Source organism: Phyllobates terribilis, unplaced genomic scaffold (assembly GCF_046119375.1).
Source record: "Phyllobates terribilis strain yellow unplaced genomic scaffold, ASM4611937v1 Scaffold_7__3_contigs__length_470593459, whole genome shotgun sequence".
Lineage (NCBI taxonomy): Eukaryota > Metazoa > Chordata > Amphibia > Anura > Dendrobatidae > Phyllobates > Phyllobates terribilis.
The window spans coordinates 418,372,048-418,444,136 of NW_027362767.1; the positions used below are offsets into that span (position 1 = coordinate 418,372,048).

At 46.6% G+C, this 72,089-nt stretch overlaps 1 protein-coding gene across 1 annotated transcript; it reads left to right on the forward strand.

Annotated features, from left to right (window-relative positions):
* The first annotated feature begins 8,111 nt into the window (after positions 1 to 8,111).
* Positions 8,112 to 22,395, forward strand: LOC141155122 (uncharacterized). Its single transcript, XM_073641793.1, has 4 exons — positions 8,112 to 8,268; positions 13,454 to 18,256; positions 19,240 to 19,334; positions 20,908 to 22,395. Exons 1-4 carry the CDS (start codon positions 8,211 to 8,213, stop codon positions 21,181 to 21,183), a joined length of 5,232 nt encoding a protein of 1,743 aa, XP_073497894.1. The 5' UTR covers positions 8,112 to 8,210; the 3' UTR covers positions 21,184 to 22,395.
* The last annotated feature ends 49,694 nt before the right edge of the window (positions 22,396 to 72,089 follow it).

Here is a 72,089-nt window from a genome sequence, read left to right on the forward strand (position 1 = left end):
AAAGTCCATTAGTTTGCGGATGATAGGGTGTCGTCCTTATCTTCCGGCAGCCATACAGAGTGCAGAATTCTTGGAAGACCTCCGCTTCAAAGGCAGGTCCCTGGTCTGTCAACACTTGGTCCGGGTACCCGTGTGGACGGCAGAAATGCTGCTGGAAGGCTCTCGCTGCTGTTCGAGCTGTTAAGTCCTTGACGGGGACGACAACCAAGAACCGGGAGTAGTGATCCACGATGGTTAGTGCGTAGACGTAGCCACTTCTGCTTGGGGTCAGTTTTACATGATCCAAGGCTACCAGTTCCAACGGTTGCCGGGTGACGATGGACTGCAGGGGAGTCTTCTGGCTGGCACGGTCCTTCCTTCTCAGGTTGCACGGGCCACAGTCTCTGCACCACTTCTCAATGGTTCCCCTCATGCCTACCCAGTGGAATCGCTCGCGCAGCAGGAACTCCAGCTTCTTCCACCCGAAGTGTCCAGCTCCGTCGTGGTATGCCTCCATCACCATGGCTGCGTCTCTTCGTGGCACCACTACTTGCCAGAGTAGTTCATGCGTCCGGGAGTTAACCATTCTGCGGCACAACTTCCCCTTGTAAAGGAACAGTCGACTCTTCTCTGCCCATAGTTGTTTGGCTTCCTCCGGAGCGTCTGGTTCAAGGCAAGCCTCCGGGCGAGTCAGCATCTCCTTCACCAGTCGGACGGCAGGGTCGCTGTCTTGCGTTTCCGCCCAGTTGTAGTGAGGTAAGGGGTTCAATGTAGCAGCCTGCTTACTCCTTACTCGGTGGGAATACTGGATAGTCCCATGACGGTGGAACGCAGGGAGTTCAACTTCTTCCAGTCCCTCCGGATCTTCTCCTTCGTCCGGCAGGTTGGGCATCCTGGACAGGGCGTCCGCGTTGGTATTGGAGCGTCCGGCCCGGTATTTGATTGTGAACTCGTAGTTGGACAGACGGGCCATCCACCTCTGTTCCAGGGCACCGAGTCTTGCCGTGTCCAGGTGTGTCAACGGGTTGTTATCCGTGTACACGGTGAACCGGGAAGAAGCGAGGTAATGCTTAAAGCGCTCGGTGACTGCCCATACTACGGCCAGGAACTCTAGCTTAAATGAGCTGTAATTCTCGGGGTTCCTTTCGGTGGGTCGCAGCTTTCGGCTGGCGTAGGCGATTACTCGTTCCTTCCCCTGCTGGATCTGGGACAGTACGGCTCCTAGCCCGATGTTACTGGCGTCGGTGTAGAGGATAAAGGGCTGGCTATAATCCGGGTACGCCAGGATTTCGTCCCCCGTGAGGGCCATCTTCAGCTGGCGGAAGGACTCTTCTTCCAGCTCCTCCCATTTGAAGGGCGGCTTCTGGTTCTTGGCCTTCCGGGACTGGCCTATCAGGAGGTCCTGCATAGGTGCTGCCTTTTTGGTGAAACCGGGAATAAACCTTCGGTAGTAGCCTACCAACCCGAGGAACTGCCGCACTTCTTTTACGCTGGAGGGGCTTGGCCATTCCTTAATTGCGGTGATCTTATCAGGGTCGGGAGCCACTCCGTCAGCGCTCACCACGTGTCCCAGGTACTGCACCTTTGGTTTCAGGAGGTGACACTTGGAGGGTTTCACCTTTAGGCCGTAACTCACCAGAGCTTCGAACACTTCCGCCAGGTGTTTCAGGTGGTCCTCATACGTCTTGGAATATACGATGACATCGTCCAGGTACAACAGGACCGTCTCGAAGTTTCTGTGGCCCAGACAACACTCCATTAGTCGTTGGAAGGTTCCTGGTGCATTGCAGAGTCCGAACGGCATGCAGGTGAACTCGCTAAGTCCCATCGGGGTGGTGAATGCGGTCTTCTCCCGGTCCGCCTCTGCTACAGGAACCTGCCAGTACCCGCTAGTGAGATCCAAGGTAGAGAAGAAGTTAGCAGATCTTAAAGCAGCCAATGACTCCTCTATCCTTGGTAAGGGGTACGCATCCTTGTGTGTGATACGGTTGATTTTCCGGTAATCTACACACATCCTCATGGTGTTGTCTTTTTTTCTGACTAAGACTAGTGGAGCTGCCCAGGGGCTACAGCTATCCCTGATCACCCCAGCCTCCTTCATGTCTCTAAGCATCCCCTTGGCGTGTTGGTAGTGGGCAGGGGGTACGGGTCGATACCTCTCTTTTATAGGAGGATGGTCTCCCGTGGGGATGTGGTGTTCTACCCCCTTGACTCGCCCGAAGTCTAACGGGTGTTTACTGAACACTCTCTCGTACTCTTGAACCACCCGATAGACTCCTTGTTTCTGGTGTGCGGGTGTGGAGTCAGTACCCAGATGTAGTTGCTGACACCAGTCCTCCATGTTTTTCTTAGAGCCGTTACCTTCCTCCGGGTGAGATGGAGGCAAGGGTTCCACAGATTGTATAGAATTTTGGTTAATGGTATATAATTTGGCTAGCGTGGCATACCGGGGCAGGTACACTTCCCTCTCCCCGATATTTATTATGCGAACGGGCACCCTCCCATGGCGTACATCAACCACCCCCCGTGCTGTCAAAATGGTGGGCCTACTGTCCGAGTAAACTGGTTCTACCATTGCCTGGTAATCCCTACCTCTCAGACCAATAGCTGCCCGGCACCAAATCATCATTTCACTTTTTGGGGGCATGGCAATAGGAAAAGGGTCACACATTCTTACGCTACCAATCTCACCGCCGGAGAGTTCCACCTGTTGCCGTCGCATCAGTGCCCGGATCTCTTTCTGGAGCACCCGCTGCTCGCCGGAGCTGGCGTTCTTGGCAACCTGCTGTAAAAGGAAAATCACCTCTGCAAGACAATTTTCAATTACATTAGTTCCTAGAGTTATTTTTGGGTGACTCTCATGTTTGTCAATATCTACAATGATCAGTCCCTGTGCTGCCAGTTCGACTCTACCGATTTTGATGGTCACCTCTTTAAATCCGATCTGTGGCACGGGCTGGCCATTGCTGGCGATGATACTCAAGTCGTCGTCAGGGTAGCGGGTAATATCCGAGTCATTCCAGTACTGCTTAAAGAGCACGTACGGGATGGTGGTGACCTGTGACCCGGTGTCCAGTAGGGCACTCATGGGAATGCCATCCAGTACCACAGGCAAGACTGGACGTCCTCCCACATATCTGTCGCGCCAGTTCGATGGGCCTGGTGATCTTTTTCCTGGGGGTTGGCCCTCTACCCCAGGTTGTGCCCGTTTAAAGAACAGTACCTTGCCATATGTCCGGGTTGATTGCAGCGGCGGCAGATGGGTCGTCCGTCTTCGCTGTATCGGTCACTGGGTCTTCCTCTGGCCGGTGGGGTCCTCCTTGGCCGACGCCACGGGATGTCCTCCGGTCCGGATGCCAGCTGGATCTTCCCTGGGGTGGAAACCTGTAAAGACTGCACAGTTCGGGTTAGCGCAGCAACGCTCTTAGCTAGCTCTTGGACCTGATGGTGTAGGTCTGGAGCCGGGTCATTGTCCAAAGCCTGCGCATCAGCTCCCACAGGCCCTGCCGACAAGGGCGCCGCCTCCTGGTGGTAAGTGATAGCTGGGCGCCTGTGGGTCACAACGCCACCCGGTGCCGGTTCTCGGAGCACCCGGATGGCTCTGTCCTTGAACTGTGCAAAGCCCAGATGGGGATCCTGTAAGGCCATCGCCCGCAACTGGGTTCGGTGGGCATTACAATATAGTCCCTCTATAAATTGTTCGGTCAACAGCCTGTCCTCGTTTCCCACTCCATCAGGGTCGGTCTGCTTAATGGCCCTCAGGGCCTCTTGTAGGTTTAGTGCATAGTCCCTTATACTCTCATGCGCTCGCTGCTTGCACCCGTAGAATCTAAGCTTAATCTCGGCTGAGGTGCGGGTATCAAAGGTATCCTTCAGCCGGGTTAGTATCCCTGCGACAGTCTTCCTTCCAGGTGGCCAGGATTTTGCTTCCCTTTTGGCTGCCCCGGTTAGTTGGGCCACCAGGATGCTCACTTTTTGCTCTTCTGTGAGGGGGTACACCTGGAAGAGGCTATCCAGCTTTTCTCTAAAGTCATGCAGGGTATGTGACTCCCCTGAGTACTGGGGTAGCCAAGCTGCTCCCGGGATATAGGGCATGGTGAAGGGCATAACTGCAGCAGCGGTGGCGCTGGCGGGGGTTGAGGCAGTGAAGCTCTCCTCTGCATCCGACATCTTCCTCCCCCCTAGTGGACCGTGGCCTACCTTGCGATGATCCTGTTCCGTAGGCCGCGGCTCCGCAGTAGATCGTCAGGGTTGAGGACCTTCCGTCGCGCTCCGGTGACGTCGGCGTCTGCTGGGCTCCTTCCAGGACCTTACGCAACGTCCGGACGTGAGGCGGGGCTTCAGTTCTCGCGCGCTTTCGGAGTTCACGCCCCTCTTCTTCCCGCGCGGCGTCCTCAAAATGGCGTCCAATGGCGGGAAAACTCCACGGATGGCGGGAAGAAGGCCGAAGATGGCGCCGGATGGCGGGAAAACTTCACGGATGGCGGGAAGAAGGCAGAAGATGGCGCCGGATGGCGGGAAACCTCACCACTGGTAAGTTTGAACAGTCTTTGCTTTTCAGGCACGAAGTACCCGGTGGTTGCGGGCACGGAATCCTGCCGACTACGCCAAAGTTGACGCGCCCCTGGGCCTGCTGTGTCGCGCAGCGTCTCGCGCACGGGGGCTTACCCGGAACCGGATCAGATGAGGGTTGTAGTCTCTGAGTGGCGGGGACCCGGTCCGTGCCCAGGGAGTCAAACTCAGTGTGTGGCAGTCTTGATAGGTGTTATTTGAGTGTCGACTACGCCACCCGTTGATTTGCAGCTATGGAGCTGCCGCTGCAGGGCAGACCGCTGAGGCCGGTGTAGAATTGTGCAGCGTGATAGTATAACCCCCAACGGGAGGGGTATGGCCTCAGGGCAGCTGACGTGGAAGATGGGGGTAGCAGGAATCACTCAGAGACGGTGCGGTGTAATTCAGGGTCTTTACTGGTAACAACGATAGACCCTCCCGGAGTACTTGCTAGCGAACGGGGCCTGGTCAGTCCTTGAGCAGATGGGATCTCCCCTGGCCAGGCGGAGTTGTAGGCCTCCCAAACTGACTGTACTCTTCTGGCTACCTTGCTAGAAGCGGATATAAGTAGCCCACGTCCCTGAGTGTGCCGTGTGGTGCTCACCCGTATGGCCGGTGACTCGGGGCCTTCTAATGGCTTCCGCTCCACGATGGCGGTGCTGGTCCCACGCGTGTGACCTTGCCTTCGGGTTTCTGGGCCTGAGGACCTGAAATCCCCTGCCGGTCGGCTTCAGCTGCTGGGTAAGAGTTAGTCCCCACAGCCTCGGACGCCGGGTCCGGTAAGAAAGCTTCTCAGTCAGGGCGAGCTCTGCAGCTGCCAGCCCCTGACTCGTAGTAGTATTGCTCCCACTGAGCTTCTGCTGTTTCTTCCTATGACTGTTTCTCGTCTCTACTCTCCTTGACTCCTAACCCTGCCTCAGCCCCGGGTTTATATAGGGGAAGTTCTTCCCCTCCCAAGACTGGGCAGGAGGTGTGGCATGCACAGGATCCCAGACCAAAGGACCTCCCACCTGCTCTCAGACATAACATTACATTACTGTGGAAACCAGACCCCTGGGGTGCCACACTATCACTAGCGTGCGCTGCAGTATGACCAAGAAGTCTCTGTCAATGGTGTTCCTGGTCACTGCGCAGGTCTTCCTGTATCCGGTGTGTGATGTCACTGGCTCAACAGTACGGTGGACATGTAAATAAATAACAAAAAGTCTTATTTAACACCATTTTGATCAAAAATACAAAAAAGCCATTCCACCACGACAAGGTGTACCCAATCAGGATGGTCCGATCTTGTCTCTAGTATTAAAACCTCACCTTGTCTCAGCCGACCTGAATGTAGATTAGAGCAGAGCAGGACACGTGGCCATGGGAAGCTATATATATATAAAATGCCTATCTCAAAAAAGGGGAGTCACATCCCTGTTTGTACAACGTACAAAGAAGAAAGAGTCTAATAGATCAAGAAATTGAAGGAACTGTCAAGTTTGGTAGAGGAAGCCTGATTATAAGGGGTTGTTTCGCAGGATAAGGCATTGGATACTTGACCAGGATTGACGATGGTCTCAATGCTGAGCTATATGTGAGTATCCTTCAAGATGAGTTACTTTGTACACTTGAGTACTATGGGTATGAAAAGGACAACAATGTTCCAGCAGGACAATGACCCAAAGCATACATTGAGATTGCCGAAGAAATTGTTCAATAACTATGACACAGTGGTGCTGGATTGGCCCCCATAGTTCTCAGACCTCAACCCAATTGAACACTTGTGGGTAAAGTTAATGAAAAAACTGTATACATACCCAAGTGAGGCGAGCAGTATGCACCAACTTTGGGAAAATGTAAGAGAGATATGGGATCAGATTTCGGTCAAGACATGCTTGAATCTGATCAATAGCATGCCCAGAAGGATTTTGGCAGTGTTTAAAGCCAAAGTTGGATTTACAAAATGCTAACAAAATAATAAAAATTTCAATTTTGATTTTTAGGAGCAAAACAGTAATAATTGAGTGACATGCCAAAAATCTGCATAACTAATCATATGCAAAATAGTTGCAAGTCAAATTTAAGTATGAGAAAGCCAAGATCATTGTCTGTAAAATGATGGTAGTCTCACGCCCGAAGCAGTAGTGGATGGTGAGAGATGGAGCCTGAAAGTCACAAGTTCAAAACATTGTTACCCTTTCGCTCATCAGTGTATATGCATATATCAGGGAAATATCAAACAAATGAGTAGACATATAGGGGTTGGGGTATATTAAGAAACTAAATCATGTACAGTAGTTAATAAATAATAAATTAATGAATACCTCAAAGGGTTACTATAATATCAAATATAGTCAAAGAGAGAAAACTTTACATTAATTAAAGTAAATGATTGAGACATAATCTATGATGTAAAGATGATTCCCCCCAACCTGCGTTTCACACACTGCTTTTTCAAGGGGATGTCCAACAATGAGTGGCATGAGATCATCATGCAGTTGTAATATGATTTACAGCCTTTTGAGGGTTTTACACTCTTTTGAAGTTTTTCCATGTGGGATGGCCACTCGATGTCAACATACCAGTGACGAACCAGTTAATTGGATTATCAGAACTGCTTAATTTCTTTCTTATGGGCCTAAGAACTTACTGACAGGTAGTTTTTAATTACGTGCCTGTTGAGCTCGGCGCCGATCACTACCAGTTTAGAATGGTCACTTTCTCCTGAGACTTCCGATGATGTCAAATTCATAGAACAGCTGCTTCTTTTCTGCTCTGCTCTGTTGTTGGGTTTGAGACTTCCGATGTCACATTGATTGACAGCCGGCTTCCCTCTGCATATATATAACTACAGGGAGCAGGTCGTCATTCAGCATTACATCAGCATTCACACCCCATGGACAAAGCAGCTCTGTTGAGGAAGAGGAAGAGCTGATCTGTTGATGTGAAGCAGCAGAATCTCTGCCAGGAACTGTTCATGACCGCTCTGAACCGGCAGAGATCAACACCATGCACAACAAGCAAGTAGTTAACAACTACCTGCCTGTCAATTCTTAGCCCACTAGGTAAAAAAAAATATTCCTGGAAAACCCCTTTAATATCATACAAATTTGATGACTGTGTTACCATTTGTGTTGGTTTGCTAACAAATTTTCAGTCAACCTTCATCTCTTTCATAAAGAGTCATAGTATAAGTGTATTTTTTGGAGAACTGGGTGTTAAGCCCCAGCATTGTAGGTATTGGTGGCCGGTAGACCCACCTCACCTTTTCCATAGATTTAATTTGTTTCAATAAATACTTTATTTGTGATTTTACGTGTCTTTTTTTATCACTGATTTCTAATCAGGAGATAATTATCAATCAAAGGTCACTATAGTCATAAGGAAAGGGAGCCCTGATACATTATACATTCCAATGGTATGAATCCGATGAGTCACACAGGGAGAAGGAAAATAAAATACTCTGTAGGCATCTCATAATTGCTTTAATATTTCACTTAAGTGAATTGAAAATCAATTTACTTAACGTGATAAGGGCTGTCCGAGTTTGAGATTTTTGTAATCTGACACATCGTACATTGTTTATGAAGTCTATCATCGCATCACAAAGACTATATAAAGATGCTGTTTCCTATTTCTAAGAGTTTGGGATATTCTTTTTCTACATCTTCAAGACACAAGACTAAGTGATTGGCACCATGGGGAGCAAAACGAGGCCCAATGGGCATTTTCTCTTGTTCCTCTTATTGCTCAAAGGTAAGAACCCTACAAGTTGGATTTGCTTTAGATTTATTCTAATTCATTTGAAATCATTTTAATTAGTAAAATAGCTTAAAAAAAATGAGTTTAGTCACTATAGTAACTTTCGTATTTTCAATTAAATTTAGGACGCTGGCATTGCAATTAATTAGAATCCCATTTATTACTTGAATGGTCTTATAGATAGATAAGATTTAGACGTGACTTAACAAAAAACTAGAAAAAAAAATACATAAGCAATAAAGATGAAGACAATTTTTTAAGATTTTTCTGTAATACTTTTTTTTTAAAACTTGAAGGTAACAATAAAAATAAAAAAATAAAATACATTTTCTAAGGTGATATAAAATATATGATATAAACATAATAAAACAATATGGTCAATATTTCAAACAATATTTCAAAAATTAAACTATTTATTCGTAAATTAAGAATTATCATCGTAGGCTGGTGATCCCTAGGAATCAATTTGATTTAATAATGTGGGAAAATGAAGGCCATGCTGAATTTCAGGGGACAAAGCATTTTAGAATTGGGTGAGATTTATTATTTAGATTTTGTTCTCTCAACCTAAGCATTTTCTGTGAGGTTTGCTTAGATGTCCCTTCCTTCTAAATAAAATAGCCCTACGATGATATTATTAAGAAGAAAACAAAATTATTTTACGTCATTCAATTAATGAAGAAAACTATTCATCTCTGAATGAATATTAGGATTTATAGAGGAGAATATTAGGGGGAAAAACAAAATAAGGGCTCAAAAATATTAGTCACATGGAAAATCAATGACAAAAAAAAAAACAAATACAAAAAACAAAAAGGAAAAGGAAAGATATATATCTTACATCCCACAATTATTATGTTTTCATCTTTTAAAGTACCATTTTTTGGGGAAATGTCTGACGTTTTATACAGTTTTAGCTGTCAGCATTTAATCTTGCAAGGTTATTTTCTCAACTCTTTAAAGTGTCACTAAACTTCACAATACAAACTGCATACATTATTAAATAGATCTCATAGACCTGAATGAGGCTGATGTACTCGCTTTGAAAATTCAAGTTAGAATACCTATAAAAGACTAAAATAAAAATGAGCGTTTTGTGAGTTGAAATAGGACTCGTAAAATGCTCATTGACATATAAGAAAGACGGACTTTCAAAAAAGGATTATACAGCCATTTGCGTTGATTGATTTTCAAAGTAAGTATACCAGCCTCATTAAGTCTAAGACATCCATTTAATACTGTATGCAGTTTGTATGGAAATATCTGGTGACAGATCTGTATGAATTGGTAGCATTTTTCTGCTGCTCGATGAAATATCTTATCACGGTGAACATGATTGGAGGAAGGATTTATTCACTATTATGCCCATAGTGACAAATCTTTTATCGAGCAAGAGCAACCTCATATTCTAGAAATTAGAGACTACCCAATCAATTGGATTTAGAGAATAAATAATGTTTTCTGCCTACAAAAGTGAACACCAAACTCCCTGGGTCCACCGGATAGTAGGAGATCAGAACCCATATCTGCTCCTCAAGACCAAAAACCCATCCAAAACGTGCAAATCCACCGCGTCTCCTACCTGACAGAAGTCGCTGATCTTATTATGACAGATGCTGCCTCTGAACATTCCGACTCAATCTGTAACATATATTTAAGTAACTTAATGAGGCACCATCAATTATTTAGGGCTGACAGATTCTCCAATTAATGAATGCCTCTTCCATGGACACACCTTGTAAACATACAAACATGAAGAAAGTGAAGCTGCCGCCAAACTGCTTCTTACATGTAGCAAAACTGTAATAAGTTCCCCACCTTCTATATGGTGTATAAAATGCTTATGTCTTCTCATGTGACACATATGACGTTGAGCCCCTTTGGCATCAGTGCAACCCATGCAGCCATGTGGCTACACGACTCGTTGGATGATCGGTTCTAAAATATGTCGTTGTTCATCCATATCAGTTCCATCAGGACAGAGTTTATATGTCTACCTCCGTCTCCCTTTCTGGGATCATAAACTTTTGGTAAATAATAACAAAAGGGAGAATCTGAAGAACGTCAGCCTCGACAAAGGAGTGAGGTCCACACTATAGATAGTTGGGCTTAAAATGGCCGGGGAGGCGTCAAAGGTGAGATTAAATTATTCTCCTTGTCAGCAGCTGCTTGACACTATCACACTTGTAACAACCTGAGTCACGTCTTTCTCCGGAAGAGCAGTGGTTTCAAAATCCACCTTCCACTATCGGTCCCTGTGGTTTTATCATAATACAAATGTGTCCTGTCTTACCTTTCCACTGTAGTGAATATAGGTGCTTCTCACAAAATTAGAATATCATCAAAAAGTTAATTTATTTCAATTCTTCAATACAAAAAATGAAACTAATATATTATATAGAGTCATTACAAACAGAGTGATCTATTTCAAGGGTTTATTTCTGTTAATGCTGATGATTATGGCTTACAGCCAATGAAAACACAAAAGTGATTATCTCAGTAAATTAGAATATTTAACAAAAAACACCTGCAAAGGCTTCCTAAGAGTTTAAAAAGGTCCTTTAGTCTGTTTCAGTAGGCTCCACAATCATGGGGAAGACTGCTGACTTGACAGATGTCCAGAAGGCAGTCACTGACACACTCCACAAGGAAGGTAAGCCACAAAAGGTCAGTGATAAAGAAGCTGGCTGTTCACAGAGTGCTGTTTCCAAGCATATTAATGGAAAGTTGAGTGGAAGGAAAAAGTGTGGTAGAAAAGGTGCACAAGCAGCCGGGATAACCGAAGCCTTGTAAGGATTGTTAAGAAAAGGCCATTCAAAAATTTGGGGGAGAGTCACAAGGAGTGGACTGCTGCTGGAGTCATTGCTTCAAGAGCCACCACACACAGACGTATCCAGGACATGGGCTACAAGTGTCGCATTCCTTGTGTCAAGCCACTCATGACCAATAGACAACGCCAGAAGCGTCTTACCTGGGCCAAGGAGAAAAAGACCTGGACTGTTGCTCAGTGGTCCAAGGTATTGTTTTCAGATGAAAGTAAATTTTGCATTTCATTTGGAAATCAAGGTCCAAGAGTCTGGAGGAAGAGTGGAGAGGCCACAATCGAAGCTGCTTGAGGTCTAGTGTGAAGTTTCCACAATCAGTGATGGTTTGGGGAGCCATGTCATTTGCTGGTGTAGGTCCACTGTGTTTTATCGAGACCAAAGTCAGTGCAGCCGTCTACCAGGACATTTTACAGCACTTCATGCTTCCCTGTGCCGACAAGCTTTCTGGAGATGGAAATGTCATTCTCCAGCAGGACTTGGCACCTGTCCACACTGCCAAAAGTACCAATACCTGGTTTACAAACAACAGTATCACTGTGCTTGATTGGCCAGAAAACTCGCCTGACCTTAACCCCATAGAGAATCTATTATAGAGAATCTATGGAGTATTGTCAAGAGGAAGATGAGAGACCCCAGACCTAACAATGCAGACGAGCTGAAGGCTGCTATCAAAGCAACCTGGGCTTCCATAACCTCTCAGCAGTGCCACAGGCTGATCGCCTCCATCCCACATTGCCACATTGATGCAGTAATTGATGCAAAATGAGCCTGACCAAGTACTGAGTGGATTTACTGAACATACATATCACTAGGACAACATTTCGGATTTTAAAATTATTTTTCAAGCTGTTGTTAGAAAGTATTCTAATTTACTGAGATAATGACTTTTGTGTTTTCATTGGCTGTAAGCCATAATCATCAACATTAACAGAAATAAACACTTGAAATATATCACTCTGTGCAATGACTCTATAGAATATATTAGTTTCACTTTTTGCATTAAAGAACTGAAATAATTTAACTTTTTGATGATATTCTAATTTTGTGAGAAGCACCTGTATATCCCAAGATGAGAAAGGTGTGATAACTGGCTTTGAAAAAGAAAAAAGTAATGAATTTAATTTACCATGTGAAGAAATGTTTATGATATATGTATCTAATAATATGTGATTCACAAATCTGCAGAGGTTCGGTCAGGAACATATGATTCACATCAAATGTATTCGATGCAAATTGGAATCTGTCTTATCGTTCTTTAAGGTCTTTCTACTCCCAAGACTATAACAAATAGAAAAAAGTAAAAAATATATATATTTTCACTTCTCTTCTCAGTTCTTTTTCTTATTGGGCTGCTTTCTCCTTAGTCATTCCGGTCCAGCCTTCACTCAGTCATTGCTCTTCTTCATGCCATGTCTTTATACCTGTGGCGTGAAGAAGACCAGAAGCCTGAGATTGAAGAGCAGACCAGAACAAGAACAAGATAAAGGCTGGGTAGAGTTAAGCACAATTTATTTTATTTATTTTTTTAACTGACCCTTTTTAACCCGCCCAAAATTGTCAAATCGTAAAAGATGGAATTTTATAGAATCTGAAGTTTTAGGAGAATATGGTTCACGTCCAAGAAATTCACTCATCACATGGGACCATCAGACGTAGTAATGTGAATTGCAGCTTTTCAAGGGTTGGACTGGCATATGACAAAATATCCTTCATTTGCTCTTGGCTCTGGAAGTTCAGCATCATAGCTGATCATTGCTCATGAATTGTGACCCCTTTACAGGCAGGGGCATCCTATTTTACCACCTACTCAATCTATCCCTTAGTTGCCATTTTAGAATCTAATACGTCTCATTCTTATGATTCCAGTACAGATTCCATTTCATCGTACCTAAGGGAACCCAAATTTCCATAGGGAACTATGTTGGGTCACAAACCACCACATGATCATGAGTCTGCAAGGCTCATGAATAAAAGCACACAGCACGCCAGTAATGTAAGGAGGACCCATGTCAACAGCAAAAATAAAATTGAAATAATGTGTGACCCAAGTGGGAAACCACTGTTTACTTACAGCATCAGTGTATGGGCATCATATAGAAGGGACTCCCCTCTACTAGTGAAGCAAGTGATGTTACGCTGCTGTGAATTACATATCGTAGGTGTATATATACTCACGCATCAGCGACTAAAATAAAATACTGGATGCGTTGCTTAAATACACAGCCACACTTTGAATAATCTAGGGGATCACAAATGATTTTTTGTGGTGTAGTGAATATAACACAAAATATTGCATGTGAAAATAATATTTTTAAAGCTCAATTTTACTGTTTTGTATTATATCACTACTGCAGGTCTAATGAGTTGTGAAGCACAGACAAATACAACTATACCTTCCACTACCACTGCACCTCCCACTACTACAGCACCTCCCACTACTACAGCACCTCCCACTACTACTGCAACCACCACAACTACAGCACCTCCCACTACTACAGCACCTCCCACTACTACTGCACCCACCACTACTACAGCACCTCCCACTACTACAGCACCACCCACTACTACAGCACCTCCCACTACTACTGCAACCACCACAACTACAGCACCTCCCACTACTACAGCACCTCCCACTACTACTGCACACACCACTACTACAGCACCTCCAACTACTACAGCACCCACCACTACTACTGCACCCACCACTACTACAGCACCTCCCACTACTACAGCACCTCCCACTACTGCAGCAGCTCCAACTACTACAGCACCCACCACTACTACTGCACCCACCACTACTACAGCACCTCCCACTACTGCAGCAGCTCCAACTACTACAGCACCCACCACTACTACTGCACCTCCCACTACCACAGCACCTCCCAATACTACAGCACCTCCCAGTACTACAGCACCCACCACTACTACTGCACCCACCACTACTATAGCACCTCCCACTACTACAGCACCTCCCACTACTACAACACCCACCACTACTACTGCACCTCCCACTACTACAGCATCTGCCACTACTACTGCACCCACCACTACTACAGAACCTCCCACTACTACAGCAACTCCAACTACTACAGCACCCACCACTACTACTGCACCCACCACTACTACAGCACCTCCCACTACTACAGCACCTCCCACCACTACTGCACCTCCCACTACTACTGCACCTGCCACTACTACTGCACCCACCACTACTACAGCACCTCCCACTACTACAGCAACTCCAACTACTACAGCACCCACCACTACTACTGCACCCACCACTACTACAGCACCTCCCACAACTACAGCAGCTCCCACTACTACTGCACCCACCACTACTACAGCACCTCCCACTACTACAGCACCTCCCACTACTGCAGCATCTCCCACTACTACAGCACCTCCCACTACTACAGCACCCACCACTACTACTGCACCCACCACTACTACAGCACCTCCCACTACTACAGCAGTTCCAACTACTACAGCACCCACCACTACTACTGCACCCACCACTACTACAGCACCTCCCACTACTACAGCAACCACCACTAGTACAGCAGCTCCCTCTACTACAGCACCCACCACTACTACAGCACCTCCCACTACTACAGCACCTCCCACTACTACTGCACCCACCACTACTACAGCACCTCCCACTACAACAGCACCTCCCACAACTACAGCACCCACCACTACTACTGCACCCACCACTACTACAGCAGCTCCCACTACTACTGCACCCACCACTACTACAGCACCTCCCACTACTACAGCACCTCCCACTACTGCGGCACCTCCCACTACTACAGCACCTCCCACTACTACAGCACCCACCACTACTACTGCACCCACCACTACTACAGCACCTCCCACTACTACAGCACCTCCCACTACTACAGCAGCTCCAACTACTACAGCACCCATGACTACTACTGCACCCACCACTACAACAGCACCTCCCACTACTAGAGCACCCACCACTACTACAGCACCTCCCACTACTACAGCACCTCCCACTACTACTGCACCCACCACTACTACAGCACCTTCCACTACTACAGCACCTCCCACTACTACAGCACCCACCACTACTACTGCACCCACCACGACTACAGCACCTCCCACTACTGCAGCACCTCCCACTACTACAGCAGCTCCAAATACTACAGCCCCCACCACTACTACTGCACCCACCACTACTACAGCACCTCCCACTACTACAGCTCCTCCCACTACTACAGCACCTTCCACTACTACAGCAACTCCAACTACTACAGCAACCATCACTACTACTGCACCCACCACTACTACAGCACCTCCCACTACTACAGCACCCACCACTACTACAGCACCTCCCACTACTACAGCAGCTCCAAATGCTACAGCACCCACCACTACTACTGCACCCACCACTACTACTGCATCAGCCACTACTACTGCACCCACCACTACTACTGCACCTCCCACTACTACAGCAACTCCAACTACTACAGCACCCACCACTACTACTGCACCCACCACTACTACAGCACCTCCCACTACTACAGCACCTCCCACCACTACTGCACCTCCCACTACTACTGCACCTGCCACTACTACTGCACCCACCACTACTACAGCACCTCCCACTACTACAGCAACTCCAACTACTACAGCACCCACCACTACTACTGCACCCACCACTACTACAGCACCTCCCACTACTACAGCACCTCCCACTACTACTGCACCCACCACTACTACTGCACCCACCACTACTACAGCACCCACCATAACTACAGCACCTCCTACTACTACAGCACCCACCACTACTGCCCCCACCACTACTACAACTCCTCCCACTACTACAGCACCTCCCACTACTACTGCACCCACCACTATTACAGCACCTCCCACTACTACAGCACCCACCACTACTACTGCACCCACCACTACTATAGCACCTCCCACTACTACAGTACCTCCCACTACTACTGCACCCACCACTACTACAGCACCTCCCACTACTACAGCACCTCCCACTGCTACTGCACCCACCACTACTACAGCACCTCCCACTACTACAGCACCTCAAACTACTACAGCACCCACCACTACTACTGCATCCACCACCACTACAGCACCTCCCACTACTACAGCGTCTCCCACTACTACAGCATCCACCACAACTACTGCACCCACCACTACTACTGCACCTCCCACCCCTACAGCACCTCCCACTACTACAGCACCCACCACTAGTACAGCACCCACCACTACTACTGCAGCTCCCACTACTACTGCACCTGCCACTACAACTGCACCCACCACTGCTACAGCACCTCCCACTGCTACAGCACCTCCAACTACTACAGCACCCACCACTACTACTGCACCTCCCACTACTACAGCACCTCCCACTACTGCAGCACCTCCCACTACTACTGCACCCACCACTACTACTGCACCTACCACTACTACAGCACCTCCCACTACTACAGCACCTCCCACTACTACAACACCCACCACTACTACTGCACCCACCACCACTACAGCATCTTCCACTACTACAGCACCTCCCACTACTACAGCACCCACCACTACTACAGCACCCACCACTACTACAGCACCTCCCACTACTACAGCACCTCCCACTACTACTGCACCCACCACTACAACAGCACCTCCCACTACTACTGCACCCACCACTACTACAGCACCCCCCACTACTACTGCACCTCCCACTACTACAGCACCCTCCACTACTACTGTACCCACCACTGCTACAGCACCTCCAACAACTACAGTGCCTCTAATGACTACAGCACCTCCCACTACTACAGCATCCACCACTACTACTGCACCCACCACTACTACAGCACCTCCCACTACTACAGCACCTCCCACTACTACAGCACCTCCAACTACTACATCGCCTCCAATGACTACTGCACCTCCCACTACTTCTGCACCTCTCATTACTACTGTACCTCCCACAACGACTGCACCTCCCACTACTAATGCACCTCCCAGTACTTCTTCAACTCTTACTACCACAGTACCTCCCAGTACAACTGCACCTCCAACTTCAACTACTCCTCCCACTACTACTGCACCTCCCAGTACAACTGCACCTTCCACTTCTATTGCACCTCCCACTATCACTGTGCCCCCCACTACATCTGCACCTCCCACTAGTACTGCACCTCCCACTACCACTGCACCACTCAATACTCCTGCAGTTGATATTACTACTGCACCACCTACTACAACTGCACCTCCAACTACTACTGCACCTCCAACTACTACTGCATCTCCAATTACTACTGCACTTCCCACTACAACTGCACCTCCCACTACAACTGCACCTCCCACTACTGCTGCACCACCTACTACAACTGCTCCTCCAAATACAACTGCACCTTCAACTACTATTACACCTCCCAGTACAATTGAACCTCCCACTACTACTGCACCTCCTACAACCACTGGACCTCCAACTACTACTGCACCTCCCACTACAACTGCACCTCCCACTACTACTGCACCTCCAACTACAACTGCACTTCCCACTACTACTGCTCCTTCAACTACAACTGTACCTTCAACTAATATTACACATTCCAGTACAATTGAACCTCCCACTACTTCTTTACCTCCTACAACCACTGGACCCTCCACTACTACTGCACCTCCAACTACTACTGCATCTCCAACTACTACTGCACCTCCCACTACTGTTGCACCACCTACTACAACTGAACCTTCAACTGCTATTACACCTCCCAGTACAATTGAACCTCCCACTACGACTGCACCTCCTACAACCACTGGACCCCCCACTACTACTGCACCTCCCACTACAACTGCACCTCCAACTACTACTGCACCTCCCACTACTACTGCACCTCCAGCTACTACTGCATCCCCAGCTACTACTGCACCTCCCACTACTACTGCTCCTCCAACTACAACTGCACCTTCAACTACTATTACAGCTCCCAGTACAATTGAACTTCCCACTACTACTGCACCTCCTACAACCACTGGACCCCCAACTACTACTGCACCCCCCACTACACCCTCAAGTACTACTGCAGCTTCAATGAACACTGCAACTGCCAGTACCGCCACATCAATTACTGCTACAACTACAACTGCAATTTCAGCGACAAGTAAGTGCCATTTTATGTATTCTATTTAATCAAGGTTTTTATGATGACGAAAAATGGAATTGAGTATTTCAATCTCTATTATTTATTGTTGAAATGGCATCATTCATCTGTGTGAGGCGACATTGTTTTGGTAATTTTTAAAGTGAATTGAAGTTAAAAAAAATGTTACCACAAAAATCCAGCTCTTGGCTGTTCTCAGTTTTCACTCAAAGTATATCAGAAAGTTTCAGAACAGTTCATTGAACAACAATTAAGCTGTATTCTCATAAAACATATGGAAAATATTTTCAAAGAGAGGAATTTCTTCTACTGAGCAATACGACTGGCTCACATTAATTATATTATACCGCCATCTGGTGAGTAGTGGTAAAACTGTTGTATAGAGGAGTAAAGGAAAAGATTAATTGTTTTGTCTGGTGAAGTAAAATTATGAATTATTTATGCGACTTTTCAAACGAATGAAATTTAGCCATTACAAATGTTTTCTCATGAGGACAATCGCTATTAGTATACCATATCAGTGGCCAACATAGAAGGGATTTACTGCTTACAGTTCCCCGTATGAGTGTGAGCAGAGTTGCGCTGTAAAAAATTGTTTCTACTATTACGAAACAGAACATTTGTTCATTCATTGACCAGACAACACTTGACAAATGTTGACCAATGGTGATCCAAAGAGATTTCAAAAATAATTAATATTAATGTTTAGATACTTTAGGAAGCCAAACCTAAACCTCCCTTTTGTATCTCCACTTTTGCATATACTTTTTTTTTTGCTTTTGGAGCAGCTGCTTGGCATTGATAGCTCATGCTTAGCTTTTAGTTGAATAGTATAATACACTTTTAGTATTTTTTTAACATCTACGTTACAATTCCAGTGTTAATAATGTTTCGCTCCTGTATGACTTATATTTCACAGACATGTGCTCTATTGTCAACACTTTTAACCACCTTTTATGAGAACTGTTATGTTTGTTTTATAGTTACCGGTTCAGGAGGCCTTTCCTACTGGGCAGTGATTCTCATATCGTTAGGTGTAGCGGCTGGCTTAATTTTAGCAATAATTGGTATATTTGCAGTAAGTATAATTTTATTTACACATTACATTATAAAATAAATATGATTTATTACCATGAAATAGAAGCAATTTCAAGCGTATCCCATGAAAAAAACATGTCCATGATTGTATTTGGTGGACTTTAGCGCAAGTTTTACACAAGAAAAACGTTTGTTAAAAAAGCATGTGTCTGCAAATAGTAGTGTGCAAATAGGGGTGCCCAGCATCAACAGACTTACTTCCTTAAATATTAGGCAGAACAATCACAAAGCGCTCAGCCCCATCATTGAGTGAGTTGTAGAGGGTCGGAAAGGGGTGAAAAAAAGAAGAAAATAATACTCATGGCTCACCTGTACCACTGACACAGCTCTCCTTCCAGTCCCTCGGGCATTGCCCTTAGTCCACTTCTTTATTTCTCTATGGCATGCAACATCCTCTGCCACCATCTTCACTCAGGACTTCCAGCTCTGAGTAAGAACCTGATATAATTGCTCACGATGTCAGAGCACAATAAGGAACAATCGAATCGGCAGATTTGCTCATCACTAACTTTTGCTGAATTCCCAAGACATCATCAATTTAATTCATAAGCCTCTTAAGTTTGATTGACAGCCCACTGTCTGATTTCCTTGCCTGGCTCTTGACATCTCACAGTGAGGTATCAATCATGATAAAGAGGCTGGAACTGAGTGGGAAAATAACTTCAGGAGGCGGATGCTCAGAAAGTGCTCTGTCATGACCAGATCCCTTAACAACTAATTTCATATTTATTAAAATGCTGATTTATCAGGAATGCAGCAACAGATAGAAGATATAAAGGTGTCAATGAGTTTAGCTTTTAAAGACATGCATGCTCATATGTGCGGTTTGGCGGGATAGATTTTACTAACAGATTCCCTTTAAAGAGGACCTGTCATGGGTTCAAAAGGTCTGCTGCTTCCCTGAGTATTCTGCTGTCTTTTTTGTTTTTTAATTTTCCATATGGTTTCAGAGTTTTTGGCATTTTTATTGAGTGCTAATTTTTACAGACATTTCCAAGGTAGTTGTGTCTCACAGTATTCCTCGGGGGTGGGGGGTATTATTAGATTGATCACCATAATTACCATGTAAGCAATGCCCTTTTGTTAAAAAAACATAACCATTTGCAGGTTGGGCGCACCAAATTAAAAGACCCAAATTTCTGGAACTATATGGGGGATTTAAGAAAATAAAAATCAAGGTGATAGGTGATGTTTAAATAGAAGCTGGTCCAGCTATTTTTTGTTCATGGGTAGCTGTTTCAGAAGTGACTCAAAAAAGAAGACCCAAGACAGGGAAGTATGGAGAAGGATATGGAGAAGGACATGGATATGAGTTCATGAGACAGGACAACTTCTTTAAATGTCAAAGTAAACTGAATAGCAGTAGTTATTGTAAAAATCTATTACTTCGATATTGACTGGTCTTGATGGACCTTGTGCATTTTAGAAAAGTAAAAACTTCACCTGTAATAGTAGTGAATTGTCAAAAAAAATGGCATGATAGACAACTTACTATGACTCTGAGGCATCTTGTGAAGAGTATTGATGATCTGAATTGACTTTTGTCCTTGCAGGTCTTGTCTTCAGTATACCCTGCAGGATTTCTGGCTATAGGCTCAGGTGTAGCTCCTGCTGTCTCTAGCGCTCTACCAGGTGCCACAAGCGCTGTGTCTGGCCCCTCCACATACTCAACATATTATCCCCACAATACCTTTTATAACAATAACCCTCAGCCCCCACACTTTCATCCAGAACCTCATCATCACCATCCCCCAAGACATCCACCAAGGCATCTTCCACGGCATTCACCACCACAACCACCACGACATGAACACCATGGAAGAGAATGACATTCACCACCACGATCACCGTGCCATGAGCACCATGAAAGAGAAAGGCATTCACTACCACGGTCACCACGACACGAGCATCATGGACATGAGCACCATTCACTACATCATCACTCAAGTTATGGCATTGTTAACCCTCACAATGGACCTACCAATCCCACCTTTGAAGGAGGACGGGGACCCAGAGTATAAGCAAAAAATCATTGTCATGAATGCTAATATCTATGTGACATTTATATTTATTTTAATTAGTATTCTTATCCACTATGGAAATTATCCAACGGATGTTTGAGTCACTGTTGCCACCTCTGCTAAGGTCTATCCATTTGATCAATATTGGACAAGAGATTGTGTTCCTTAATGATTTGGAGAGTAACTTTCTAGCTCGCAACAAATACCTTGTACTATTAGAGTGATGTAGAAGTAGTGCAAGATGAGCTACATAAGGAAGGAACCGTAAATGCTCCACATATGGTACCGATATGACAAACACTCTTGGTATCCTTACACGATGAAGGACTAAAGATGATTATGCTGTCTTAAATTCAAATTTTGGGCAAATTTAGCTCATGTTTCTACTAAGGACCTATGTTTACAACAATTGATGACTAAAAAGGATCTATGTTGACGCCCCATCTGAACTTCAGCAAAAACACTACGAAAATTCAACATTTACCAAACGTCAAAGTTGCAAATTCTTTAGTTTTGAATTTTTGCCCAAAATGTCAGCATTCTCTAGTGGAGACTTATCCATCTTAGTAGAGCAGACTGGAAGCAGCCAAATCTTCTGCACACTCAAAGCGAGAATGTTTGTAGCCCAGCGGTAACCTCAGCAGTGAACAAGGCACATCATGCATGCCTGCTTAAGGGGGCGCCACTGTTGGTCTGACACCCAAGGGTTATAACCACCAGAAAGCAAAATCATAATAATATAACTTCTTTAGAGATTGCATAGCACTGCTTTTGTATTACTTACTGTATATAACTGTTATTTGATCAGTATATGTTGATATTATTTGTGCACCATGTTGCTCCTCAGGCTTTGGAGCACAAACTTCAATTACTCGCATCTCAGCAGAAATATATCAGAATGTGTTTTTATACTAAGACGGAATTATTTAGATGTTATTATACATTTATTTTCACTTATTGAATATATTATATTGTATATTAAACAAGACGCTGAATGCAAATAAAGTTTATTTTTTTTTATTTTTGAATGTGATGTTCATTTTATGGTCAGCTAACGTTAGAATAAGGAATCACTTACACACCTGATTTTTGAGTACGAGTGCTATCGGTGTTTTTTGCGGATGACACTCATACATAACGTATAACAGGTTTTGTGATATTTACTGGAACAAAAAAAGTCATTGAAATCCTGCACAAAATCAATGATGAAACTATGTACAGTACAGACCAAAAGTTTGGACACACCTTCTCATTTAAAGATTTTTCGGTATTTTCATGACTTTGAAAATTGTACATTCACACTGAACGCATCAAAACTATGAATTAACATGTGGAATTATATACTTAACAAAAAAGTGTGAAACAACTGAAAATATGTCTTATATTCTAGGTTCTTCAAAGCAGCCACCTTTTGCTTTGATGACTGCTTTGCACACTCTTGGCATTCTTTTGATGAGCTTCAAGAGGTAGTCACCGGAAATGGTTTTCACTTCACAGGTGTGCCCTGTCAGGTTTAATAAGTGGGATTTCTTGCCTTATAAATGGGGTTGGGACCATCAGTTGTGTTGTGCAGAAGTCAGGTAGATACACAGCTGATAGTCCTACTGAATAGATTGTTAGCTGCTTTTTTCTTACCATAATACAAATTCTAAGTAAAGAAAAATGAGTGGCCATCATTACTTTAAGAAATGAAGGTAAGTCAGTCTGAAAAATTGGGCAAACTTTGAAAGTGTCCCCAAGTGCAGTTGCAAAAACCATCAAGCACTACAAAGAAACTGGCTCACATGAGGACTGCCCAAGGAAAGGAAGACCAAGAGTCACCTCTGCTTCTGAGGATAAGTTTATCCAAGTCACCAGCCTCAGAAATCGCAGGTTAACAGCAGCTCAGATTAGAGACCAGGTCAATGCCACACAGAGTTCTAACAGCAGACACATCTCTACAACAACTGTTAAGAGGAGACTTTGTGCAGCAGGCCTTCATGGTAAAATAGCTGTTAGGAAACCACTGCTAAGGACAGGCAACAAGCAGAAGAGACTTGTTTGGGCTAGAGAACACAAGGAATGGACATTAGACCAGTGGAAATCTGTGCTTTGGTCTGATGAGTCCAAATTTGAGATCTTTGGTTCCAACCACCATGTCTTTGTGCGACGCAGAAAAGGTGAACGGATGGACTCTACATGCCTGGTTCCCAACGTGAAGCATGGAGGAGGAGGTGTGATGGTGTGGGGGTTCTTTGCTGGTGACACTGTTGGGGATTTATTCAAAATTGAAGGCATACTGAACCAGCATGGCTACCACAGCATCTTGCAGCGACATGCTATTCCATGCGGTTTGCGTTTAGTTGGACCATCATTTATTTTTCAACAGGACAATGACCCCAAACACACCTCCAGGCTGTGTAAGGGCTATTTGACCAAGAAGGAGAGTTATGGGGTGCTACGCCAGATGACCTGGCCTCCACAGTCACCAGACCTGAACCCAATCGAGATGGTTTGAGGTGAGCTGGACCGCAGAGTGAAGGCAAAAGGGCCAACAAGTTCTAAGTATCTCTGGGAACTCCTTCAAGATTGTTGGAAGACCATTTCCGGTGACTACCTCTTGAAGCTCATCGAGAGAATGGCAAGAGTGTGCAAAGCAGTCATCAAAGCAAAAGGTGGCTACTTTGAAGAACCTAGAATACAAGACATATTTTCAGTTGTTTCACACTTTTTTGTTAAGTTTATAATTCCACATGTGTTAATTCATAGTTTTTATGCCTTCAGTGTGAATATACAATTTTTATAGTTATGAAAATACAGAAAAATCTTTAAATGAGAAGGTGTGTCCAAACTTTTGGTCTGTACTATACATGAGAATGAACCCTGAAGGGTAGTATAGTATATACACTCTGCAATGTTGAAATAGCAACACCAAGAAGTTAAAGTTATGGAATTACGTACAGGACAGACGTTACTATTGTGCAAGTGATTAAAAAAAATAAAAACTAAATTTTCAAAACATCTTGATTTACTCAGGATGGAGTATGAAATCCTTGCACTTGCAGCCTTGCCTCTTATCACTGAGATTATCAATGATCATCTGAGGAAGGTTCTGCTATGTTTTCGGGCTCGTGATGAGAGACTTGATGACTTTGTTGGGTTACGCAGGAAAATCAATCTATATGTAAATGACTCTTCTGAAAATTATTTAAAATCTCATTTAACTATTTTGACCAATAGACTGGTGCACTGGGAACTGTGTCTTAACTAATGACATCTCCAGCTCCTCTTCTGACTAGCCAGCCTGTAATCATCACATACGATGACGAATCAGGCCTACTAAACAAAAGAAGAGCTGCAGATTCTGACAGGTAGGAGTCAGTTCACAAGGTTCCCGTCCAGCGGCCTCAGATTACTACCATTACCCCTAGATTGGGTCCTGTAAATCCATTGACACTGTCTCTGTTTTTTTTTCTCCATGGAGATAGAAACATCAATATTTTCTTCCATACCTTCTCTCTTGGCTTTACATATCCGACAATGAGTGGCATGAAATTACCAACTTTGAAAAACATTGCCAAGGCCATACATTGTTGGGAATTGCTTATGTGTCCTTGTGTGATCAACATGGGTTGTGTTGTGACTTACAGTGTTTTGAGGGTTTTTCCATGTGGATTCATTGGCAGCAGGGATGGCCACTGAACAACAACATAGTATTGATGAACAGGTTAATGGGGTTAACCGGGACTATATATTTTTTTTCTTATGGGCCAAAGAACCTACAGACTGGACTTTTTCTAACTACCTGCCTGTTGTGCCTGGCATCAATCTTTGGTGCCTAAGAGAGGTTACAAACTGCTCCTAATGGTAAATCTGCACCTTCTGGCGATGTCAAGTTGACAGAGCAGTTGCATCTCTTCTGTTCCACTCTGTTGTCGAAGCCTCACTGACGATGTCATGCTGATTGACAGCCAGCTCCCCACTGCATAACTGCGAAGAACTGGGCTGTCAACCAGTATAATGTCAGAAGTCACACCCCATCAACAGAACAGCCCAGTAGAGAAGCTCTTTTGACGTGAAGCAGCAGAATTGCAGGCAGTAGCGGTCTGACTAGCAGAGATCAGTAATGGTCACAACAAGCAGGTAAATAAAACTACGAAAAAATAGCTGCACTATGAAATGCAAAACACTGAATCTAGAAAATTGGAACTACACTACTGCCATAGAACATAGGTGAACGCTATAATATTCTGCACATTGAGTACACAGAAATATACATTTCTACAGAAAAAAATTCTACAGAAAAAATGAAGATACTTAGTGCATAAATTGGCCAATTCATGAGACCCCAACAGCCAACGACAAGGCATACCTTATTATTGGCGGCCTAACCTGATTATTGACTTAGTTGTCCTAGCTTGCACCTGACTCGCCCCCTGGGTCGTGGGGCACTCGGATCCGGGCAATAGGGGAAAGATGGGGGTAGTAGTGGCAACCCAGTTCCGTGGCTCAGGGTGGTCAGGCCAGTGGTAGTCCGTTATGTGCTGATGATTATGTTCGACTACGCCACCCGTGGATTGCGGTTATTAGGAACAACCGCTGCATGCAGACCGCTGGGGCTGATGAGGTGTGCAGCTAGGGTAGTGTGACTCCCCACGGGAAGAGTGCGGCCCCAGGGCAGTATAATGGATGGTGGGAGTGATGGTGGTGAGAGTCCCAGTACCGGTAGTGCTGGAGGCGCGAAGGAACACACAGACAACAGGTTGCAGTCTAGGGTCTTTACTTGAACAGGTAAACTGACCCACAAACAGTCCCGGCTAGGAGGGGACCTGGGTGTCTGAGAGCAATGGGGAAATTGGCCCTGGTCAGGGTGAGGGTGTAGGCCTACCGTGCTTTCTGCGCTCCTTCTGGCTATCTCCTTCTTATAGGGTAACAGCCCACGTTTCCGAGCTCTCCGTGTATTCTCGCCTGTATGACCTGCGACATGGGTTCCTTTCTGCTCCCAGCCTTGTACGGCTTTGCTGGTCCCTTCTGTTGTGGCAGGACCTCCAGGCTTCTTAGGCCAAGGAATATACAGTCCCCTGCGGACTGGTTATCTTCTGGGGGATGTGGAATCCTCCCAGCCTCAGACACCAAAGTCTGGTAAATTAAGTCCGTTATCTGCCAAGACAGGCTCTCTTCGCCTCTTCTCTCTGGCTTGTGGCTCTCCTCCTGCCACACTTCCTCTTAGGTGCAATACAACTTTCTGTCCCTGCTCTGCTCCGGGACACGTCTCAGTGCTGAGACAGGTCATCCGGTTCTCTCTAACCCTGCCCCCAGTACCAGCTTTTATAGGGGCAGCCTGCTCCCCCTACTGGCCTGAGACAGGAGGTACTGCATGCTAATATTCCCCTGGCTAGAGAACCTCCCCCTTGCTCTCAGACACAGCTTTATTACACTTGTGGCATCCAGGCGAGGGTGACACACACCCGTATACACTAGTTTGGAAGTGCTGGTCAGTTTTCTTTGTTTGCAGTTAATTCCATCTGACCTGAGCACCCCTACACCCATCGACCTAAGGTGGATCCTTCCTGCCCTATAAATTGTAGGCTTTTCAGTCCAGGAGAGGTGTCATAATAAGGTGAGGTCACCAATAATAAGGTATACCTGGTCTTTGGCTATTGGGCTCTCATGAATTGGCCAGTTTTTGCACTAAGTACCTTCATTTTTTTCTGTTGCAAAATTGCAGTTCCATTTTTCTATATTTCGTATGTACATATTATAGCTTTCACCTACTTTCTATAGCAGTACTGCAGTTCCAATTTTCGATATTCATTGTTTTGCATTTCAGAATGCAGCTATTTTTTATTTGTTTTATTGACTTAGTTGTCTTAGCTTGCACCTGTATACACTAGTTTAGATGTGCTGGTGAGTTTTTTTCTGACAACAGGCAGGTAGTTAACAACTACCTGCTTGTCATTTCTTAGCCCACTAGGAAAAAGATAAAATAGTCCCGGAAAACCCCTTTAAAAACACAATTGCGAAGGCTGTTGTGGATTGGTTACAGTGTTGGTTAAGCCCCAGAATAGTAGGTGTTACGGGTCCGGGTGGTGGAACCTCTGTGCCGAGGTGCAAGGAGGGACCCAGAGGGGCATGAGTAAGTATCCACCCGAACCGACCCTGGTCGTACGGCAGCAAACAACACCGTGACCAGGGAGGATCCGGGCTGAGGGACCAGGTGCTACTCTGGGGACGACCTTGTAAGAGAGCAGGTGGCTCTGGTCTCTGGTAGCAGACAGGTGGTCACAGTTCAAGAAAGCAGGGCAAGTAGCAGTCTTTAGGTTTACCAGGAAGGTGGTCACAGCAAGTGACGGCAGGGTCTCCAGGCAGGCTGGCAGGAAACAGGCGGGTGCTCCCAGGTGAGCGGGCAGATAGACAAGGCAAGTAACTGACAGGTAACTGGTGGGCGCTCCCAGGTGAGCGGGTAGGCAGACGAGGCAGGTAACTGGCAGGTAACTGGTGGGTGCTCCCAGGTGAGCGGGCTGACGGACACAGCAGGTAACAGGCGGGTGCTCCCAGGTGAGCGGGCAGACAGACGAGGCAGGTAACTGGTGGGCGCTCCCAGGTGAGCGGGCAGACAGACAAGGCAGGTAACTGGCAGGTAACTGGTGGGCGCTCCCAGGTGAGCGGGCTGACGGACACAGCAGATAACAGGTGGGTGCTCCCAGTTGAGCGGACAGACAGCCAAGGCAGGTAACAGGTGAGCGCTCCAGGTGAGCAGGCTGGCAGGCTCGGCAGGTAACGTGCAGATAACAGGCTGGCAGGCAGGACGAGGAGTCAGGCTAGCAGCGGGACCTGAGGGCTGAAGCAAAGATCAGAAACAGTGCAAACAACTTTGCTCGGGCACCTCCATTTTGGAGGAGGTGCCTTATATATGAGAGGTCCTCCGGCAATTGGCCGGGGACTCCTTAGGACGGCGTGCGCAGTCCCTTTAAGAGAGGGGGAGCGCTCGCGCGCGCCCTACGCACACTGCCGGGGAAGGAGCGTGCGCCCGAAGCAGCGAGGAGAGAAGCGCTGGAGGACGCCGCGCCAGGAGCGGGGAGATGAGAGGGACAGCGTCTTTGCCTAGCAAGGGGCAGAGACGCCGATGCTACAGAAGGTATTGGTAGTCGGTAGACCTTCCACATTTTTTTTATACATTTCATTAGTTTCAATAACATTTTTATTTGTGAGATTACTAGTGTCTTTCTTATCACTGATTTTGAATGAAGAGAGAATTATCAATTACATGTCATTATAGTCTGGATGAAAGGGAGCCCTGATACATTATACATTCCAATGGTAGGAATCCGATGAGTCACACATTGAGACGGCAAATAATATACTTAGAAGGGAGCTCATAATTGATTTCATATTTTACTTAAGTGAATTGAAGATTAATTTACTAAACGTGATAGGGACTGTCCGAGTGTGAGATTTTTTTAATCTGACACATCAGACATTATTTATGAAGTTTATCATCCCATCACAAAGACTATATACAAATGGCATTTTCTATTGCTAAGAGTTTGTGATACTCATTATCTACTACCTTCAAGACACAGGACTAAGTGATTGGCACCATGGGGAGCAGAACGAGACCCAATTTTTCTCTTGTTCCTCTTATTGCTGAAAGGGAAGTACCCTCCAAGTTTAATTTTAGATAGATTCTAATTCATTTAAAATCATTTTAATTAGTAAAATAGCTTAAAAAATTTGTTTAGTCACTACAGTAACTTTGGTATTATCAACTAAGTCTGAGCTGTTGGCATTACAATTAGGTAGGGTCTACTTTAATTACTTAAATGGATTTAGAGATAAGATTTCAATATGATTGGACAAAAAACTAGCTAAAAAATAACAAAGGCAATAAGGATGATGGGAGATTTTTATTGTAAGATTTTTCGGAAAAACTTTTTTTAAAACTTGAAGTTGACAATAAATAGAAATAGAAAATAAAACACATTCTCTAAGGTGATATAAAATATAACATAAAAGTATTTAAAAATAAAGTCAATACTTAAATGAAATATTTCAAAAATTGAATTAATTTATCAAGAAACTAAGAATTATCCCTCCAGGCTGCTCATCCCTGGGAAGCAGTTTGATTTAATTATTTAGGAAAATGAAGGCAACAGGTGGCTGGTGAGTAGTCCTCCATTTCGAACATGGTATTTTAAGATGGGATGAGGTTTATCATTTATATGTGATCCCACAACCAAGGCAGACTTCTACTGTGATGTTTCTTCAGATGTTCCTTCCTTACTTCCTTCCAAAAAAAAACATACAATGATATTATTAAGATGAAAAAAACACATTTTTTTATAGTACCTAGGTCATTCAGTTAGTGGAGAAAAGCATTCACCGATAACCCGATAAATTAGAAGCTATTAGAATTTTTAAAGTAGAGGATTTATTTATGGGTGAAACAAGTTGCACTGAATAGCAATGACAACCCCCCCCCCAAAGGTAAGATATATTTTATAGCCCACAATTATTATTACATTTTCATCTTTTATAGTAATAATTGTTGGGGAATGTCTAAAATTTTATATACTTTTAGAAGTCAGCATGTACTTTTACAAAGCTGTTTCTACACTTCTTTAAGGCATCACTAGGATTCATAATACAAACTGCTATCATAATTGAGTAGATCTCTTAGACCTGATGAATCCTTGAAAATCCATATTAAAATAGCTATAAAATCCTGAAATAATGATAAGCATTTTATGAGTCCTGCTGAAGTAAGACTCATAAAATGCTTATTATAACATAAGAAATGTGTGTGTGTGTGTGTGTGTGTGTGTGTGTGTTGGAGGAGTTCAGATAGATTCATACAGCAATTTGTTGATGGATTTTCAAAGTAAGGATATCAGTCAAATTCACTGTTAAAGATCTATTTAATGATGAAGTTTGGATAGTGAAAACTGATCTGTATGAATAGGGGGTATTTTACTGCTGCTCAACTAAATGCTTTCTCACTATGAACATGATGGGTGGAAGGACCTATAGTGTTCACCATCACGTTCTTAGTGACTATTCTAGCAATTAGTGGCTGTCCAAGCAATTGGATCTAGAGGATCAATAATGTTTTCTATCTACAAAATTGAACACCAACCACCTGGGTGCACCAGTAGATCAGAACCCATATCTGTCCCTCAAGACCAAAAAACTCTTCCAAAATGTACAATCCCACAAATCTGAAGGCTACGTACCTGACAGATGTCGCTGCTCTTATTATGACAGATGCTGCCTCTGAACACTCCGACACAATCTGTAACATATAATTAAAGTAACGTAATGAGGCACCAACAATTATTTACGGCTGCCAGAGTCTCCAATCAATGAATGCCTCCTCTGTGGACACACCTTGTAAACACAGAAACTTGAAGAAAGTGAAGCTGCAGCCAAACTGCTTCTTACATAAAGAAAAACTATAATATGGTCCTCCCCTTATATGTGGTGTATATAATACTGTATTCTCATGTGACACGTACGACGTTGCGACTGCAACCCATGTGCCCATATAGATACATCACTCATTGGATGATCGGTTCTACCATACGTCATTATTCATCCATATCAATTCCATCATTCCCTGAGGACAGAGTTTGTATGTCTGCCTCTGTCTCGCTTTGTAGGATCACACATATTTTGTAAATTATACCTGAAGGGACAATGAATCTGAAGAACTTCAGCCTCGATACAGGAGTGAGCTAATTGGGCTTTAAATGGCCGGGGAGATGTCAAAGCAGAGATCAAAATATGCTCCTTGTCAACAGCTGCTTGACACTGTCACACTTCTAACAATCTGGATCATGGGTGGGGCTGAATCTCAGGGACAAAGTCAGAGCTTTCAAAATCCACATCCCATTCTTGGTCTCTGAGGTTTAGCATAATGCAAATGTGTCCTTTCTTAATTTTCCACTTGAGTCAGCAAATCCCCAGATGATTGATTTGAGATGACTAGCAGTAAAACAATCAATAAATCATGATTCCAAATTACTTTGTCAGGAAACGTTTATGAAATCTTATTTGAATTTAAAAAAGACAGCATTTTCCAATATGTGGATTTTTTGTAAATCTCGCAAAAAGGCGGCTAAACTGGAGAAGCTGGAAAAAATATTTTTATACCTCACTGCTCACCTATCCGGCCATATCCACTGCTCGCTCTTCCCCATATGATCCTCAAGGCATGTACTTATCGCCACCATACACTGCATCTTTACACAAGGCCAGGAGTTATTCCGGGCCCAGTTTTGGCTGGAAGTTCCAGCTTAGAGTAAGCATCATCAAGATCTATGCACACGTCGTGACTTGGCAACATCACCTTGACCTCATAAATTGAATGCACAAAGATGTTCCGGACCTAGTCACGGCCAGAAGTACTAGCTTAGAGTGTGCGAAAAGGCCGGGATGTCTTTGAGCATGTACGTTGTAAGTTTACGACAACGTTTTTCATGTCACGTCGTGTGCCGCACCTTTATGATGCACATTTTAGGCCAGGACTAGGCCAGGATGACCCTGTGCATGCAAATCAAATATCCTGGTCAAACTGGAGCGAATTGTCAAATTCAAATTTTTGGCATATTTGTTCACAAGTAGAGAGTAGCGATTTTGACGATACTTGAATTAGCTAAATATCACCGATTTTATTGCGAAATTTTTAAAAATTTGATTTTGCCGACTTGGAACCTTTTGTAAAGTTCAAAGACAATTTGGTTCTCCTCCAAGCAATTTGCTCATCACATGTGGCCACACAAAGGTTGTGATGTGAATTGCAACTTTTCAAGAATGTTGCATGACAAGAGATACTTACAGAGAGGAAAATAAGTATTTGATACACTGCCGATTTTGCAAGTTTTCCCACCTTCAAAGAATGGAGAGGTCGGTAATTTTTATCGTAAGTAAACTTCAACTGTGAGAGACAGAATCTAAAAATAAAAACCAGAAAATCACATTGTATTATTTTTAAATAATTATATTGCATTTTATGGCTTGAAATAAATTTTTGATCATCTACCAACTAGCAAGAATTCTGTCTTTCACAGACCGATTAGCTTGTCTTTAAGAAGCCCTCCTACTCTGCACTCATTACCTGTATTAATTGCATTGGTTTGAACTCGTTTCCTGTATAAAAGACACCTGTCCACATACTCAATCAATCACACTTCAACCTCTCCACCAAGGCCAACATGAAAGAGCTGTCCAAGGAAACCAGGGACAAAATTGTTGACCTTCACAAGGCTGAGATGGGCAACAGGACAATAGGCAAGCAACTTGGTGAGAAGACAACTGTTGGCACAATTATTAGAAAATGGAAGAAACACAAGATGACTGTCAATCTTCCTGGGTCTGAGGTTCCATGCATGATCTCACCTTGTGGGGTAAGGATGATTCTGAGAAAGGTCAGGAATCAGCGCAGACATACAGGGGATCAGAAGAAAGCTGGAGCACAATCTCAAATATTACCGTTAGTAACACACTACGTCGTCATAGATTAAAATCCTGCACGCAATCCAGGGCACGCAAAATCCCCCTGCTCATGCCAGCACATGTCCAAGCCCATTTGAAGTTCACCAATGACTATCTGAATGACCAATGAGACCAAAATAGAACTTTTTGATATCAACTATACTCGCCGTGTTTGGAAAAAGAAGAAAGATGAGTACAACCAAAGAGCACTGTCCCAAACATGAAGCATGGTTGTGGAAACATCATACTTTGGGGTGCTTTTCTGCAAATGGGACAGGGCGAATGCACCGTATTGAAGGGAGGATGGATGGGGTGATGTATCGTGAGATTTTAGCCAGCAACCTCCTTCCCTCAATAAAAGCATTGAAGATGAGTCGGGGCTGGGTCCTCCAGCATGACAATGACCTAAAACACACAGCCAGGGCATCTAAGGAGTGGCTCTGTAAGTGTCATAGCCAGTCTCCAGACCTGAACCCAATAGACAATCTTATCATTAGTGAACCTGCAGACATGCCAGTTTTTTATGCGTAGCACGGACTAAATGCATATGCGTGCTGCACACGTGCACACTGATGAAACAAGGATGACATCTGTGTGTCACCAGCGTTACACGTATCAGCGCCAGGTAATCAGTGGTGCAGTTCGTGCTGATTCCAAGTGCCGGCTGCTGAAGGCAGCTCTCATCATTGTTGGCTGCTCACGATTAGGGGACAGTGATGGCAGTTGTATTCAGCACCTGCAGAATTAAGAATGAAATAAGATAAATGGTGCAGGCTCCTGCTGATTATTCCTATCCAGCAGAGGGAAAACCGCCCGATGGGGGCTGATATTACTAGCCAAGGAAGGGGCCATTAGCCAAAAATGTTCCCTGGCTATTAATAACAGCTTACAGATGTTTGATTAGCATTTACTGGCTAGATTACAGGGGAGCCCCAGAAAAAAATTGTCTTAGGGTTCCCCTATAAATTCTACCCAGCAAAGGCTAAACAGAAAGCTGTGGGCTGATATTAATAGTCAGGGAGTGGGCAATGAATACTGGCCTCCTCCGAGGCTAATAACATCAGCCCTCAGAGGCCCCAGAAATGATGCATCAATAAGATGCCCCAAATCTGGTGCTTAGCCTCGGCACTTCCCACTTGCCCTGGTGTAGTGGAAAGTGGGGTAATAGGGTTGAGGTTCATGTCAGCTTTGAATTGGCACAAGCAGGGAGCAATAATGAGAGCTGCCTTCAGCAGCCGGCAACTGGGATGAGTGCGAACAGTACTGCTTTTCCCAGACGTGTACGTGTTACACGGACACACGGATGCCACATGGATGTACTGTACATACGAATGGCACATAGACACGGACCATGGATCTTATCAGTACTAGTTTTTCCTATAAAAGAATCATCAGGATGTGTGAAGGAGGCCACATTGCAGAAATATAGTGCCACACTCTGAATGATCTAATGGATCAAAAATTATTTCTTTCTTGTGGTGCAGTGAGCTGATTATAACACGTATGTGCATCCTACTTTAGTATATAAGAAAGTATGTAAAATCGAGGCCCATAGTATATAGAAGAATCTGTTATACTATATGTGAAAATAATATCTCTAAAGCTCAATTCTTCTGTCTTCTAATAAATTGCTACTGTAGTTCTAACCATTTGGGAAGCACAGACAACTACAGCTCCAACTACTACTGTACCTCCAAATACAACTATACCTTCCACTATTACTGAGCCAACCACTACTACTGTACCACCGACTACAACTGCACCTCCCACTACTATTATACATCCTGCTACTACGGCAAATCTCACTACCACTGCACCTCCAATTACTATTATACCTCCCACTAGTACTGTGCCTCCCACTACAACTGTACCACCTACTACAACTGCACCTCCCACTAGTTCTGCACCTCTCACTACTACGGCACTTCCCACTACTACTATACCTCCAACTACTACTTCACCTGCCACTACTACAGCAGAGGCCACTACAACTCTAACACCTACTACAACTGCACCTCCCACTACATCTGCATCTTCCACTACTACTATACATCCCACTACTACTATACATCCCACTACTAAACCTCCCCTTACAACTGCACCTCACACTTCTACTGCACCAAACACTACAATTGCACCTCTCACTACAACTGCCCAACCCACTCCAACTGCACCTACCATTACTACTATACCTCCCACTACTACTACACCACCCACTACAACTGCATCTCCCACTACAACTGCATCTCCCACTACAACTGCATCTTCCACAACTGCACCACCTACTACAACTGCACCTACCACTACTACAGCCCCACTCACAACGTCTGCTCCCCTCACTAAAACTGCACCTTCAACTACTACAGCACCTCCCTCTAGAACTACATTCCTCACTTGTCAGGGAGATAGTAAGAAAATATGAACCATTTATCCCAAACCCCTCTTCACCCCTCCCTTATCCACCATTTGTCACAAGAGAAGAGCTGACAGTTCAGCATCTGTCTCTCTGTAAATTATCACCTAGAGCAGAAGTGACTTGTAAAGCTATAACCTAATTAAAATGTGAGGGTCTTTCTCCATGGCAGAGGCAGGGGAGAATTAAACACAGACCTACGAAATAGACACCTTCCAGCAAAGGGGCAGAGATGGAAGGAAAGAAGAAATGGCTTGTTTAGGCTCAAAAGGGATTTAACACAAACTTCAGGATGTCCGGAGCCGATACGAAATATGGAATATTGGAAGTTCCATAACTCTGCTAATAATGGGACCCATATTTTTAGAGGCAGGATCAGCCAAGGAACAAGATGCTTATTTTTCTGTAGCCGTAAGCCCCTCCGGGGGGCTGTGCCGCAAAAGTAACAAAATAGCAGATCGCAATAACCCCATGTGTGGTCTCTAAATGATGGTAAAATCTTAATAGAAAAAATGGTATCACGTTTGGGCTTCTGGGATCAAACCAGCGATAAGTTATCCCAAAAAATAGAGATCTTAAATAAAATGTGCAGGCTGGAGACCAGCCCCCATAATGTCAGCACAGGGGTGTGTGGACAGGTCTCCCCTTAGGCATAAAAGAATCCATGGAGGATAGATGAGCATTTTTTGCCAGGGGGGTATAGATACTATAAGCAACAGATCGCGTTCGATAATGCTCAAATCAAATCTGGGAGCCCCTCCTCCAGCTAAACTGATTTGTCTCTGCGAACTCTATAGTAAGTTTCTTCTATAATCCTGTTTATTTCATGTAACTGTCTATTCTGTATTGTAATTGTCCCCTTTTGTAAAATCGTGTATATTTTTTATAACACTGCCTCCCTTTTGGATTAAACATAAAATTTAATAGTTCTATTTATTTTTTCCTGTAATCGTTCCCTTCCCCGAAGCCATATACGATACCAGAACGCAGGTGTCCGACCAGAGCAGTATTATATTTCAAATCTGAATGGTGGTGACAGTGAATAATAATAATTGCGCTATCGTGAAGCTGACAGTGACCGCACGGTGGCCGTATACACATATTCCATGTGTGGGAATCCAGAGGTGTGACGCCATACGCTCACTGGTCGCTTGATGATACCTAAGTAGTCAGTAGTCTGGATCGTGTGCTCGCAAATCCCTGACGAAATTTTGACAGTGTGACGGCAACGGTGAGATATTGTGGGATCTCCCCAGTGTTGTCGCTGTGGAATACCTGACACCACTACTGCAGCATCTCCCTCTACAATGGCACCTCCCAATACTACTGTACCTCTAACTACTACTTCATCTCCCACTACATACAACTGCACCACCAACTACTACTGCACCCCCACTACTACTACACCTTCCACTACAACTGCACCTCCCACTACAACTGCACCCCACTCTGCTACTGCACATCCCAGTACTACTGCACCTCCCAGTACAACTGCACCTCCCAGTATTAGTGGACCTCCCTATACTACTGCACCTCCAACTACTACTAAAGCTTTCAGTACTACTGCACCCCCACTACTACTGCACCCCCTATTACATCTGCACCTCCCACTACAACTGCACCTGCATCTACAACGGCGCATCTAACTACTACTGCACCTCCCACTATCACTGCACTTACAACTACCACGGCATCTCCTACTACAAGTGCACCTCCCACTACAACTGCACCCCGACTACTATTGCACCTCCCACTACAGTTCCAACTACTACTGCACCTCTCACTACTATTGCGCCTCCAACTACTATTGCACCTCCCACTACAACTGCACCCCCCATTACTACTGCACATGCTTGTACAACTGCACCTCCAAGTACTACTGCACCTCCCACTACCACTGCACTTCCATCTACCACTGCATCTCCTACTACAACTGCACCTCTCACTAAAACTGCACCTCCTGGTACAAATGCCCCTCACACTACAACCATAGTTTTCACTACTACTGCACTCCCTAATACAACTGCATCGCCAACCACTACTGTACCTCACACTACAACTGCACCTACCACTACTAATGCACCTCCCTCTACTACTGCACCCCTCACTACAATTGCACCTCCCAATACAACTACATTCCCAACTACTACTGTACTTCTCACTACTACGGCATCACCCTCTACTATGGCACCTACCACTACAACAGCAGCTGCCATTACTACTGTTCCTATAACTACAACTGCACATCCCACTACAACTGCACCTCTCACTATTTGTGCTCCTCCCACTACTATCATACCTCCCACTACTACCATACCTCCCAATACTAAGGCATCTCCCTCTAAAACGGCATCTCCCTCTAGTACGGCACCTCCCACTACAAATAGAGCTCCCACTACTACTGCACCTCCCACTACTACCATACCTTCCAATACTACTGCACATCCCAGTACAACTGCACCTCCCACAATTACAGCACTTCCCATAACAACTGTACCTCCCACTACTGCACCTCTTGAAACAACTGCCCCTCCTACTACTATTGCATCTCCCACTAAAACTGCACCTCCCACTACAACTACACTAATCACTACTACTGCACCTATCACTACTACTGCACCTTTCAGTACTGCTGCACCTCCCACTACAACTACATTTCCCACTACTACAATACCTTCCAGTACTACAGCATCTCCCTCTACTATGACACCTACCACTATAACAGTACCTCCCACTACAATGGCACCTCCCACAACTACTGCACCTCCCACTACTATCATACTATCACAGGTCCCATTAATACCATACCTCCCAATACTACGGTATCTCCCTCTACTATGGCATCTCCCTCTACTACGGCACCTCCCACTACAAGTAGAGCTCCCACTACTACTGCACCTCCCACTACTACCATACCTTCCACTATACTGCACATCCCAGTACATCTGCACCGCACACTATTACAACACTTCCGATGACAACTGTACCTCCCACTACTACTGCACCTCTTGCTACAACTGCACCTCTTGAAACAACTGCCCCTCCTACTACTATTGCATCTCCCACTACAACTACACTTATCACTACTACTGCACCTATCATTACTACTTCACTTTTCAGTACTGCTGCACCTCCCACTACAACTACATTGCCACTACTTCTATACCTTCCAGTACTACAGCATCTCCCTCTACTACAACACCTACCACTACAAACAGCACCTCCCACTACAACTGCACCTCTCACTACTACTGCACATCCCACTACTACTGTACCTCTCACTACAACTGCACCTCTCACTAGTGCAATGCACCTCCCATTACTACTGTACCTCTCACTACAACTGCACCTCTCACTATTACAGCACTTCCGATGACAACTGTACCTCCCACTACTACTGCACCTCTTGAAACAACTGCCCCTCCTACTACTATTGCATCTCCCACTAAAACTGCACCTCCCACTTCAACTACACTAATCACTACTACTGCACCTACTACTACTATTGCACCTATCACTACTACTGCACCTTTCACTGCAACTGAAAATATCACTACTGCTGCACCTCCTCCTACAACTGCATATCCCACTACTAATGCATCTCCCACTACAACTTCACCTATCACTACTACTGCACCTCCTAGAACTGCATCTTCCACTACTTCTGCAATTCCGACTGCTATTTTATCTTCATCTTCAACTGCACCACTCACAAGTACTACACTTCCAAGTACAACTGCGCCTTCCACTACTACTGCACCACTTACTACAAATGAATCACCCTCAAGTAGAGATGAGCGGTGTTCGACTAGAACTGTTCGCCAATCTCAAATTCGAGCTGTTTTGGGCGGTGTTCGAGTTGTTCGACGAACCCGAACGATTTGCAAAAAATTCGGCTGTTCGAGGTTATGTTCGATAACTGTTCGTGCACCAAAAGCGTGTCCTGCATGTCTGGCGCTATTTAGAGCACCAATCATGCAGGGATTGTCTGCCACTCACTGTAATGCCACAGCCATGGTGGTTGTGGCATTACAGTGATTGCCCAAATCGATGGGAACAGTGCTCACAGTGAAACATGAAAAGCCGGCAATTCAGCAGCGGCATACACCGGTACCCGACAATTTAGAACAGAAAGAATAGAGCATCACACATAGATTAGATAGATAGAAACATGTCAGTCACATATATAATAAGTACAGTGACAGTGTTGCTTAATGTACTTGTCATTTAGTGTAAAGGATTTATCAAAAAAAATAATAGTGTTTTCATGCACCGTCTCTTTAAAAAAGCCGGCCGGCAATTCAGCATCTGTACCCGACAATTTAGAATAGAAGGAATAGAGAATCACACATAGATTAGATAGATAGAAACATGTCAGCCACATATATACGAAGTACAGTGACAGTGTTGCTTACTGTACTTGTCATTTAGTGTAAAGGATTTATTAAAAAATATAATAGTGTTTTCGTGCACCGTCTCTTTAAAAAAGCCGGCCGGCAATTCAGCAGCGGTACCCGACAATTTATAACAGACAGAATAGAGCTTCACACATAGATTAGATAGATAGAAACATGTCAGTCACATATATATGAAGTACTGTGACAGTGTTGCTTACTGTACTTGTCATTTACTGCAAAGGATTTATTAAAAAAAATAATAGTGTTTTCATGTACCGTCTCTTTAAAAAAGCCGGCCGGCAATTCAGCATCTGTACCCGACAATTTATAACAGACAGAATAGAGCTTCACACATAGATTAGATAGATAGAAACATGTCAGTCACATATATAATAAGTACAGTGACAGTGTTGGTTACTGTACTTGTCATTTAGTATTAAAATAAAGGATTTATTATTAAAAAAAAATTGGCGTGGGGTTCCCCGTAATTTTAGTCTCTAGCGGAGGTTAAGCAGACAGCTGGGGCAGATGTTTGAAGCCTGGGAAGGGGGTAATACCCACGGAGCTTCCCAGACTACTAATATCAGCCCCCAGCTGAATACCTAGCCTTTACTAGCTATTAAAATGGGGGACCCCCCAAAAAAATGACGTGGGGTCCCCCCTAATTTAATAGCTAGCAAAGGCTAGGCAGACAGCTGGGGGCTGATATTAATAGCCCTGGAAGGGAACCATGAATATTGGCCCCCTCCCAGGCTAGAAACACCAGCCGTCAGCCGCCCCAGAAATGGCGCATCCATAGGATGCGCCAATTCTGGCACTTAGCCTCGCTCTTCCACGCTGCCCTGGTGTGGTGGCAGGGGGTAATAGGGTTGGGGTTGATGTCAGCTTATAATGCCAGCTGACATCAAGACCAGGTTAGTAATGGAGAGGCGTCTATAAGACACCCCCATTACTAACCCCATAGTCAAAGTTAAAAGAAAACACAAACACCCAGAATAAAGTCCTTTAATTGAAATAAAGACACATTCCTTTATTGTTCTAAATTAAACCATACTTACCGTCACGCCCATTCCAGCTGAAGCCAACGATCTCCTGCAATAAAAGAAAAATAATAAAGCAACCTCATCCTTACCTTTCCATGGTTCCCACAACAGCTTCAGCTCTGCTACATCGAGATAACAGGCTGGACCGCAGCAGAACGCTGCCATCCAGCCTGTCATCCCGCAGACACTGAGAAGCGCAGGCATGCTTGCGCTCTGCAGTGTCTGGCTGTGACGGCATAAAGATGAGATGAGTTCATGTCCAATGAACTCGGCGCACCTCATGCACGTCACTGACAGCGTGGGAGAATTCTCCTGCACTCAGCACTTCAGCGTGAGAATTCTCCCACGCTGTCAGTGACGTGCATGAGGTCAGCTGAGTTCATTGGACATGAATGAGCTCACCTCATGCACGTCACTGACAGCGTGGGAGAATTCTCACGCTGTAGCGCTGAGTGCAGGAAAATTTTCCCACGCTGTCAGTGACGTGCATGAGGTGAGCTGAGATCATTGGACATGAATGAGCTCACCTCATGCACGTCACTGACAGCGTGGGAAAATTCTCCTGCACTCAGCGCTTCAGCGTGAGAATTTTCCCACGCTGTCAGTGACGTGCATGAGGTGAGCTCATTCATGTCCAATGAACTCAGCTGACCTCATGTACGTCACTGACAGCGTGGGACAATTTTCACGCTGAAGTGCTGAGTGCAGGAGAATTCTCCCACGCTGTCAGTGACGTGCATGAGGTGCGCCGAGTTCATTGGACATGAGCTTGTCTCATCTTTATGCCGTCACAGCGAGACACTGAGGAGCGCAAGCATGCCTGCGCTTCTGAGTGTCCGCGGGATGACAGGCTGGATGGCAGCGTTCTGCTGCTGTCCAGCCTGTCATCTCGATGTAGCAGAGCTGAAGCTGTCGTGGGAACCATGGAAAGGTAAGGATGAGGTTGCTTTATTATTTTACTTTTATTGCAGAAGACATTGGCTTCAGCTGGAATGGGCGTGACGGTAAGTATGGTTTAATTTAGAACAATAAAGAATTGTGTGTTTATTTCAATTAAAGGACTTTATTCTGGGTGTTGTGTTTTTTTAAATACTTTACTAGAAATTCATGGTGGTCATGTCTAATATTGGCGTGACCCCATGAATTTCGGGCTTAGGGCCAGCTGATAATGCCAAGCTGGCCTTAACCCCTTTATTACCCAGTGAGCCACCGCACCAGGGCCCTGGATGAGTTGGGTACAGCGCCAGAAGATAGCGCTTCTATGAACGCGCCATTTTCTGGGGCGGCTGCGGACTGCAATATGCAGCGGGTGGGGTCCAGAAAGCTTGGGCCTCCCTGCGCTGCAGATTCCAGCCCCCAGCTGCCTAGTTGTACCTGGCTGGGCACAAAAATAGGGCGAAGCCCCACGCATTTTTTTTTTAAATTATTTCATGAAATTCATGGAATAATTAAGAAAAAAAGGGCTTCCCTATATTGTTGTGTCCAACCAGGTACAAATAGGCAGCTGGTGGTTGGGGGCAGCCCGTCCCTGCCTGCTGTACCTGGCTAGACACAAATATAGTGCGAAGCCCCACGTCAATTTTTTTTTAATTATTTCATGAAATAATTTTTTTAAAAAAGGGCTTCCCTATATTGTTGTGTCTGGCCAGGTACAAATAGGCAGCTGGTGGTTGGGGGCAGCCCGTTCCTGCCTGCTGTACCTGACTGGAAACAAATATAGGGCGAAGCCCCACGTCAATTTTTTTTTAATTATTTCAGGAAATTCATGAAATAATGAAAAAAAAATTGATGTGGGGCTTCGCCCTATATTTATGTCCAGTCAGGTACAGCAGGCAGGAACGGGCTGCTCCCAACCACCAGCTGCCTATTTGTACCTAGCCGGACACAACAATATAGGGAAGCCCTTTTTTTCTTAATTATTTCATGAATTTCATGAATTTAAAAAAAAAATATGTGGAGCTTCGCCCTATTTTTGTGTCCAGCCAGGTACAACTAGGCAGCTGGGGGCTGGAATCTGCAGCGCAGGGAGGCCCAAGCTTTCTGGGCCCCACCCGCTGCAAATTGCAGTCCGTAGCCGCCCCGGAAAATGGCGCGTTCATAGAAGCGCCATCTTCTGGCGCTGTACCCAACTCATCCAGGGCCCTGGTGCGGTGGCTCACTGGGTAATAAAGGGGTTAAGGCCAGCTTGGCATTATCAGCTGGCCCTAAGCCCGAAATTCATGGGGTCACGCCAATATTAGACATGACCACCATGAATTTCTAGTAAAGTATTTAAAAAAAACACAAACACCCAGAAAAAAGTCCTTTAATTGAAATAAACACACAATTCTTTATTGTTCTAAATTAAACCATACTTACCGCCACGCCCATTCTAGCTGAAGCCAATGATCTCCTGCAATAAAAGTAAAATAATAAAGCAACATCATCCTTACCTTTCCATGGCTCCCACGACAGCTTCAGCTCTGCTACATCGAGATGACAGGCTGGACCGCAGCAGAACGCTGCCATCCAGCCTGTCATCCCGCAGACACTGAGAAGCGCAGGCATGCTTGCGCTACTCAGTGTCTGGCTGTGACGGCATCCAGATGAGCCGAGGTCATGTCCAATGAACTCGGCTCACCTCATGCACGTCACTGACAGCGTGGGAAAATTCTCACGCTGAAGCGCTGAGTGCAGGAGAATTTTCCCACGCTGTCAGTGACGTACATGAGGTGAGCCGAGTTCATTGTCGGCTCATCTGGATGCCGTCACAGTCAGACACTGAGGAGCGCAAGCATGCCTGCGCTTCTCAGTGTGTGCGGCATGGCAAGCTGGATGGCAGCGTTCTGCTGCGGTCCAGCCTGTCATCTCGATGTAGCAGAGCTGGAGCTGTCCTGGGAACCATGGAAAGGTAAGGATGAGGTTGCTTTATTATTTTTCTTTTATTGCAGGAGATCGTTGGCTTCAGCTGGAATGGGCGTGATGATAAGTATGGTTTAATTTAGAACAATAAAGAATTGTGTCTTTATTTCAATTAAAGGACTTTATTCTGGGTGTTTGTGTTTTTTTTTTAACTTTGACTATGGGGTTAGTAATGGGGGTGTCTTATAGACGCCTCTCCATTACTAACCTGGGCTTGATGTCAGCTGGCATTATAAGCTGACATCAACCCCAACCCTATTACCCCCTGCCACCGCACCAGGGCAGCGTGGAAGAGCGAGGCTAAGTGCCAGAATTGGCGCATCCTATGGATGCGCCATTTCTGGGGCGGCTGAGGGCTGGTGTTTCTAGCCTGGGAGGGGGCCAATATTCATGGCTCCCTTCCTGGGCTATTAATATCAGCCCCCAGCTGTCTGCCTAGCCTTTGCTAGCTATTAAATTAGGGGGGACCCCACGTCATTTTTTTTGGGGGGGTCCTCCATTTTAATAGCTAGTAAAGGCTAGGTATTCAGCTGGGGGCTGATATTAGTAGCCTGGGAAGCTCCGTTGGTATTACCCCCTTCCCAGGCTTCAAACATCTGCCCCAGCTGTCTGCTTAACCTCCGCTAGAGACTAAATTTACGGGGAACCCCACGCCAATTTTTTTTAATAATAAATCCTTTATTTTAATACTAAATGACAAGTACAGTAACCAACACTGTCACTGTACTTATTATATATGTGACTGACATGTTTCTATCTATCTAATCTATGTGTGAAGCTCTATTCTGTCTGTTATAAATTGTCGGGTACAGATGCTGAATTGCCGGCCGGCTTTTTTAAAGAGACGGTGCATGAAAACACTATTATTTTTTTTAATAAATCCTTTGCAGTAAATGACAAGTACAGTAAGCAACACTGTCACAGTACTTCATATATATGTGACTGACATATTTCTATCTATCTAATCTATGTGTGAAGCTCTATTCTGTCTGTTATAAATTGTCGGGTACCGCTGCTGAATTGCCGGCTGACTTTTTTAAAGAGACGGTGCACGAAAACACTATTATATTTTTTAATAAATCCTTTACACTAAATGACAAGTACAGTAAGCAACACTGTCACTGTACTTCATATATATGTGACTGACATGTTTCTATCTATCTAATCTATGTGTGATGCTCTTTTCCTTCATGTCTAAATTGTCGGGTACCGGTGTATGCCGCTGCTGAATTGCCGGCCGGCTTTTTTAAAGAAAGCGTCTTCTGAGCAGTTTGTCAGCTTTTGGACACCTTTGAAGGTGTTTTCTATGTGTTCCTATGTGTTTTTGTTTGCCTGCCATTGGTTTTAACAGTGTTCGACGGTGTTCTAAGGTGTTCGACGAACAGTTCGACGAACAGTTCCTCGAACATCCCGGTGTTCGACGAACCGAACCGAACCCGAACACTACGTGGGTGGCTCAACACTACCCTCAAGTTCTTCACCTCCCATATGTATTGCACCTCCCACTAATACTGCACCTCCCACTGCTACTACATCCTCAACTACAACTGCATCTCCCACTACTTCTGCACCTCCCAATGGTACTTTCCCTCCCAGTACAACTACACCTCTCACTACAACTTCACCTATCACTACTACTGCACCTCCTACTACAGCTGCATCTCCCACTACTTTTGTACCTCCTACGTCATCTCTATTTTCAATTACACCACCCACAAGTACTGCACCTCCCAGTACAGCTGCACCTCCCACTACTACTGCATCACTTACGACAACTGCACCGCCCAAAAGTTCTGCACCGCCCACAAGTACTTCACCTCCCACTACTACTGCACCTCCCACTACTACACCTCCCATTAAAACTGCACGTTTCACAACTACTACACCTTCCATTACACCTGCACCTCCTACTATAACTGCACCTACCACTACTACTGCACCTATCACTACTACTGTACTTATTACTACTACTGCACCTTACACTACAACTGCATCTCCTAGTACTACATCACTTCCTCCTACAACTGCACATGTCACTACTACTGCTTCCTAGAACTGTGTCTCTCTCTACTTCTGTACCGACAAATGTTACTTCACCTCTAACTTCAACTGCGCCACCCATAAATACTGCCCCTCCCAGTACAACTGCACCTCCCACTACTACTGCAACTCTTACCGCAACTGCACCAACCTCAAGTACTTCACCACCGACAAGTACTTCATCTCCAAGTCCTACTACAACTGCACCTCCCACTACTACTGCACCTCCCACTACTACTGCGCCACCTACAACTACACTTCTAACTCTATCTCTCACTACTACTGCACATTCTACCACAGCACCTCCCACTACAATTGCACCTCCCACTACTGCACCTCCCACTACTACTGCACCTCCCACTGCTACTGCACCTCTCACTAAAACCAAACTTCCCACTACTACCGCACCCCCTACTATTTCTGTACCATCTTCAACTGCACCACCCAGAAGTAGTGTACCTCTCAACACAACTATATATCCCACTACTACTGAACCACTTACTACAATTGCATCACCCACAAATACTGCACCTTTCACTACTACTGCAGCCCCTTCTACTACTGAACCTCCCACTACAACTATACCTCAAACTACAACTGTATCTCCAACTACTACTGTACTTCCTACTACCACTGCACCTCCGACTACTACTGCACCTCTCACTACAACTGCACCTCCCACTATTACTGCATTTCCCACTACTACTACACCCCCTACTATTTCTGTACCTCTGACTGCTATTTTCTCTCCTTCTTCAACTGCACCACCCAAAAGTACTGCACCTCTCAACAAAACTATATCTCCCACTACTACTGCACCACTTACTACAACAACACCACCCACAAATACTGTACCTTTAACTACTAGTGCAGCCCCTACTACTACTGCACCTCCCACTACATCTGAACTACTGCGGCACCTCACACTACTACAGCACCTCCCACTAGAACTGCACCACACACAAGTACTGCATCTCCCGCAACAACTGCACCTCCAACTACACCTCCCACTACTACTTCAAATTCGACTACTTCTGCACCTCTCAGTACAACTCCACCTCCCACTACTACTGCACTTCCCACTACTACGGCACCTCCCAGTACAACTTCATCTCCCACTTCAATTGCACCACCCAAAAATATTGCACCCCTCACTACAACTGCACCTCCCACTATTACTGAACCACCTAACTCTACTTCACCTTCCAAAACTATTGCTCCTCCAAGTATAACTGGTCCTCCCACTGCCTTTGCCGCACCCACTACTATGGCACATTCCACTACTACTGGATCTCCTCTCCCACTGTTGCTCCACCTCCCACTACAACTGCAGCTCCCACTACAACTACACCACCCACAAATACAGCACATCCCACTACAACAGCACCTCCCACTGCTACATCACCTACTACTACTTCATCTCCCACTACTACTACATCTCTTACTACTGCAGCACCTCCCATTACTACTGCACCTTCCATTGCTACTCCATCTCCCTCTACAACTGCAGTCCTCACTGCTACTGCACCTCTCACTACAACAGCACCTTCCACTACTGTGGCACCGCCCACTGCTACTCTACCTCCATCTTCAGCTGCACCACTTACAAGTACTATACCATCCAGTACAACTGCGCCCCTTACTACAACTGTACCTCCCACAAGTACTTCACCTCCCACTACTACTGCACCTCCCACTACTACTGCACCCCCCACCACTACTGCACCTCCCACTACTACAGCACCTCCCACTACTACTGCACCTGCCACCACTACTGCACCTCCCACTACTACTGCACCTCCCACTACAACTGCACCTCCCAGTACAAGTGCACCTCCCACTACTACTGCACCATCTGCCACTACTTCACCTCCCACTACTACTGCACCTCCTACTACAACTGAACCTTCCACTACCATTGCATATCCAGCTATAGCAGCACCTCCCACTATTACTGCACCTCTCACCTCTCACTACAACTGCACCTCCCTTTACAACTGCAACCCCAACTACTACTGCACTCACCAAAACTACTGCACCTCCCACTTCTACTCCACCTCCATCTTCATTTTCACCACACAAAAGTACTGCACCTCCCAGTACAACTTCATCTCCCACCACTACTGCACCACTTAGTACAACTGCACCTACCACTACACCCTCACATCCAATTACTACTGTACCTTCAACAATGACTGCTGCTTCAATGAATGCTGCAACTACAAGTATCGACACCCCAAATAATGCTCCAACTATAACCACAACTTCAGCGACAAGTAAATGAAATTTTATACAATTCATTTTATTAGGGTTCTCAAGTTGATTATATATAAAAACTAGATGGTGGCCCGATTCTAACGTATCGGGTATTCTAGAATATGTATGCGGCCGACCGGGCGCAATCAGCAGAACGTTGTTTAAATTTGGCGCCAAAATCGCTGATTGGTCGCGGCCGTCAACCGCGACTAATCAGCAAAACGATGTTTAAATTTGGAGGCAATATCGGTGATTGGTCACGGGTGGCAGCCGCGACCAATCAGCGAACTGTGGTAGTGAGGACCGGAGAGCTTGTTTAAATTTGGCGATAAAATCGACCAATCAGCAGAGCGTTGTTTAAATTTGGCGGCAATCTCGCTGATTGGTCTCGGCCGGCCGGCGGCCGGGACCAATGAGCAGAGTGGTGTTTAAATTTGGCGCCAAAATTGCTGATTGGTAGCGGTCGCTGGCGGCCACGACCAGTCAGCAGAGCGTTGTTTAAGTTGGCGCCAATCTCGCTGATTGGTCGCGGCTAGCGGCCGGGACCAATCAGCACAGCGGTGTTTACATTTGGCGCCAATCTCGCTGATTGGTTGCGGTCTGCCGGCGGCCGCGAACAATCAGCAGAGCGGTGTTTAAATTTAGCGCAAATCTCGCTGATTGGTCGCGGACAGCCACCGCGACCAATCAGCAGAGCGGCGTTTAGATTTGCCGCCCATCTCGCTGATTGGTCACGGCCGGCCACCGCGACCAATCAGCAGAGCGGCGTTTAAATGTGCCGCCCATCTCGCTGATTGGTCGCGGCCGGCCACCACGACCAATGAGCAGAGCGGCGTTTAAATTTGCCACCCATCTCGCTGACTGGTCGCGGCCGGCCACCGCGACCAATCAGCACAGGGGTGTTTAAATTTTGCGCCAATCTCGCTGATTGGTCGCTGTCGGCCACCGCGACCAATCAGCAGAGCGGCGTTTAAATTTGCAGCCAATATCGCTGATTGGTCGCGGCCGGCGACCGCGACCAATCAGCAGAGCGGCGTTTAAATTTGCCGCCGATATCGCTGATTGGTCGCGGTGGCCGGCTGCGACCAATCAACAGAGCTGCGTTTAAATTTGCCGCCCATCTCGCTGATTGGTCTCGGTGGCCGGCCGCGATTAATCAGCAGAGCGGCATTTAAATTTGCCGCCCATCTCGCTGATTGGTCGTGGCCGGCCACCGCGACCAATCAGCAGAGCGGCGTTTAAATTTGCCGCCAATCTCGCTGATTGGTCTCGGCCGTCCGGCGGCAGGGACCAATGAGCAGAGTGGTGTTTAAATTTGGCGCCAAAATCGTTGAATGGTAGCGGCCGGCGGCCGTGACCAATCAGCAGAGCGGTGTTTAAATTTAGCACCATTATCGCTGATTGGTCGCGAACGGCCACCGCGACCAATCAGCAGAGCGGCGTTTAGATTTGCCGCCCATCTCGCTGATTGGTCGCTGCCGGTCACAGCGATCAATCAGCAGAGCGGCGTTTAAATGTGCCACCCATCTCGCTGATTGGTCACGGCCGGCCACCGCGACCAATGAGCAGAGCGGCGTTTAAATTTGCCGGCCATCTCGCTGATTGGTCGCGGCCGGCCACCGCGACCAAAATTTGCCGCCCATCTCGCTGATTGGTCGCGGCCGGCCACCGCGACCAATCTGCAGAGCGGCGTTTAAATTTGCAGCCTATATTGCTGATTGGTCGCGGCCAGCGACCGCGACCAATCAGTAGAGCGGAGTTTAAATTTGCCGCCGATTTCGCTGATTGGTCGCGGTGGCCGGCCACGACCAATCAGCAGAGCGGCGTTTAAATTTGCCGCCCATCTCGCTGATTGGTCGCGGTGGCCGGCCGTGATTAATCAGCAGAGCGGCGTTTAAATTTGCCGCCCATCTCGCTGATTGGTCGCGGCCGGCCACCGTGACCAATCAGCAGAGCGGCGTTTAAATGTGCAGCCTATATCGCTGATTTGTCGCGGCCGGCGACCAATCAACAGAGCGGCGTTTAAATTTGCCGCCCATCTCGCTGATTGATCGCGGTGGCCGGCCGCGATTAATCAGCAGAGCGGCGTTTAAATTTGACGGACATCTCGCTGATTGGTCGCGGCCAGCCACCGCGACCAATCAGCACAGCGGCGTTTAAAGTTGCCGCCCATCTTGCTGATTGGTTGCGGTGGCCGGCCGCGACCAATCAGCAGAGCGGCGTTTAAATTTGCCGCCCATCTCGCTGACTGGTCGCAGCCGGCCACTGCGACCAATCAGCACAGCGGCGTTTAAATTTGCCGCCCATGTCGCTGATTGGTCGCAGCCGGCCACTGCGACCAATCAGCACAGCGGCGTTTAAATTTGCCGCCCATGTCGCTGATTGGTCGCAGCCGGCCACTGCGACCAATCAGCACAGCGGCGTTTAAATTTGCCGCCCATCTCGCTGATTGGTCGCAGTGGCCGGCCGCGATTAATCAGCATAGCGGCATTTAAATTTGCCGCCCATCTCGCTCATTGGTCGCGGCCGGCCACCGCGACCAATCAGCAGAGCGGCGTTTAAATTTGCCATCCATCTCGCTAATTGGTCGCGGTAGCCGGCCGCGACCAATCAGCAGAGCGGCGTTTAAATTTACCGCCCATCTCGCTGATTGGTCGCGGCCAGCCACCGCGACCAATCAGCAGAACGGCGTTTAAATTTGCCCCCCATCTCGCTCATTGGTCGCGGCCGGCCACCGCGACCAATCAGCAGAGCGGCGTTTGAATTTGCCACCCATCTCGCTGACTGGTCTCGGCCGGCCACCGCGACCAATCAGCACAGGGGTGTTTAAATTTTGCGCCAATCTCGCTGATTGGTCGCTGTCGGCAACCGCGACCAATCAGCAGAGCGGCGTTTAAATTTGCAGCCAATATCGCTGATTGGTCGCGGCCGGCGACCGCGACCAATCAGCAGAGCGGCGTTTAAATTTGCCGCCGATATCGCTGATTGGTCGCGGTGGCCGGCTGCGACCAATCAACAGAGCTGCGTTTAAATTTGCCGCCCATCTCGCTGATTGGTCTCGGTGGCCGGCCGCGATTAATCAGCAGAGCGGCATTTAAATTTGCCGCCCATCTCGCTGATTGGTCGTGGCCGGCCACCGCGACCAATCAGCAGAGCGGCGTTTAAATTTGCCGCCAATCTCGCTGATTGGTCTCGGCCGTCCGGCGGCAGGGACCAATGAGCAGAGTGGTGTTTAAATTTGGCGCCAAAATCGTTGAATGGTAGCGGCCGGCGGCCGTGACCAATCAGCAGAGCGGTGTTTAAATTTAGCACCATTCTCGCTGATTGGTCGCGAACGGCCACCGCGACCAATCAGCAGAGCGGCGTTTAGATTTGCCGCCCATCTCGCTGATTGGTCGCTGCCGGCCACAGCGATCAATCAGCAGAGCGGCGTTTAAATGTGCCACCCATCTCGCTGATTGGTCACGGCCGGCCACCGCGACCAATGAGCAGAGCGGCGTTTAAATTTGCCAGCCATCTCCCTGATTGGTCGCGGCCGGCCACCGCGACCAAAATTTGCCGCCCATCTCGCTGATTGGTCGCGGCCGGCCACCGCGACCAATCTGCAGAGCGGCGTTTAAATTTGCAGCCTATATTGCTGATTGGTCGCGGCCAGCGACCGCGACCAATCAGTAGAGCGGAGTTTAAATTTGCCGCCGATTTCGCTGATTGGTCGCGGTGGCCGGCCACGACCAATCAGCAGAGCGGCGTTTAAATTTGCCGCCCATCTCGCTGATTGGTCGCGGCTGGCCACCGTGACCAATCAGCAGAGCGGCGTTTAAATGTGCAGCCTATATCGCTGATTTGTCGCGGCCGGCGACCAATCAACAGAGCGGCGTTTAAATTTGCCGCCCATCTCGCTGATTGATCGCGGTGGCCGGCCGCGATTAATCAGCAGAGCAGCGTTTAAATTTGACGGACATCTCGCTGATTGGTCGCGGCCAGCCACCGCGACCAATCAGCACAGCGGCGTTTAAAGTTGCCGCCCATCTTGCTGATTGGTTGCGGTGGCCGGCCGCGACCAATCAGCAGAGCGGCGTTTAAATTTGCCGCCCATCTCGCTGACTGGTCGCAGCCGGCCACTGCGACCAATCAGCACAGCGGCGTTTAAATTTGCCGCCCATGTCGCTGATTGGTCGCAGCCGGCCACTGCGACCAATCAGCACAGCGGCGTTTAAATTTGCCGCCCATCTCGCTGATTTGTCGCAGTGGCCGGCCGCGATTAATCAGCATAGCGGCATTTAAATTTGCCGCCCATCTCGCTCATTGGTCGCGGCCGGCCACCGCGACCAATCAGCAGAGCGGCGTTTAAATTTGCCATCCATCTCGCTAATTGGTCGCGGTAGCCGGCCGCGACCAATCAGCAGAGCGGCGTTTAAATTTGCCCCCCATCTCGCTCATTGGTCGCGGCCAGCCACCGCGACCAATCAGCAGAGCGGCGTTTGAATTTGCCGCCCATCTCGCTGATTGGTCGCGGCCGGCCACCGCGACCAATCAGCGTCGTATTAGTGTGGGCCCGGGAGCGACGCTGCTTGTGCAACTCCGTATTAGCGAGGACCGGGGAGCGGCGCTGCCTGTGCAGCTCCTTCTGCTGCGAGAAGCCGGGAGATTAGCGGCTGCTCGCAGCAGAAGCATCCCGACCGGCGGCGCCGCTCCCCGGTCCTCTGTTCACACTTGCTGTCGGGAGATCAGCGGGCTAAGCCACTGATCTTCCGACGTTAGCCGCATGGAGGTCAGCGGCGCCGGTCGGGGTAGTTGTGCTGCTAGCGCCGCTCATCTCCCCGCTGCATCGCCGCTGACCTCCGTCCGCCAGATGAGCCGCTAACGGCCGCCATCTTTTTTCAGAAATCCCGCGGCGCTGATTGGCCTCTGCCGGACCAATGAGCGACGCGGGATTTCCAGGACAGACAGAAAGACAGACAGACGGGATAAGACGATTATATATAAAGATGGGTATTCTCATCTCAGTCTTTTGTTGTTGAGATGGGAACATTAATCCTTATGAGGAGCTACAGAAACAGCCATTTGGACTGTGCTACATTGTCTTGTTGATTCTCAATGAAGTGAATGGGAGAAAAGGAAAATTTAGGTCAGTGAGCTGCTCTGTTTCTGTAAATCGATAGCATGGCCTTTGTAGATATCACTCGCAGAATTTCAGAAAGTTTCAAAACTGTTCATCATATGTTCCTTAAGCTGTATTCTCATAAAACAATGAAAATATTTTCAAAGAGAGAAGTTCCTTCTACTGAATGATACAACTAGCCCACATTTATTGTTTTATACCGCCACCTGGTGAGCAATGAATAAAATTATTGTTCAGAGGCGTAGAGGAAAAGATTGTGTTTAAGATTGTCTTGTGAAAAAAAGTTATGACTTATTCATGAGATAAGTGATAAATTATAGATTATTGGGGATTCGACCACTGGGAATCCCAACAATCGGCAGAACAGGGAACCTTTATCCTCATTAGAATAGAGTAGCAGCGCACAGTGCTCGACTTTATGTGACAGCTCTATAGAGAATGAACAGAGCAATGATCAAACATGAGACTTGCGGCTTCATTCTAAAGGACATAAGAGTTTCCCATTCAGGCTATCATTAGGGGAACAATTGGTTGGACTTTCCACCAATCTATAAGTTAGCTCTTATCCAGTTTAAGGGTAGAGACTTCGAGCTGTTTTGGGCGGTGTTCGAGCCGTTTGGCGAACACGAACGATTTGAAAAAAATTCGGCTGTTCGAGGTTATGTTCGATAACTGTTCGTGCACCAAAATCATAACTGTATTTTTTCTCAGTAATGCTGAAAATTAATGTTAATACGCAGTTTGAGTGAACAGCGGGGTGGGGGGAGGGGCAGGGGATGGATCTCTGCAGGAATAATGAAGATCTCCATTTTTTTTTCTCTTTCCCGCATTTACAGTGGGGAGGTGCAATCTGTCAGCCTATCAGCAGCGCACACACGGAGCGAAGTGCTTTTTTTCACACAAGCCAGGGCATGTGTCATTGGCAGTGTATGTCACATGTCTTTGCCCTATAAGACCCAGCCATTTTCCCCATTGCCACCATTTTCTCACTGCTGCAGCTGCGTGTTAGACGGCACCGCTGTTGCTGTGTGCGCTATACTTTGTTAATTTCAAGCCAATTTTCGCACAAATCTACAGATAGCTTGGAAGTAGGGAATAGTTGTGATTGCAGTCCTTTTAAGGACTAGGTTAATTCATTTCCTATGACTTTTATCAGGCAGGTCTGTGCTCTTAAATAGATAGGTTGGGAGTAAAGACTAATTGTAATTGCAGTCCTTTTAAGGGCTAGGTTACATCAGTTCCTATCACTTTTATCAGGCAGGTCTGTGCTCTTAAATAGATAGGTTGGGAGTAAAGACTAATTGTAATTGCAGTTCTTTTCAGGGCTAGGTTACATCAGTTCCTATCACTTTTTGCCAGGCAGGTCTGTGCCAGTGCTGTGCAAGTTTTTTTCACAGCATTTGGCTAAATCTAGCAAAGCAAATCCTTTTTGTCCTCTTGCAGTGTGTGTTAGTCAGTGGAGTAGCCTATCTGTGTTGCAAGCTACACCACCTGTGTATAGAATACAAATTTTTTTACTGCACCTAGTGAAGTAAAACCTTTTGGGCAGAGCATCATTCTATTAGTCCATCTATACTAACCTCCACCAGGTTGCAAATTCAAAATAATTTTTATCTGCATCTAGCTCTGAAAAAATATTTGGGCTTCGGCTTGTAGCAGTGTGTGGGACTTGTTCTATTAGTCCATCTATACTAACCTCCAGCAGGTTGCAAATAGAGATGAGCGTTGTTCTACTCGAACTGTTCGCCAATCTCAAATTCGAGCTGTTTTGGGCGGTGTTCGAGCCGTTCGGCGAACACGAACAATTTGAGAAAAATTCGGCTGTTCGAGGTTATGTTCGATAACTGTTCGTGCACCAAAATCATAACTGGATTTTTTCTCAGTAATGATGAAAATTAATGTTAATACGCAGTTTGAGTGTACAGCGGGGTGGGGGAGGGTCAAGGGATGGATCTCTGCAGGAACAATGAAGATCTCCATTTTTTTTTTCTCTTTCCCGCATTTACAGTGGGGAGGTGCAATCTGTCAGCCTATCAGCAGCGCACACACGGAGCGAAGTGCTTTTTTTCACACAAGCAAGGGCATGTGTCATTGGCAGTGTATGTCACATGTCCTTGCCCTATAAGACCAAGCCATTTTCCCCGTCGCCACCATTTTCTCACTGCTGCAGCTGCGTGTTAGACGGCACCGCTGTTGCTGTGTGCGCTATACCTTGTTAATTTCAAGCCAATTTTCGCACAAATCTACAGATAGCTTGGGAGTAGGGAATAGTTGTGATTGCAGTCCTTTTAAGGACTAGGTTACAGCATTTCCTACGACTTTAATCAGGCAGGTCTGTGCTCTTAAATAGATAGATTGTGGGAGTAAAGACTAATTGTAATTGGAGTCCTTTTCAGGACTAGGTTACATCAGTTCCTATCAGTTTTTGCCAGGCAGGTCTGTGCCAGTGCTGTGCAAGTTTTTTTAACAGCATTTGGCTGAATCTAGCAAAGCTAATCCTTTTTGGCCTATTGCAGAGTGTGTTAGTCAGTGGAGTAGCCTATCTGTGTTGCAAGATATACCACCTGTGTATAGAATACCAATTTTTTTACTGCACCTAGTGAAGTAAAATCTTTTGGGCATAGCATCATTCTATTAGTCCATCTATACTGACCTCCATCAGGTTGCAAATTGAATATAATTTTTTTCTGCATCTAGCTCTGAAAAAATATTGGGCTTCTAGCTGTGTGTGGGACTTGTTGTATTAGTCCATCTATACTGACCTCCATCAGGTTGCAAACTGCATATATTTTTTTCTTCATCTACCTCTGAAAAAATATTGGGCTTCTAGCTGTGTGTGGGACTTGTTCTATTAATCCATCTATACAGACCTCCATCAGGTTGCAAACTGAATATATTTTTTTCTGCATCTACCTCTGAAAAAATATTGGGCTTCTAGCTGTGTGTGGGACTTGTTGTATTAGTCCATCTATACTGACCTCCATCAGGTTGCAAATTGAATATAATTTTTTTCTGCATCTAGCTCTGAAAAAATATTGGGCTTCTAGCTGTGTGTGGGACTTGTTGTATTAGTCCATCTATACTGACCTCCATCAGGTTGCAAACTGCATATATTTTTTTCTTCATCTACCTCTGAAAAAATATTGGGCTTCTAGCTGTGTGTGGGACTTGTTCTATTAATCCATCTATACAGACCTCCATCAGGTTGCAAACTGAATATATTTTTTTCTGCATCTACCTCTGAAAAAATATTGGGCTTCTAGCTGTGTGTGGGACTTGTTGTATTAGTCCATCTATACTGACCTCCATCAGGTTGCAAACTGAATATATTTTTTTCTGCATCTACCTCTGAAAAAATATTGGGCTTCTAGCTGTGTGTGGGACTTGTTCTATTAATCCATCTATACAGACCTCCATCAGGTTGCAAACTGAACATATTTTTTTCTGCATCTACCTCTGAAAAAATATTGGGCTTCTAGCTGTGTGTCGGACTTGTTGTATTAGTCCATCTATACAGACCTCCATCAGGTTGCAAACTGAATATATTTTTTTCTGCATCTACCTCTGAAAAAATATTGGGCTTCTAGCTGTGTGTGGGACTTGTTGTATTAGTCCATCTATACTGACCTCCATCAGGTTGCAAATTGAATATAATTTTTTTCTGCATCTAACCCAGCCAATAGTTTTGGCCTAATACCACAGTTTGGCCACTCAGCTCTGCTCGGTTCCCATCCATTGTTTTTTTGTGCAAACAACTCCAGAGTTGTTAATTAGTTAACCACCAAAATGAGTGGAAAAAGGCCTGCTGCTGGTGGAAAGGGGAATAGGCGTGTTGGGAAGGGGAAAAAAGGTTGTGTCCGTGGGGTAGGTGTTAAAGCAACAGTAACATCTGCAGAAGAAAGACCATCTTCCAGCCAAACTAAAATGTCTACTTCTTTTAGCGGACAATGTGATAAGATCCCTTTCTTACGGCCACGCCAATCGCTACAAATTCCAGATGAGGCACAAAAACAGCAGGTGCTTCAACGGATATCAAGTGCTCCTTTAAGTGGGCTCTCCTCCACATCAACTTCAGCATCACAAATACTCCAGTCCTCAAAGGTGTCACCCCAATCGCACTTGCTTCCTCACAGCTCCCAAATCTCCAGCTGCCCGTCTGAGTATGAGGTAGAACAGATGGTTGAGTCTGCAGAGCTGTTTACTCATACTATAGCATAATGTAGACCCTCATTCCCAAACTGTAACTCCTGTTGGTGGAGACAATGAGGAAGACGATGATAAGACTCAAATACCTGATTGGAGCGACAACTTTAGTTTTTTGTCAGGGCAGGAACAGGTTGGCTCTGAGGACGACGGGTGTGATAACGCACAGGGTGATGATGATGAGGTTGGAGATCCCACTTACTGTCAACCCACAGTCAGCCAAGAGATGAGGTCAGCAGAGGAGGTGGAGGAAGATGCTAGTGACGACGAGGTCAGGTTGCGCCTTCCTGGACAGAGACGTAGTACTGGAAGCACGTCAACAACTGCATCCTCAAACACAACTCTGCCTCTCACCACAAGTCGTGGTGGCTCTTCAGGTCGCATGGGTGCTAAGCCTTGCATAGCCTGGGCATTTTTTCAGATCGATAAAGATGACCCAACTCGTGTTATCTGTAACATTTGTCAGCAAAAGCTAAGTAGAGGCCAAAAAATACATAGTTTGAGTACTTCATGCATGAACCGGCACATGGACATGAAGCATAAGTTGCAGTGGGAAGCTCAGTGTGCTACAATGCGGCCTAGCCGGCCGAGCCAACCACCGTCTGCCATATCTTGTGCATCCGTGGCCTCTTCATCCTCTGTGACTGGGGGGACAGCAGTCACACCTGTTTTGGGGCGCAGACCTGCCACCTCTTTACCCGCAACAGCCAGCGTGATTGGCAGGTCATCATTTTCTTTGGAGGTGGTAACACCAGCTGGTGGTGAGCGCTGTCCGACATCGATAGCACCACCTTTGGATCAAGGCAACCTAACATGTCCGCCTGCATCTTCCTCACAGACCGGCAGTTTGCCGGGGACACCCTTATCAACCCCGTCTAAGCACAATAGCCAGCCCTCGGTCCCTCAGATGTGGACAAGTAAAAGACCATTTCCTCCTAGCCATGAGAAAGCTAAGAGGTTGAATTTCACCATCTGCAAGTTCTTGGCTACAGAAATGCTGCCTTTCCGCCTGGTGGACACAAAGGATTTTCGAGACCTTATGTCCGTCGCAGTGCCCCAGTACCAGATGCCCAGTCGGCACTACTTCTCAAAGAAAGGTGTGCCTGCGCTCCACCAGCATGTCGCACACAACATCACCGCTTCTTTGAAAAACTCTGTGTGTGACAGGGTGCATTTCACCACAGACACTTGGACGAGTAGGCATGGACAGGGGCGTTACATGTCGCTGATTGGGCACTGGGTAACTATGGTGACAGCAGGACAAGGGGCTGCTGTCCAAGTCTTGCCGTCCCCACGAGTTGTGCGTCAATCCTCTTTATGTCAAAGTTCCTCCACTGCTTCTGCCTCCTCAACCTCCTCTCGGTCTTCCACCTGCACCCAAAGCCTGTCTGGTCATGCCACAAGCTTTCTAACTGCGCAGAAGGGATCCTGCACACCTCCTTACTATGCTGGTAGTAGGGCTCAACGTCATCAGGCGGTTTTTACATTGAAATGTCTGGGAAATGTGAGTCACACAGCTGAGGAGTTGTGGTCAGCTCTGGAGAACCAATTTCATGAATGGTTGTCTCCACTGGACCTGAAACCAGGGAAGGCCGTGTGCGACAATGCTGCAAACCTGGGTGCGGCCCTTCGCCGGGGCAATGTCACACACGTGCCTTGTATGGCTCACGTGTTGAACCTGGTTGTCCAGCAATTTTTAGCCCACTATCCCAGACTAGATGGCCTTCTGCAGAGGGCACGGTCGCTGTGTGCTCACTTTCGCCGTTCGCATCCCGCAGCTCAGCGACTTACATCTCTACAGAAGTCGTTGGGCCTGCCACTTCACCGGCTAAAATGCGATGTGCCTACCCGGTGGAATTCAACTCTGCACATGTTGCAGCGACTGTGGCAGCACCGACAAGCCCTGGTGCAATACGTTCTGACGTATAGCCTGGACCAACGAGATCCAGAGGTGGGGCAAATCACGCTGGAGGAGTGGTCTCAGATCAGGGACCTATGCACCCTTCTGCACAGTTTTGAAATGGCGACGAAGATGTTTAGTGCTGACGATGCCATTATCAGCATGACTATTCCGGTGATTTACATGCTGGAGCACATGTTAAACAGAATTCGGAGTCAGGTGGTGGCACAAGAGGAGGTGGAGGAAGTAGAGGAGGAGGAGTTGTATGCGGAAGGGCTAACAGCTGCAAGGTCCAGACAGTCGGCAGCACCAAGGCGGCAGGCATGTGAGGGTGGGGGAGATGGTTTTACCAGGGCACATGGTAGCAGCCAAACTAGTGAGGAAGGTGCAGGAGCCCAGGAAGAAGTGGAGGACGAACTGATGGAAGACTCATCAGATGAGGGAGACCTTGATCACATTTCTGTTGTGCGAGGTTGGGGGGAGAGGACAGAGGAAGGAAGCATGATTGTTACCTCGCCACCAACACAACAGGGACTTGGTGCTCCTGGATGCGCAACACACATGAGTGCCTTCTTGCTGCACTACCTGCCACATGACCCTCGAATTGTGAGAATTAGAAATAATCCTGACTACTGGGTTGCCACACTGTTAGATCCCCGGTACAAAAGTAAATTTGCAGAAATTATTCCTGCCATAGAAAGGGATGCACGCATGCAGGAGTATCAGCAGAGACTGTTGCAGAATCTTACATGTGCTTTTCCACAAAATACCAGTGGTGCACGTAGTGAATCTCACAGTTCCAACTTGCCAACCGTGGGACCGTCAAGTGTTCAGCACTCAAACCGTAACAGAACCACAGTATCTGCTGGTAACATCAATTTTGCGGAATCATTTCACCACTTTTTTAGCCCATCCTTTGCAAGGCCACAGGAGACAAGAAGTCTGACACATAGTCAACGCCTAGAGACGATGGTACAGGAGTATCTCCAAGTAAACATTGAAGCCACGACTGTGTCACTGGACCCTTGCTCTTTTTGGGCTTCCAATCTGGATAAATGGCCGGAGCTAGCCACTTACGCCTTGGAGATCTTGTCATGCCCCGCAGCCAGCGTTCTGTCTGAATGTGTGTTCAGCGCTGCTGGTGGTGTGCTGACAGATAAGCGCACGCGGCTCTCCACTGATAATGTAGACAGACTCACGTTCATAAAGATGAACAAATCATGGATCCGAAACGACTTTTCTACCCCTGTGTCATCCTGGGGAGAGTAAAAGCTTGATGATTGGTTAAAATCACACTACCAACCGTTTTAAGCTTTCAAATTACTAATCATGTTTATCTGTATCTTGGCTGGAAAATAATTTGGGCTTTGTAGCAGTGTGTAGCACTGATTCTATTAGGCCATCTATAATAAGCTCCACCAGATTTAAAATTACTAATCATGTTTATCTGTATCTTGACTGGAAAATAATTTGGGCTATGTAGCAGTGTGCAGCACTGATCCTATTAGGCCATCTATACTAAAGCTTCACCAGATTTAAAATTAATAATAATTTTTAGCTGCATCTAGCCCGGAAAATAATTTTGGGGCTCCGAGATGCGCAAGACACATAAGTGCCTTCTTGCTGCACTACCTGCAGCATGACCCTCATATTGTCAGAATTCAAAGTAATCATGACTACTGGGTTGCCACACTCTTAGATCCCCCAAACTTTTCGATCAACCTTTTCATTTTAATAAAGACCAAAAAAATGGTCATTTTTGAAATTATAAGCATTAGCAGGTTGTTAGAAACTGAAATCAAACAGTTTTCAACTCAAAACTTTATTCTAGGTGATGTTACATTTTCACATAGGACCCCTTGTTCGAAATGAGCTTCTGAACTCTCTCGTCCATTGAATTTGTCAGGTTTTGGATGGTTTCTGCTTCAATTGTTTTGCATGAGGACAGAATACCCTCCCAGAGCTGTTGCTTAGATGTGAACTGCCTCCCGCCATCATAGACACTCCTTTTAATGATGCTCCAAAGGTTCTGAATGGGGTAGAGGTCAGGGGAGCATGGGCGTCACACCATAAGTTTGTCCCCTTTTATGCCCATATCAGCCAGAGATGCAGATGTTTTATGTGCAGCATGAGATGGTGCATTATCATGCAGAAAAATGATCTTGCTGTGAAATACACGGTTCTTCTTCTTGAACCATGGCAGGAAGTGCTGTTTGAGAAAATCCACATACATTATGGAGTTCATCTTTAGCGCCTTCAGGGATCCTAAAGGGGCCGACAATCTCTCTCCCCATGATTCCAGCCCAAAACATTACTCCACCTCCTCCTTGTTGGCGCTGTAGCTGTGTTTGCGTGGGGTGTCCATCAACCAGCCATCCTCCACTCCATCCATCTGGACCATCGAGCGCTGCACGGCACTCATCCGTGAACAAAACAGTTTTGAAATCAGTCTTCATGTAATGTTTGGCCCACTGGAGCCGTTTCTGCTTGTGTGAAGTGGATAGAGGAGGTCGACAGGATGGCGTATGCACAGCTGCAAACCTCTGAAGGACCCTGCATCTTGTTGTTCGAGGGACGTTGGAGGCACCAGCAGCTTCAAAAACTTGTCTGCTGCTATGACAAGGCTTTTTTGCCGCTGTTCTTTCAACCTGACGTAATTGCCTGTAGGAAAGAGTCCTCAATTTGCCCTTATCAGCACGCACACGTGTGTACTGTGAATCAGCTACATACTTCTTGATTGCCAAGACACTTCATCCTGATCATCGCACAATGTTGATTGTAGTCATGCCTTGACCTAAACACTCCACAATTTGTTGCTTCTCAGCAGCCGACACATCCTTTTTCTTTCCCATTTTGGCAGAAAATGTAGGCTGCTTAATGATGTGAGACAGCCTTCTTAAGTAGTCTTGCCTTTCATTGGACACACCTGCCAAACTAATTAGCACAGGTGTCTGCAATTGCTTACAGTGATATAAAGAGCCCTGACACACATCACCATCAATGAGTTTAACTGACAAACAAACAAATTCTTCCCTTATCACTCCTAAACAGTTTTTGCATAATAATTTGGAACACAGTGTACATGTGCTTTTCCACAAAACACCAGTGGTTCACATAGTGAATCTTATAGTTCTAACTTGCCAACCGTGGTCTGTATGGAGTTGTTCAATAAAGGGCCCAAAATTAAGATAACATAGATGGGAGAGGTCTCTATGAATAGGAATTCCTAAGTATTTGATACCCTGTGAGGGCCAGGCAAAGGGAAAGTTGGACTGGATGGAATCCTATATGGATTTGGGGAGGGAGACATCGAGGGCCTCAGACTTCGCTGCATTGATTTTAAAATTTGACCATGTAACAAAGTGATCTATTTCAGCCATAACAGCATGGATGGATATATGTGATTGAGTGATATATACTAGGACATCATCAGCAAATAGAGAGCACTTGTACTCGGTGCCTCCCACCTTAATCCACCTAATTTTGGGGTTATGGCGAATTGATGAGAGCAGGTGCTCCGTCACTAGGATGTATAAGAGAGGGGACAGAGAACATCCCTGCCTTGTCCCATTGGTGATTGTGAAAGGTGATGAAAATGTTCTGACGCGCCCCCTGGGCCTTGGGACACCCGGAGCCGGACCCTTTTTGGTGGATGCTGGTGGTTGTAGTCTCCGTGGCGGCAACCCGGTTCCGTGGCTCAGGGCGGTCAAACCAGTGGCGGAACTATTTATGTGGTTTTGATGTTTAAATGTCCGACTACGCCACCCGTGGATTGCGGTCAGAGTGAACCGCCGCTCCAGGGCAGACCGCTGAGGCTGGTGTTGTGGGTGCAGCAGAGCGTAGCATAACTCCCCACGGGAGGAGTATAGCCTCAGGGCAGTGTATGCGGAGGATGGGGGTGATGGTGCAGGGCAGCAGCAGTAATGACACGGAGTCAGTGATGCAGTCCAGGGCCTTTACTCACAGTTCTTATTATACAGACCACGTCTGCAGGTAACGGCTGCCCACGTCGTACTGTGCTCACCAGGTGAGGGGCTCAGACAACTCCCAGATAACTTTGGAGTGCTTCACAGGACCCCCTTTGTGTGTCCTTTGTCTGGCCTTTCTTACCAACCCTTCTGTCCGCCTGCCTCGGGCCTCCTCTTGGTAAACTTGGCGCCAGTTTCCCTGACCCTATGTGGTGCCTTCCTAGCGGGTGTAGCGAGGGGCTGCGCCACATAAAATGTCACAGCCTCCTGTTTCTAGCTGAGGGTCGTTTCCTGCCTCCACTAGTTTCGGGGACCGGTCTCCCCCTTTGGCCTGACCCCTCCACGCAGGTGGATTCGGGCGTGCGGTGGCGACTCGCCCGTCCGCACCCCTGAGATCCCTTCGTTCCTCGTTACTGGAGCCTTCTCCGCTCCTCTTCCTTCCTTCTCCCTCTTCCAGGCCTGGGCCTCTGTTACTAGGCCCGCCTCCGGAGCAGAGCTCATGCAGAGCCCCTGCTCCCTGCCACTTCTGCTCAGACTTCTCTGCACTGAACTAAGATGGTGCCCACCTTTTATACTCCCTTCTCAATGCACCCAGGAACTGCTTCCTCCCTGCTCCTGCACTACAGGGTTCCCCTTCCTCAGTGTTCCCTCCCCCCACTCCAGCCAGGGACAGGGACTGTCGTGCCCATCTCAGGGGCATATTGGTCGCCCTGCCCCACGGCAATGTGGTGTAATGCATGCAGGTGTCGGGTCCTGATCCACACTACATCCTTACCTGAGAGTGAGATATCACACCTCTGGGTGAGGTGCAATACCTCTGAAGCAACCGAGCCCTCAGGGTGCTACAGTTCCATTTATCTTCAGCCTAGGTGACGTATTGCGATACAGGGCAGTGATTTTGGCTATAAAAGGGTCCCCTAGACCCCTACCCCAAGCTTTTTAAGAGAATCATATATGGCGTGCCAGGAGACTCTATGGAATGCTTTCTCAGCATCCAACGAGAGTATCTAATTACAAATTTTTAACTGCATCTAGCCCAGGAAATACTTTGTGCCTAGTAGCAGGGTCTGCTAGTCAGCGGATTATCCCGGCTGTTAAGCAAGCTACACCACCTGTAGTTTGGACACTTCATTTTTTCAAAGGAAATGCTTCGGGACCACGGGATACTCAGTGAAGAGCATCAGGAGGCACCCCAAGGCATATGGGCTGGGACTGGCAGTAGGATGCCTTGCGGTGGACAGCCGAGCTCGATCCTTATAAAAGCTTTTTAACTGCAGCAGCTTTAGTGGACGCTACTGGAGCTGGAATTACGCGGCTGCTGGCATGAGACTTGCCCTCCAATAGATCCTTGTAAATGGATTTAAAGTGTATTTATTCAAATTAGAGAGACAATTTAAATTAAAAAGCTTAGAGCTGCCTCCACCACAGGGGGGCTCGCTCGACCCACCAGCGGACAGGCACCAGTATTGGGAGAGGGGGGCTGGCCGTTAGGGTTCACCGCGGCTCTGGCACAAACCCGGCGACACGGAGGTTGCACGGACAGGAGCGGACTGAACGTGTCGGCTTCTCAGTTTTTGGATTTTATAAGGGCATGACATGCCTATATCTGTGTCTCCCCCTCCTTTTACTCCTCCACCTCTTTTCGTTTCGCATGACTATATGTGCTTGTCACTTTTCCATGTGTTAGTTGTGTCTTCTGAGCAGTTTGTCAGCTTTTGGACACCTTTGAAGGTGTTTTCTATGTGTTTCTATGTGTTTTTGTTTGCCTGCCATTGGTTTTAACGGTGTTCGAAGGTGTTCGACGAACAGTTCGGCGAACACACGGGTGTTCGACGAACCGAACCGAACTCGAACACTACGGGGGTGGCTCAACACTAGTTGCAAATTCAATATAATTTTTATCTGCATCTAGATCTGAAAAAATATTTGGGCTTCAGCTTGTAGCAGTGTGTGGGACTTGTTCTATTAGATCATCTATACTAACCTCCAGCAGGTTGCAAATTCAAAATAATTTTATCTGCATCTAGCTCTGAAAAAATATTTGGGCTTCGGCTTGTAGCAGTGTGTGGGACTTGTTCTATTAGTCCATCTATACTAAACTCCAGCAGGTTGCAAATTCAAAATAATTTTTATCTGCATCTAGCTCTGAAAAAATATTTGGTCTTCGACTTGTAGCAGTGTGTGGGACTTGTTCTATTAGTCCATCTAAACTAACCTCCAGCAGGTTTCAAATTCAAAATAATTTTTATCTGCATCTAGCTCTGAAAAAATATTTGGGCTTCGGCTTGCAGCTGTGTGTGGGACTTGTTCTATTAGTCCATCTATACTAACCTCCAGCAGGTTGCAAATTCAAAATAATTTTTATCTGCATCTAGCTCTGAAAAATTATTTGGGCTTCAGCTTGTAGCAGTGTGTGGAACTTGTTCTATTAGTCCATCTATACTAACCTCCAGCAGGTTGCAAATTCAATATAATTTTTTTCTGTATCTAGCTCTGAAAATTTTTTTCGGCTTGTAGCAGTGTGTGGGACTTGTTCTATTAGTCCATCTATACTAACCTCCAGCAGGTTGAAAATTCAAAATAATTTTTATCTGCATCTAGCTCTGAAAAAATATTTGGGCTTCGGCTTGTAGCAGTGTGTGGAACTTGTTCTATTAGTCCATCTATACTAACCTCCAACAGGTTGCAAATTCAAAATAATTTTTATCTGCATCTAGCTCTGAAAAATTATTTGGGCTTCGGCTTGTAGCAGTGTGTCGGACTTGTTCTATTAGTCCATCTATACTAACCTCAAGCAGGTTGCAAATTCAATATAATTTTTTTCTGCATCTAGCTCTGAAAAAATATTTCGGCTTGTAGCAGTGTGTGGGACTTGTTCTATTAGTCCATCTATACTAAACTCCAGCAGGTTGCAAATTCAAAATAAATTTTTTCTGCATCTAGCTCTGAAAATTTTTTTCGGCTTGTAGCAGTGTGTGGGACTTGTTCTATTAGTCCATCTATACTAACCTCCAACAGGTTGCAAATTCAAAATAATTTTTATCTGCATCTAGCTCTGAAAAATTATTTGGGCTTCGGCTTGTAGCAGTGTGTGGGACATGTTCTATTAGTCCATCTATACTAACCTCAAGCAGGTTGCAAATTCAATATAATTTTTTTCTGCATCTAGCTCTGAAAAAATATTTCGGCTGTAGCAGTGTGTGGGACTTGTTCTATTAGTCCATCTATACTAACCTCCAGCAGGTTGCAAATTCAATATAAATTTTTTCTGCATCTAGCTCTGAAATTTTTTTTCGGCTTGTAGCAGTGTGTGGGACTTGTTCTATTAGTCCATCTATACTAACCTCCAGCAAGTTGCAATTTCAAAATAATTTTTATCTGCATCTAGCTCTGAAAAAATATTTGGGCTTCGGCTTGTAGCAGTGTGTGGGACTTATTCTATTAGTCCATCTATACTAACCTCCAGTAGGTTGCAAATTCAAAATAATTTTTATCTGCATCTAGCTCTGAAAAAATATTTGGGCTTTGGCTTGTAGCAGTGTGTGGGACTTGTTCTATTAGTTCATCTATACTAACCTCCAGCAGGTTGCAAATTCAATATAATTTTTTTCTGCATCTAGCTCTGAAAAAATATTTCGGCTTGTAGCAGTGTGTGGGACATGTTCTATTAGTCCATCTATACTAACCTTCAGCAGGTTGCAAATTCAAAATAATTTTTATCTGCATCTAGCTCTGAAAAAATATTTGGGCTTCGGCTTGTAGCAGTGTGTGGGACTTGTTCTATTAGTCCATCCATACTAACCTCCAGCAGGTTGCAAATTCAAAATAATTTTTATCTGCATCTAGCTCTGAAAAAATATTTGGGCTTTGGCTTGTAGCAGTGTGTGGTACTTGTTCTATTAGTCCATCTATACTTACCTCCAGCAGGTTGTAAATTGAAAATAATTTTATCTGCATTTAGCTCTGAAAAAATATTTTGGCTTCGGCTAGTAGCAGTGTGTGGGACATGTGCTATTAGTCCATCTATACTAACCTCCAGCAGGTTGCAAATTCAAAATGATTCTTATCTGCATCTAGCTCTGAAAAAATATTTGGGCTTCGGCTTGTAGCAGTGTGTGGGACTTGTTCTATTAGTCCATCTATACTAACCTCCAGCAGGTTGCAAATTCAATATAATTTTTTTCTGCATCTAGCTCTGAAAAAATATTTGGGCTTGTAGCAGTGTGTGGTACTCATTGTATTAGGCCATATATGCCAAGCTCCACCAGCTTTGAAATTAATAATAATTTTTAGCTTCACCTAGCCCTGAAAATAATTTTTCTTCCCAATAGTGGTAGCAATAGAAATATGGGGCACGCGCCTGGCTAACAAAAATATATGCTTCATAACAAAAAACACCAGCCTAGCACACTGCATTAATAAGATGGCATCATCGTCTCTCCCAGTGCTAGGCCTACTACGCCGGCTAGCATTCCTGTGCCTAAAACACAATGTATGGGTCCGTGCTAGCCACGATGCTGAGGGGTCTAAAGCTGCTGTTAACGCTTTATCACAATTCAATTGGCAGATTTTCACAGAGCTCTACCCCAACGCCCACCCTCCCTATGGGATCTAGTGGCGAATAGTTGATGCCATTAATCAGAGCCTCAGTTGCCCCGTCGATATGGCAAGCATACGGTAAGGCATGGGAAGAGTGGACTCGACTAGTAGCAGGCAGACCGGTTGACCAATGTGAACAAGCCAGATCACAAGTCACCATAGAATTTCTCCACCAGCTAATGATGAGGGGCATATCAGGGGCGTCAGCGCAGTGGTGTCTGTCCGGAGTAGCATTTCACTTCCAACTACTAAATTGGGGAGATGTGACAAAGATTCATCATCAGACAATCCATAAAAGGGTGGAAAAGGGGTCAGCCAAGTCAGGAATGTAGACGTCCCGTCCCGTGTCACTCATAATTTGAAGCAACACTACTGTCTACTGCTGTAGCATCGGCGTCTCTGCCCCTTGCTAGGCAGAGATGCTGTCCCTCTAACCTTCCCGCTCCTGGCGCGGCGTCCTCTAGCGCTTCTGTCCCCGCTGCTTCCGGCACGCGCTCCTTCCCCGGCTGTGTGCTTAGGGCGCGCGCGCGCTCCCCCTCTCTTAAAGGGACCGCGCGCGCCATCCTAAGGAGTCCCCGGCCAATTGCCGGAGGACCTCCCATATATAAGGCACCTCCTCCAAAATGGAGGTGCCCGAGCAAAGTTGTTTGCACTGTGTCTGATCTGTGCTTCAGCCCTCAGGTCCAGCTGCTAGCCTGACTTCTCGTCATGCCTGCCCGTTACCTGCCAGCCTGCTCACCTGGAGCGCTCACCTGTTACCTGCCGGTTACCTGCCTTGGCTATCTGTCCTCTCATCTGGGAGCATCCACCTGCCTTGTCTGTCAGACCGCTCACCTGGGAGTGCCCACCAGTTACCTGCCAGTTACCTGCCTCGTCTATCTGTCCACTCACCTGGGAGCATCCGCCTGCCTTGTCTGTCAGACCTCTCACCTCGGAGCGCCCACCAGTTACCTGCCAGTTACCTGCCTCGTCTGTCTGCCCGCTCACCTGGGAGCGCCCACCAGTTACCTGCCAGTTACCTGCCTCGTCTGTCTGCCTGCTCACCTGGGAGCACCTGCCTGTTTCCTGCCAGCCTGCCTGCAGACCCTGCCATCACTTGCTGTGACCACCTTCCTGGTAAACCAAAAGACTGCTACTTGCCCTGCTTTCTCGAACTGTGACCACTTGTCTGCTACCAGAGACTTCCGCCTGCTTGCCATGTCCATCCGCCATACCGGTCAGTCCCAGTCTTCTGACCCGTGGGAGCCACCTGCTCTCTTACAAGGTCGTCCCCAGAGTAGCACCTGGTCCCTCAGCCCGGATCCTCCCTGGTCACGGTGTCGTTTGCTGCCGTACGACCAGGGTCGGTTCGGGTGGATACTTAGTCACGCCCCTCTGGGTCCCTCCTTGCACCTCGGCACAGAGGTTCCACCACCCGGACCCGTAACAGTTTGCTCGGGCCATGGAACCCGGTGGCACCCAAGCTCCCTCGCTCTCTGACCTATACCAGGAAGTCTTCCATCAGAGATCCCAGCAGGAGTCCATCCTGAACCACCTGCGGAATGTCAATTCCCACCTGGACACACTGACTGCTCCACCTGCAACCACCGCAAGTCGCATGGCTCGAACCCCGGCAGCGCCGCTGCCCACCAATACCATGGAATCCTGCCCCGGACCCCGGCTTTCTGCACCTCCTCGTTTCGGAGGCGACCCCGCTCAAGCTCGGGGCTTCATAAACCAGTGCACCCTGCACTTTGAACTCTTGGCTCACCAGTTTATCTCCGACCGGGCCAAAGTGGCATTCATCAAGTCCCATCTCACTGGGGAGGCACTGGCATGGCTTAACCCCCTGTGGGAGAGAGGGGACCACCTGGTGTCCGACCTGTCATCTTTCCTCACTGCTTTCCGGAGAGTCTTCGATGAACCAGGACGAAAGACCTCATCTGCCTCCTCTCTGCTACGTCTCCGCCAGGGGAGTCTCACCGTGGGCCAATATGCCATACGGTTCCACACCCTCGCTTCTGAGCTTGCCTGGGATAACGAGGCCCTGGTGTCCGTCTTCTGGGAGGGTCTTTCCGGTCGGATTAAAGATGAGCTCGCCGGCCGGGACATTCCTACCACCCTGGATGACCTGGTGTCGCTGGCTACCCGGATTGACATCTGGTTTCAAGAATGCACCAAAGAGACCACCCGTGACAGAAGGTTTCCCCGCCTAGCTCCTACTTTCCAGAGACCTGTCTCCTCTTCTGTCACTCCCCGGGCGAACTCACCCGAGCCCATGCAGATCGACCAGACCAAGATGGTCAAATCTCGCCAAGACTCACGCCGAGCCGAGGGGAGCTGTTTCTATTGTGGCAGTAAGGAGCACCTGATCCGTTCCTGCCCGGAGAGGCCGGGAAACTCCAGTGTCTAGGATCGCTCAGAGAGGTCGCCCTAGACAAAAGTAAGTCCTCTCCAACCCTGACTTTTTCTGTGTCAATCTCCTGGTGAGAGAACCGTCACTTTGAACTCGCCCACCTGGATTCTGGATCCGCTGGAAACCTCATCTCCCAATCCCTGGTTGAGAAATACCGTATTCCCACCAAGTCTCTGGCTGAACCTTTGTCAGTCGCCTCCGTGGATGGAAGACTCCTTCCGGTAACCATCCTGCTCGTCGCGGAACCCATAACCCTGCAGGTGGGAATGCTGCACTCTGAGGTAATCTCCTTCCATGTGTTGCCCGGACTCTCCCACTCCCTATTGCTAGGCCTACCTTGGCTCCAGACACATGAACGCGTGTTGAACTTGCATTCCGGAGAAGTACTCTGGTGGGGGCCGCTCTGCCATAAGACCTGCCTGGTTCCAGTTCGTCCGGTTCGTCCTCCACCTACCCCAGCTAATTTACCCGGTCTTCCGGCTCCTTACTGGCCCTATGCTGATGTCTTTGGTAAAAAGGAAGCAGAGACATTGCCACCTCATAGGCCATATGATTGCCCGATCGACCTGGTACCTGGCGCCACTCCACCCCGTGGGCGTATTTTTCCGTTGTCTGCGGCTGAAACCTGGGCCATGTCTGAGTACATAGAGGAAAATCTGGCCAGGAGATTCATCCGGAAGTCTACTTCCCCGGCTGGAGCCGGATTCTTCTTTGTCAAAAAAAAGGATGACTCGCTACGCCCCTGTATTGACTATAGAGGACTCAATCAGATCATGGTTAAAAATAAATACCCCCTTCCGCTCATCTCTGAGTTATTTGATCGCCTTAAAGGCGCCAGGATCTTTTCCAAGCAGGATCTACGTGGAGCGTATAACCTGGTCCGTATCCGTCAAGGAGACGAGTGGAAAACGGCATTTGATACCCGGGACGGACACTATTAGTACGGTTTGATGCCCTTCGGCCTCTGCAATGCTCCCGCCGTCTTCCAAGAACTGGTCAACAACATCTTCCGTGACCTTCTTTACTCCTGCATGGTGGTATACCTGGACGACATCTTGGTCTTCTCTCCGGATCTTCCCACACACCGGAGGGATGTTCGTCAGGTCCTGCTTAGGCTCAGGTAGAACCACCTCTATGCTAAATACGAGAAGTGCCTTTTTGAGCAGACCTCTCTTCCATTTCTAGGCTATGTTATCTCCCAGACAGGCTTGCGAATGGATCCCGAGAAGCTCTCTGCTGTCCTAAAGTGGCCCCGTCCGGAGGGCTTGAAGGCGATACAGCGATTCCTGGGCTTCGCTAATTACTATCGTCTCTTCATTCCTCACTTCTCGTCTCGGACTGCTCCCATATCTGCGCTCACCTGTAAGGGAGAGAATCCCAAGGTATGGCCACCCGAAGCTGAGGAGGCCTTCCTTTCCCTGAAGCAAGTCTTCTCCTCTGCCCCTGTGCTGCACCGTCCGGACTGCAACAAACAGTTCTACCTGGAGGTTGATGCTTCCTCCTCTGGAGCCGGAGCGGTGCTCACCCAAAAGTCTTCATCTGGGAGAATGGTAACCTGCGGCTTTTTCTCCAAAATCTTCTCCTCCTCTGAGCGCAATTACTCCATAGGAGACCGAGAACTGCTGGCCATCAAATTGGCGCTGGAAGAGTGGCACTATCTGCTTGAAGGGGCTCTATACCCGGTGATCATCTACACGGATCACAAAAACCTGGCATATCTCCAAAATGCCCAGAGACTTAATCGACGTCAGGCCCGGTGGTCTTTGTTTTTTGCCCGCTTCGATTTCATCCTTCTTTTCCGCCCGGCGGACAAGAATGTCAAAGCTGATGCCTTGTCCCGATCCTTCCTGTCCTCCGACCAAGAGGAGGAGCCTATGCACATTATCGACCCCTCCATGTTGATGAATGTGGCCGCCTTGAATTTGACTCGTCTACCACCCGGCAAGACATTCGTGGCGGCTCCTGACCTCGAGAAGGTTCTTCGCTGGGGTCATTCTTCTAAACT

Coding starts and splice junctions, on each gene's coding strand:
- LOC141155122 (XM_073641793.1), top strand. CDS start 8,211: ATGGGGAGCAAAACGAGGCCCAATGGGCATTTTCTCTTGTTCCTCTTA. Junction 18,257..19,239: donor AACTGCAATTTCAGCGACAA/GTAAGTGCCATT, acceptor TTTGTTTTATAG/TTACCGGTTCAGGAGGCCTT. Junction 19,335..20,907: donor CAATAATTGGTATATTTGCA/GTAAGTATAATT, acceptor TTGTCCTTGCAG/GTCTTGTCTTCAGTATACCC.